This window comes from Acipenser ruthenus, chromosome 59 (assembly GCF_902713425.1).
Source record: "Acipenser ruthenus chromosome 59, fAciRut3.2 maternal haplotype, whole genome shotgun sequence".
NCBI lineage: Eukaryota > Metazoa > Chordata > Actinopteri > Acipenseriformes > Acipenseridae > Acipenser > Acipenser ruthenus.
The window spans coordinates 1,007,401-1,072,412 of NC_081247.1; the positions used below are offsets into that span (position 1 = coordinate 1,007,401).

The window sequence follows — 65,012 nt, forward strand, 5'->3', positions numbered from 1 at the left end:
CCTGGAATTAGGCATTCTAGGTTAATTTATGTATTTTCATTTTGCCTGAGTGGGCCAAATTGTAAATGTAAAGTTAATTGAATATTAACAAACAAAACCAAACAAGGTGCAATTGAAAAGGATAGTGCAGCCCCTAGTGGATAATAGCACTGTTCAGTATCAATACGTGACAATTAAATACCCCCCCAACGTTATGCTAATACAAGTCAAATTTTGCAATATGTTCACAGATTGTATGTGACAGATTGTGTGACCATTGATGCATACACATGACACTTATCATACAGAAACAAAATATGCATTTCCGATACAATCAGATCTCCCCTAAGTGTGTCTGCTTTAATCTGAAAAACCCCACCTGTTATTCCTGATGACATTAGTTTAAAGAGCATGAAAGGGTGAGCATCTAAATAAACTCTCTGGACTCTATGAGCAGTTTCAGCAGGAAATCTAAGTGAATTAATAAGCAGGATTTCATTTTAAATACAGAACCTAATGAAATAGTCCCTCCAATGCTGGCATCGTTCACCCTGCATGCATTGTCTACTGAGGAACAGGGGTCGTGGCTGTAATGGATGGAGTTGTGATTCGGACTGGCATTAACCTCATTCTCATGTATTTCTTAACACAGAAATTTTTGGTGTTAAGAGATTGTTTCTAATAATTAGATTTGTTTTTCAACTACAGCGCAGTGGCGCAGCGGGCTAAGGCCTGGGCTCTTCAAAGACCTCATGTTGCAAGTTCAAACAATGGTAATTTTTTGTATGTGTGTGCGATATGTGCTGTTTTAAAACATAAATAAATTGTTTTATATAAATGGTATGGATATCTGCTTGCATTCCCTGGTTTATTTTGATCACATGACTGGTACATGTCCAGTTATTTAGCTTTTCTGTTTGAAAAGTCGCTACACACTATTAAACAGTAAGAAACAGAAGAGGAAGAAGAAGGAGAGTAACACTTTTCACTGAGTTTGATGACTTATATCTCATTGTGTATAAGACGTATTTATATATTTTTTCACATTTTTTGCAAGAAAGTTTCAAACTTTTGGTACTGGTACAGATGGTAATTCTAAGTGATGAAAACAGCAAATCTCTTGGAGCTGTATAGAGAGTCTCGGCAATTTCTGACAAGCTTTTCTAACTTTTTTCCTCTCGTTTATAAACTTTCTTATCTTCTTATGTTCTTAATACAACACACCCCTTCCAACGGTTAGGAAACATATAATTTAATTACCATTAATATCTATAATAATGACTGTTTGCTACCTCAAACCCCCAATACTTTGAAAGTTCAAATACATGTTGAAGGTGTATCATTAATAATACAGAACACCACTAGTAGAATAAAGCAGTTTATTGACTAAAGGATAGCTTATGAATACATACATTGTTCAGTAATGCACTCAAAGTTAAACTGTGCAATCAAGCAATCTATTAAATAAATGAATTAAATCAAACAATCAATGAATAATCCATTTGTTTTGAGGTCTTAGAAAATACCCCAGTCAATGGTTATTTTCTGTAAACTACAGCCGCAGTTTGAACAGATATTCACAGCAGTTCTAAGACAATGCATTCAGGCTGATCTTCAGTACGACAGTGCAATACTATTGCAGTTCCACTCCAGTGTGCTGCACACGGCTGCAGAGCTCAATCCTCTCTGCTGACTGCTCCTGATCCTGATCTGAGGTTTTCCTGAGACAGATGTCAGAGACACACAAGGAGGGCTCAGAGTTTAACTGCAGCAATAACAGAAGCTTTAAAGGATGATGACACTTCTAGGCTTCAGAGTAATCAAGTCCCATTGAAATCACAGAGTGCATTTCAGGGTAAGGAGCAGCTGTGTATCAACTGTAAAGACACTCTGTGGAGGCAGCAGCTTTGTGACATTACTGATGAAAGGGTTATTTTTTTAAATACCCTGGATTGAACTTGAATCAAAGAATAATGATTATGAATCTTTATCATCTGGAAACCAAAAAAGCCAAATTAACCCAATACAGCATTTCAGGACACAGGTCAAAGTGAATGTGAGTTTGCAAGAGGGATTCTTAAAGAGTGAATCAGAAAGTTTCCATCTCCATTTTCAGTGCTGTAAAGGATGATGACAGGTAGAGATAGCGAGTGCTGCCCCCCTGTCTGTACACATACTGGTCAATACTGACTTACCGTGATGTACCGCCAGCAATACACAGGGAACCTGGAAAACAAATACGCAGATTGATTTCAGTTTGTTTCTTATAATTGTGTTATATGTGTTTATATAAACTTGCTAAATGTTTATTTTGGACACTGTAAATCAGCTGTGTATATTTAATGAGGAAATCATTCTTTTTTAATGAACTATCCCTAAGACTGGGGTGTGCTGTTCACACTGTAGAAATCACAGGAAGAAGCCTGCATGTGTGCTGTGACAGGCCAGGTGAAATGTGTGCACTGACTGGGAGTCTCACCTTGGATCCTGCAGTATTGAAGGAGCAGCAGAGTGAACACAATGAAATGAATCAGAGTGAAGCTCACTCTGTAGCCAATAGCAACAGCGCTGTGCCAGGACGCTGGGGGAAGGAAGGTACAGTATGAGTGTGTGCTAGTGACTTCCATACACCTTGACTGAGCTGATAGGGATTCAAGAACATTACCCTGCTCACACTGGCTCTATAGGAACAGACTTCAGCCACTCTGTCACTGTGACTGTCTGCTGTGACTGCATTTTATTTGAACCATCATTTTAATCACTCAATTAACACTAATTTGGGTAAATCAGTATGTTTTCATTTTATTGTTTGTCAAAAAGTGGAAAATTATTTTAAATGTAATTAAACCTATTGTAAAACTAAAACATTAGTGGGTAACATACACTACTGAATATAGTACAGAACCAGTGTCTGTACAGTGTATTTGTTTCCAATCCAATGTGTTGATATTGCTGGCAATTCTGTGATCTGTTTATTAAGGGTTCTATACTGGGAATATAATGATACCTATTATAATCTATGAGATCACTTTCAATCATCAAGTCAGTTATGAAAAGTTTCCTATCTTACTTTGCACTTCAATGTGTAGCTCCTGGCTGCTCTTCTTCACTCCCTGTGACTCCACAGCACACGTGTAGCTCCCAGTGTGGCTCTTCTCAGTGCTGGCTATGCTGTACAGTGCAGAGTCAGTGCTGTTAGTCACAGGCTCCCCGTCTCTCACAATGGTGTAGTGGAGTTCAGGGCGGGGGGGTTTGTTCACTGCTGCCTCACAGGTCAGGTTAAGAGCCTCTCCCTCCTTCACTGTGGCTCCTGGAGAGGCTGTCAGAGTCACCCTGGAGAACAGCTCTGACACAAGACAACAAGGACAGTCAGAGTTTGACTGTCACAAAAATTGGATCTATAACTTTAACGGCCATACAGAGAGATTCTGTACTGAATGTTCATTGTGTGCTAAGAGTAATCCCACATATGAGCCCACAGTCTTACCTGTATAGAAAGAGGCACGGTGTCATAGCCACTGACTGTGCGTAAGACACACATCACCAACATGGAGCATTTTGACTACAGTGAAGCACTTTTATTCTCTGGAGAGCAGCCCCGAGATGGGACAAATGGGACACCAGGCTCAGGGGGTAGAAAGGGAGTTAATCGGGCACCTCCTTACAGAAGCCAAGGGTCACCACAGAAGACCAGGAGACAATGTTGGGGCCAGCTGGCACCAGACGACAGGGTGTCTGGGTAGGTGAGGACAGCCCTGTCCATCTAGTCCTTGACTGGGGCTGGCTGAGCTTCAACATTCCCTTCGACCCACGCGGGATGGAGTTAATCAAGGAGGGAGGTGGCCGGTGGTGGCCATGTGTGTTTTGCACAAGGGAAGAGGTGTGTGGCAGGGCGGACCTGTAAATTGTGTGATGTGTTAGCTGTGTAAATGCACATTTGGCAGAGACGGGGTTAAATATATCCCTGCCACAGTCACAGGTGTGGCCATTCTCTAATTAGATAATTGAGTGCTATTTGGGGAATGGCCACATGTATATAAAGGAAGGGAAACCCCTTTGTTGGGAAGGGTTAGTTTAAGGGAAAGGCTGAGAGCAGCATGTTGTGTTTTCGGCATGGGCACCGGGACAGCACAGCTTGGGTGCAAATCTGATTTGTGTTTGTTTAAATCTTTTGTTTGTTTTTTTGTTCCTGTATTGCTAATAAAAGTGTGCATCAGCACTTAAACTTGAGCTTTTGGTCTCTGGTAACCAGCCTTGGCCGTGACACTACCCTTTCACAGACCTGAAAGCAGTTACTGTGCACTTTCACCCCCCTAATGCAACGAGTGAACTACAGCCCATGGACCAGGGGGTTATTCCTGCTTCAAATCCTGGTACAGAACATTTCTACTAAGAGAGATGAGTGCATGGACAGCAGCAACCATAATCCAGGTGGACATTCTACAAGCCACGCAATTTACACGCAGTGCATGGGAGCAGATGTCAGAAACATGTGAACTGCTTTAAACATGCTGGATGGTGTGCAGAAAATGGTGGTCAAGAGAATGAGATGCTGTCTGTTAGAGAGGAATGCGATACACTGGGAATATCATAAACAAAACTGGAGGAAATTGAATTTGAATAAAACCAAGCCTCTTCATGAGCAACTATGAGTGATGTGAGTGATGTTGACGGGGACAGGATGAGGACATTTCTGGTGATGAGGACGTAGAAGACACAGAACCAGTTACCCCTTCACTGGATGAGTTCAGAAAGGCAATCACAAATTCACACAGTCATTACCTGGAACTGGTTAACAAGATTGAAACAGCATGCATTGAGAAAAGCACGAAAAAGCTGAAGCAATCTACTCTGGACATTTATTACAAAAGCAGAGACATGTAATTACTGTATTCAACTTGCAAGTGTAAATATATATATATATATATATATATATATAAATATTAATGACCATAAAGTTGCACAATATCTTGTGAGGGATTGGTTAAAGAAAACGAGGAAAATGTGAAAAGACAACGTAAACCAACTGGATGGTAAACAAAGAAAATAATGTAAAGAGTTTGGGATCAAAAATGAAGTCGGGTTAAACAATACATTTTGTAAAACTGTGTTAAATAAGGGAAAGTAAAAATAAATAAGTTTGGTTTAAAATAAATACTTACTATTGTGTAGAGACAATACACGGGGGGCGCTAGGACCAGGTGGAAGCTACTGGAGTCAGGGTTGGCTCCAGTTCAAATTAATTATTCATTTAATGATTTGTCAATTGTTTAACAGTGTAATTGGTTACCATTTAAAATGTCTGTGAGGGTTTGGTTCGGGAGCTGGATTATTATTATTATTATTATTAGTAGTAGTAGTAGTAGTAGTAGTAGTAGTAGTAGTAGTATTTATTTATTTATATTATTATAATTATTGTTATTATTATTACTGTGAAACTGGACAACAAACTATTGGTATAAGGTATCTGGACTACGATTTGGACTGTGATTTGGTTTTGGAGACGAGGTAACAGGATTAGCCTGCCTCGCTGTTAGTTAGGTAAAGCATCTGTTTAGATAGGACCCGAGATCGGGTTAGGTTTTGTTTTCTTTATTTTTCTTTTGTAAATAATAAACACTCGCTACAGCGTTTTCTCACATCCTGGTTGTCAAGTGTTTATTTTAAGAAGGAACACCTGTGGCAAAGAAGGCAATCCGTCACAACATATAGGCAAAAAATACAATACCATTATTTATAAAATAAAACTTGAAACAAATGATTCTGCATTGTGATTTAGCAGTGCTTGTATTGTTTTGTCAGACTGCTTGTGGTCTTGCAGAGCTCAGCACCGGACTCTAGTCTGCACAGAACGTGCTCCTCTCTGAGAAAAACAAAGTTTCTTCAGGGGACAACTTCTGATAAAAAAATAAAAAAATAAATACTTGCAGTAAGATGTTCAAATGGGCAAAAAGAAACTAAACAGTACAGCCAAGAGAGGGTGAAACGACCACAAAACAAAGGCAAGCAAAACATGAGTGAACTTTCATACCTACCAACATTTACTTTAATAATTGATATCCATCCAGAGCCTCTTTATTGCTATATCTGGTATGGCCTCCTGTGGATTTGTACAAATTCAAGACATCTTGGCAGAACACAATATCAGAAAGCTCTGCCCTTGATAGGGGCCCTGTTACTTTAGCACCTTAAATTAGTAATACACTAAACACAGTTGACCTGGACTCCAATATTAATGTAGCAGGGAGACATTACAGACAGAGAAGGGGTGATGTTCGAGTGAACCTACCTCTCACTGACACCCGCACCTCTGCAGAGTCACCAGAGTAAGTTGAGGAGTTCCACATCGCTCTGCACTTGTAGGACCCCTCGTCACTCTTTGAAACACGATCCATACTCAGCTCTGTGTTATTCTGGGACTGAATCTCTTCATTATCTTTAAAAAAGACAATCCTGGTAAATGTATAATTTGTGTGGACACGACACCTCAGAGTCAGAGAGTCTCCCTCAATCGCAGGCTGGAGGGGAGTCTGCAGGATCACGTCTTCATCTGAAAAGACAGAAAGAGTTCAGATCAGCAGGGCTGAGAGACAGGTCAGGATTGAGGAGTCTGCAGGATCACCCATTGATCTGAAAAGACAGAAAGAGTTCAGATCAGCAGGGCTGAGAGTCGGGTCAGGATTGAGGAGTCTGCAGGATCACCCATTGATCTGAAAAGACAGAAAGAGTTCAGATCAGCAGGGCTGAGAGACGGGTCAGGATTGAGGAGTCTGCAGGATCACCCATTGATCTGAAAAGACAGAAAGAGTTCAGATCAGCAGGGCTGAGAGACGGGTCAGGATTGAGGAGTCTGCAGGATCACCCATTGATCTGAAAAGACAGAAAGAGTTCAGATCAGCAGGGCTGAGAGACGGGTCAGGATTGACCACTGACTGGAGGGAACTGACAGTTTTACACAGACACACCTGCATCACCACCACTACACTCTCACCATCTCTCCCTCCTCATCCACTTTCTCTCTTTCACTCTCATTTTCTCTTGGGTGACCTTATTCGTAGACATGATGTTAGTTTTCACTGTTCTGCTGATGATACTCAGGTTTACTTGTCCCTCAAACAGGGCTGTGTGGATCTGCTGCTAACATTTTGAATACCTGTCTTGCTGACATCAAGAACTGGATGTTTAATAACTTTTAAATGTTAAATTAAGACAAAACAGAAGTCATGATACTGGGACCTAATAAAAATACACATTTGGTTTGTTTTATTTGATGGACTGTACAGATTTTAGGGCAGATGTAAAAAACTTAGGTATTATATTTGATACAGACCTCTCTTTCGAAGCACTCATTAAAAATGTTACAAAAATTTTCATTTAAGAAACATTGCAAGACTGAGAGTTATTCTCTCTAGGCAGGATGCAGAGAGATTAGTGCATGCTTTTATATCCTCTAGGGTTGATTATTACAATGGTCTTTTTATTGGGACTAGCCACAACATTATTTCTCACCTCCAACTTGTACAAAATGCTGCTGCTAGAATTTTAACTCTGGTCAAGAGGCGAGAGCATATCACCCCCGTGCTGGCATCCTTGCATTGGCTCCCTGTTAGTTTTAGAATAGATTTTACGGTGTTGCTGTTAACTTATAAGGCTTTAAATGGTCTTGCTCCTCCATACCGAATAGGAGGCACTTTTTTACACAGAGAATTGTGGGAGTCTGGAACCAACTCCCCAGTAATGTTGTTGAAGCTGACACCCTGGGATCCTTCAAGAAGCTGCTTGATGAGATTCTGGGATCAATAAGCTACTAACAACCAAACGAGCAAGATGGGCTGAATGTCCTCCTCTCGTTTGTAAACTTTCTTATGTTCTTATGAAACCCTATGTCCCTAATCGCCCGCTCTGATCACTGGATGCTGGGTTACTGTCTGTACCTATTATTCAGAAAAAAAACCTCAGGTAGTAGATCTTTTAGTTAGATGGCACTTAAATTATGGAACAACTTGCCCATCACAATTACAGAAGCCCCTTCAGCCGATGCTGTCAAATCTAGACTAAAAAAACATTTTTATAACTTGGCATTCTCATCTACATGAGCTGATATTCTCCTGTCTCCATATTGATCCCACTGCTGCTCTTTTTAAAACTAGATTAAAACACATTTTATAATAAAGCTTATATATCCTAACTTTTTTACCCTTATATATCCTAACTTATTATTTTTTTTTTTTTACATATTTTACTGTTTTGTTTTTATTCTGTTCCTTTTTTACTGCTTGTTGTTGTTGTTGTAATAGGTATTGTTTCTATCCTTGTAAAGCGCTTTGTGGTGACCAGTCGTGAAAGGCGCTATATAAAAATAAAATGGATTGATTGATTAATTAATTCTAACCTTACCTGTGATTACCGTTTTTATACACCTGCATCAGTGAAAGTGCTCCGTCCAGAATCCCATTTTTACTTTAGAAATGTTTTTTCATTAAAAACTTGTCATTCTTTATTAAAATTAACTTCCAGCTTTCATATTGAAGCTTGTTGTGTACAACTCCTTCAAGCAAACCAAGTAGGAATTTGCCCCAGGAGTTTCAGTCAAAATGATCATTGGCCACTTTCACCCATGCACCCGTGACTGACTAATCAATCAATTTACGGCTACAGCCACATTCCCACATGTGTGTTCTGGCAGGGAGGAATTTAACCCCTTCCCTGCCAACCCAATACCCCCTACCCCCCCTTTTGATGTTTTATCTCTCTTTCAGACCAAATCAATGTCTTGACTTTGTTATTGTTCACTATTTTACAAACCAGATTACATAGATCAGATAGAATATATCTGAATATATCTTTGGGTAAACCAAAGGATGTTCATTAATACAACCTATTCAAAAAGCTTTAACTCAAGAGCATTAACGCATTGTGTGGTCCAGTGGTTAAAGAAAAGGGCTTGTAACCAGGAGGTCCCCGGTTCAAATCCCACCTCAGCCACTGACTCATTGTGTGACCCTGAGCAAGTCACTTAACCTCCTTGTGCTCCGTCTTTCGGGTGAGACGTAATTGTAAGTGACTCTGCAGCTGATGCATAGTTCACACACCCTAGTCTCTGTAAGTCAGCTTGGATAAAGGCGTCTGCTAAATAAACTAATAATAATAATAACAGATTTTACTGCAATTAATTTAATTAAACAGAATGCTTCCTATTTCAACTCCATTGCTCTGCATTAATCTGGGTTAATAAAATCATTACAAAAATGTATAACTGCCTTTTAAAATATGAAAAAATAACTCATATGGTCAGTGTAACTGTCTATGAAGAGTCTGCATTAAGCTGAGTAAACTCACCAGTTATCTTTAATTTCACAGGATCGCTGCGCTGTGAGTAGAGTGGCTGATCTCCTCTTTGTCCTCGACAGCAGTACTGGCCCTGGTCAGATACAGCAGCTGCAGTGATGGTGTAGCTGTCACCAGTTATACTGCGGTCAGCAGTCTGGAGCACTGTAGTGTCCTCACTGTCTTTGTACCAGAGATATTTCCAGCCAGCAGAACCCCCCTCAACCCCACACCTCAGAGTGACTTTCTCCCCGGTGAATATCTCTGGGAGTGAAGGCTTCAGGGTGAGTGTAGTCTGGGGCAGCTCTGGAGAAATATAAAGATTATATAATTAGTGTGCACCTTTCCCTTTCAGAGCATCAGTAGCAACACTTAAATCAAATAAAAACTAGCTGACAGATCAACAGCTGTTTTTTTAATTATAAAACCTGACCCACCTAGAAATTTTAAATCCAACAGCTTTTCAAAAGAGTTCCAGACTTTTGTTGTATGCCAGTTTGTTTTATTTATTTCTGAAGTTATTGCAGTAACCACTGAATAACACATAACAGTGGAGGCTCCTTAGAGGAGGCAAGGGAGGCAGAGCTCCTCAACTTAACAAATACATACATTTATATATATATATATATATATATATATATATATATATATATATATATATATATATATATATATATATATATATATATTAGCTCAAAGAGCCAGCTGCCCAACGTTTCGATATGTTGTACATATCTTTCTCAAGGGAGCCTGTGTTTGAATCAAAACATTGGAGGTATTTATAGGTTTTTGACGGCATGACAACTACTTGTTATTGTTTACATTCAAATCCATGATTTATTCTTATATGATGTAATGGTGTTCTATATATTGTGACATCATTTTTACTTCTATCTTTGAATCTGTATTAATTCTAATTAACACTACTTTATATAAACTTATATTTTTATTATATCATGCAATGCTGGCTCTGAGGATCAGTCTAGATTTGGCCTCCGCAGCGCATCAGGTGGTTCTGAATTCTTTTATATAAAGTAGTTCCAGTCTCTCCAACATATTTGATTTCATCACATTTTTCACAGGCTATTCCATAAACAGCATTGCTATTTTTACAGTAGGTATTAGTTTTTAGTGGATATGTGGTGTTCTTATGTTTAATTATATTTTTACTTTTGTCTATGTATTTACACACTTTACATCTACTAGTGCACATGTTCGTAGAACCTATTTTGTCAATTATTCTTTTATGTTTACTGTGAACTAAAATATCACCTAAATTAGCTTCTCTTTTGAATGCTACAACTGGGGCCTTAAGAAATACTTTTTTTAATTTTTCTGAATTATGTAGAATCCGCAAGTGTTTCCAAACTATCTTAGAAATATTGGGCAAAAGTTTAGAGTAAGTCATTATTAATGGGACTCTTTTGACCTTTTTATCTCTATTTTTATAATCTAGTAGATCATCTCTTTTTAGTTGATCCACTTTTCTTAACTCCGTCTCTATAATTCTTTCTTTGTATCCTCTTTTATTAAGATTTGTTTTAAATACATTTCTTTGTTTTACATAGTCACTTTCTTTAGAGCATATTCTTCGTATTCTTATTCCTAGACCCTTTGGGATTGCCCTTTTAGTGTGTATCGGATGTGCAGAGGACATGTGTAAATACTGGTGCATGTCAGTAGGTTTACAGAAGAGGTCAGTCTCAATTGAACCTTCTTCAAGTTTCACTATGGTATCTAAAAATTCTATTTCTTTCCTTGTCCATCGAAGGTCCACCTTAATATTACTGTGTATTTCATTTGCCATTTTATGAAACTGGAAAAGAGATTCTTCTCCATGTGTCCAAACCCCAAAAATATCATCTACAAACCGAATGTATTCTAAAGGTTCTCTTTCCGATTTTCTAAGTAATTGTTCTTCCCATTTCCCCATGTATGTACTGGCAAAATGCATTCCTAATTTAGATCCTATTGCGGTACCATCGTTTTGTTTGTAATTCTTATCAACAAATGTAAAATAACTGTTTTCTAAAACTATGTTGATCATGTTCAGCACCTCTGCTGTAGGTATTGATTTATCTAGTCTATTATCTAGTGCTTTTTGACAAGCTTCTAAAGTTTCTTTACGAGGGACACTTGGGTACAAGGATTTTACATCCATGCAAAATAAAATTGTATTCTCTGGAAGGTTGTGTTTTATTGATTCAAGTCTTTTTAAAAATTGTGTTGTATCCTTAACATAGCTTGGTAATTTCTCAACGTGCGACCTAAGTTGTTTTTCTGGTTTTTCTGGTTTTTCAGCTATTATGTGTGTTGGATTATCAATCGTGCTGACTATCATATCGCATGGGGTGATTTTCTTTGTGCATTTTAGGATTTCCTCTTGCTAGGCCTGTTCTTGCATTATGTGGCTGCATGTATTTTTTTAATTCTTTTGATATAATGCCTTTATTGTATAGTCTCTCCGCAATTTCCTTAACCTCTTTTACAGATTTATTGATCTTATTGCTTTTAACTTCTTCATATGTATCTGTATTATTTAATTCACATTCTACAGATTTCATATAGTCATCTGTGTTCATTATCACTATTCCTGAGCCTTTATCTGCTGGTCTTATCATTATATCATCATCATTTAACAACTCAGTCATAGCTTGTTCTTCAATATTGGTTAAATTAAGTTTACATCTTTTCTTTAGTCCTACTATTATTTCTTGTTTAACTACTTCAATATACATATCTAACCATTTATCTCTTCCATCCGGAGGAGTCCATGTGCTTGTACTATTAACCTTAATCCCATGTTCATAATTACCCTCTGAATCCGAGATATTTTCATTGAAAAAATATTCTGCTAATCTCATGTGTCTCTCCCACTCCTTTAATTCAGTGGCCAGTTTATCTTTATCGATGTATCTTTTAGTCAGTATAAACTTAAGTCCTTTACTCAGTACCGCTTTTTGGGATGTGGTTAAAGTTCTACTTGATAAATTGAATACTATGTCTTCTGTCTTCTCTTTTGTGTATTTGGTACCATGTCTATTTTTGGGTCTCCTATCTTTCTGTTTTGAATTCTCTGTCCTATTCATGTTTAACTCGCTATTTTGAATTTTATTATTTACTTTAACCTGGTTTATTTTTACTGTTTTAGATTTATTTTGATTATCTTTCTTAATTATGCCACAGTATTTAGATTTTCTTCCGGTTTCATTGTCTTTAAATACAATAACTGAGAAATGGTTATTGTTGTATAAAAGATTAATTGGATCGTTCTTATTTTTTTAATATATTCTATTGTGCCTTCGTATTTAAAACAGTCCTTATTCTTTAAGTCTATGTATACGTGTATGGGCATATTTAGGAGGTCTACAGCTGCCATAACTTCTGTCACTTAATTTCATTTTTTCAATATGGGTCACTGAGTCGATGTACATTTCATATTGTTTTATATTGCTTTCCATTAGTTCTATTACATTATGTCTAATTGTTCGATGGTCATTTTGTGAACCGTATAAAACTACACCTAAACATCAAAAGAAACAGTTCCCGTCCTTCTCTATTTGAACTATGTTGTAGTCGTCATAAAATCTTACACTCGCATTGCTCAAGCATTCTATTCCAAAGTGTTTCAGCAGTGTTTTCCTTATTCTCTGATTTGTTATGATTTGAAATTTTAATTTTTTCTAGACCTATTCTATTTTGTAATCCCGGTTGACCTATTAATTTGTGTAATTTCATTATCTTTTTGTTGTTCAAATGTTCTAGAGTTTTGTTCTCAAGGTTGTCTACTTTACGAAGCAACTGTCTCATTTCTGATGGAGGGAACATGCAATTTATGTAATTTATTACTATCTCTATTTCATTACTTATTTCTCTAATTCGTCTTGCCGATGTCAATTTAAATATATATAATTATATATATATATATATATATATATATATATATATATATATATATATATATAAACACACACACACACACACACACACACACATATATTCATGTAAGGTATAAACCACGACGGGCCGTGTGGGTCCCATGATAGATATCACGCCTGGGGTGGTGATAACTTTAACCACCCGAGAAGTGGTATATATCATCGGAACCGCACGCCCCGAATTGGTTTAAACTGCTTGAATGTCCATATTTTTTCTTTAAGTACATTAACCAGCCCATGCTGTATTTTTTTTGGATGTGTTTTTTCAATCTTTGTTTTCTTCTATTTCATTTAGGTGGTTCTTATCTATTGTTATGTGTTTACTCTTGCTGGTGCACTTGTTTTATTTATTTATTTATTTTTCAGATGGACTGCTGTCTTCACTCAGAAAGCTGGTGTTGTACCAGTTATGTGGAGTTTCATCCCTAAATATATTAAAGGAAATAGGTGAAATGCCACTCATTTTTGGCTGTGGTTTTGTAACTAATAACAAATAAAATGTCAGTTTGTCATGGAATTTAGAATGCAGTGCTGCGTAGTGATTTATTCAGTGTGAAGCGGCTCATTAGTATGCAAGCTGTGCTATACGCTATATATACACACGGTCATGTGATGCTGTTTAACCAATCAGAGGTTGTTATTTTTCCAAGCCGTGTTTATATATATATATATATATATATATATATATATATATATATATATATATATATATAATATATATATATATACAGTATATATATATATATATATAATATATTATATATATTATACCATTATAATATAATCATTTTCAATAAAATTAAATACCATTAGTGGTAAAACCTAAGCTCAAGTTTTTTTTTCTGTAATGACTGATGACAAATACAGAGAAACAAAAAACAATAATTTGTTTTGTTGTATTGAAAAAAAAAAAGTGTTTCTTTAACTTATACAACCCGTTTTTAAAGTTAATAATATATTTTTTCAATACAATTCAATAAAAAACGGACTCTTACTGAAATGCAGAGTAACTCAAAGCGAATGGAAGAAACAGAAGCCTGTACTAGAGTTACACTTTTGTGTTGTTCACTGCGCCTGCGGTGTACATAAGTTCAATTAAATCAACTTAATTACATTTTTTAAAACGGTAAAAACTGAAATCAGAAAATAATAAAAGTGATTTCATTGGGCCCTAACTTATTTATGAATGTGTTTTTACTTTGACTCAATGTCAATGTTAATTTGTTAATAAAGCTGAAAATCATGTTAGAAATCACATTAAAAATCTCAATTTCTGTAAGGCTAATAATACTGAACAAGAGATTACTGATGACCTTTGGGTAAGGGGAAACAATAGATACATTGCACATTATGTGAAAAGAAGTTTTAAAATCCCCCCTCCCCTGTACTTGTGCCTCCCCTGTACTTGTGCCTCCCCTGTACTTGTGCCTCCCCTGACTCAGAGGTCACCAGCAGCCACTGTTTACAAGAGCAACTAATAATGTCAGTGGGCAGCATTACAATTTTACACCAGCAATGGCATTAAACTAAAACAAATGCATATCCAGGTTGCAATAAAAGAGGAAGTAAAATCTGAATATGTTAAATCTGAACCACAGGCACACCCATCATTTTTTTTCATTATAAATCTTTAACCCCTCTGCTGTCTAAAATGACTCACCTTTCACAGTCAGTGACACAGAATAACTCCTTTTATTCAGCCCCGTCCCTGCTGCCTCCACCTCACACTGGTAGCTCCCTGTGTCTCTCAGCCCTGCCACTGGGATTGAATGCTGAGCCTGTGATCCAGCTCCACTCAGATCCCCATTGTCTTTGATATAGCGGTACTGCAGTTGTGTGCCCTGTTTATTTATGTGAGCCCCACACTGCAGAGTCACAGCCTCTCCCTCCCACACTGAGGCATCAGGTCTCACTGTCAGAGTGGGTGTGCTGAACAGCTCTGCAGAAACACAAACACAGAGCGGCCCTTCATGATAAACATAATCATTAGCCTCTTTAAAACAAAATGAATTCAGACAGTAAAATAATCAACGGAATAACTTAAAGCCAGCAAAAACAACACTTTATAAATGTGTTGCATTGTTAATCACTTTCTGAAAATGTATATTGTCTGTACCGTCACTATGGCTTTGTTGCTTCATCATATCTATTTTTAATCTAAAGGAAATAGAGCTACGATGTAGTCTTCTTTTGCTTTAATACTGAGACTTTTTTTTAATTAATTTTCTTTATGGCTGGCTGCCGTCTTTCTTACAGGCTCATTTCAGTCACTCACTTGATACTTGTATCTTCACACCTTTGCTGTATTCTGAGTAAAACGGTTTGCTCCCCCTTTCAGCTCGACACCAGTACTCTCCACTGTGGGACAGAGCAGCAGCACTGATTGTGTATCCTGCTCCAGTTCCACTGCTGCTGTCAGTCTGGTACACTGGAGTGCTGTGCTGACTGCCTTTGTACCAGAGATATCTCCAGCCATCAGAGCCCCCCTCAACCACACAGCTCAGAGTCACTGTGTCTCCTTCAAATATCTCTCCTGCAGGCTCCTGGGTCAGGACAGGCTTTGGCCTGCCAGCTAAAATAGAGGAGACAACAGAATTAGGGGAGTGCACATTTCTCTCTTTCATTCAAGAAAAACTTTACCCACTAGATTCTGTAATTGTGCATTCTGTATTGTCCCCAGAGGGACAATAGATACCTTCCCAGTGTGTGTTTGTGAAAGGATAGAGGGAGACAGAGAGGGGGTACTCAGTGTCACTGATGAGAAGGCAGGAACAGTTCAGTGTAGATTGAGGAATCCTCTCAATGTGTGAAGGTGACAGAAATGGAATGGAGGGGCAGATGAGAAGGAAAGAAGGGCAGAGGAGCAGTGTAAATAGGGGAACTCTCTCAGTGTGTTTGTGGTACAAATGCAGGGAGAAAGAGAGGAGGCAGGACAGACAGCACTCAGGTAGGAAGGCAGTCGGGAGACAGAGCCCTCCGTCTGGAGTCTACAATAGAGGAGAGGATCAGAATGTTAGAATTCAGAGTGTTTGAAATGACTTACCTGATACTCTCATTGTAAGAGCATCGCTTGTTTTAGAGTACGATGGGTTACCCGTCCTTACACCTTGACAGGTATATTCCCCACTGTGGTATTGAGCAGCAGAGCTAATTGTGTAGCTGTCACCATCTATACTGCTGTAGTAATACTGGGTTACTGGAGCATTCCTCCCAGCTTTGTACCATGTGAATCTCCAGTCAGTGTAACCCCCCTGAACCTGACATCTCAGTGTGACTCTCTCTGATTCGTATATCTGTGTCCATGCAGGCTCCTGGGTCAGGACAGCCTGGGGTCGTTCTGTAGAGACAGAAGATCAGAGAAGATCAGACAGCACTCAGCACTCCTCTCTCTATCCTTTTTTTATCCTATGTTGTTCCACAAGGAAATACAATATGGTAAGAATCTATCTGTTATTAATACACTATTACAACAACTAGAGCGTTTCAGTGGCCTGTTGTTACTCATAATAATGACACTCTGTCAGCTGCAGAGGTGCTTAATCACGGTTAAAAAGCAGCTCTCCAGATACCCCAGGGCAGCCTTGTACCCCGGTCCTACATAACTGGTACAAACACAAGTAGCTTTGTACACTGGCAGAATCTCGCAGCTAAAACATAAATGTAATACAACTGGCCAGACACGTCAATAGAACATAGATAATGCACTGCAAAGAGCAGAAGAAAAGATAAAGACACACAGGCTTAGCAGCATGACTTGTATTCAAGTTATTCTCTTCCCTGTCAGTGAAGCATCATTTTGATCTATATTTAAAATGTCAGACAACTTTATTATGAATTGGTTATAATGCTGCCTTATAAAAGCTATAGTAATACAACTTGCATTGTCTTATTCATAGCTCTTCTAAATGTAATACAGTCCGTTTATTTTAATTTAGCATGAACTGATTACTGTATTCTGATAATGGTTTTGGAGGAAACTGTCAGTGACACAGAATACCAGTTTCAATGTCTCAATTTATTAGCAGATACAAGCGACTGCAGCATGATTGCCTTCTTATTCTTAAAGTAGTTTTGTTTTAAAAAGTTTTCAAAACGTTTTAGGTAAGTGAAGAAATCTTTTTTTGTACAAAGTCTAGCTGTGTAATAATCATGTGCAACAGCACTGGAAGCTCACTTGTGCAATGTCGTGTGAGCTCTAGACATGAAACAGAATAACATACATATTAGTGTTAAATTACATTTGATAAACGGCTTTCTGCTTTATATATTTGGACTCTGTGCCACAAAAATAAGATAAAAATGATGCATTTGCACAGGTTACTCCAGTGTACTGCATTTAGTGTCCAATATGCAAAACTATCCCCAGAATCCCATATTCTCAATAACTTCTGCTAAATAAGGTTGATACCGAGTTTCCTTGACAATTGGATAAGTGTTTCCTCAGAACTATGGATAAAAGCAGATGAGCGCTTCCACTGTCACCCCTTCACAGGGGATTGCATCACCAGCAGGGTTAATGACAGACTCAGCATCACAGGAACTGATAGCTCATGAACACAAGCATTACAAAGGGATCCACACTGCTGACTGTCAGTGTTTGCAGACTCTGCAGCTGTGCTGGGGAGGCTGTCATACACATTGTGTTCTTATATCTGGAGAGCCGCTCATCCAGCTGTCATGAAGCTTGGTGTAAACATTATTTATTTGAAGTTATTGAGACTATCAGATTCTTGAGTTATAGAGGCGGGGCGTCTGTCTGTCTGCCCGTCTGTCCCTCTGTATGTCACTCTTACAATGTTGCATATATCTGGAGAACCAGCTCCCTAGCTGTCATGAAACTTGCTATTACCATTATCTAGTTTAGGTTACTGAAAATATCAGTTTCAGGATATTTAAGGGAGGTCTGTCTGTCCCTACATCCATCCCCGTTTGGTGCATTTTTACAGATACCTGTTCATTTGTGGGTGATGGATTAGATTTTTTTAAGTGCTAAAGTATGCTTTTAAAATCTGTTTTCATATATTGTATTTTCTTTAATGACTCCCCCCACCCTCTTTTTCTGAGCCAGGAATATTTTGGTTCTTCATTTGTTTGAACTATAACACATGGTCTGATTAGGTTATAACAATTGGTTATTGTGATTGGTTAGCACTCTTTAAATAGCAAGAATTCTGTGACATACCAATGTGGGACAAAAAAATAACTAAAGAAAACAAAAAGTAAATGTTACCAAATGTCACCTTTGTGCTTTATTCCAAAAGAAAATGCCTTTCCTATTCTGCCATCTATAATAGTAACAATTGGGTGGTACCAAAAGATTACTCCTCACACTCATTTCAGTTACTCACTTGACACTTGTATCTTGACAGCATTGCTGTATTGTGAGTTAAACGGTTTGCTCCCTCTTTCAGCTCCACACCAGTACTCTCCACTGTGGGACAGAGCAGCAGCACTGATTGTGTATCCGGCTCCAGTTCCACTGCTGCTGTCAGTCTGAGGTGCTGAAGTTCTCTGACTGTCTTTGTACCAGAGATATCTCCAGCCATCAGAGCCCCCCTCAACTACACAGCTCAGAGTCACTGTGTATCCTTCAGATATCTCTCCTGCAGGCTCCTGGGTCAGGACAGGCTTTGGCCTGCCAGCTAAAATAGAGGAGACAACAGAATTAGGGGAGTGCACATTTCTCTCTTTCATTCAAGAAAAACTTTACCCACTAGATTCTGTAATTGTGCATTCTGTATTGTCCCCAGAGGGACAATAGATACCTTCCCAGTGTGTGTTTGTGAAAGAATAGAGGGAGACAGACAGGGGGTACTCAGTCTCACTGATGAGAAGGCAGTAGATTGAGGAATCCTCTAAGTGTGTGAAGGTGACAGAAATGGAATGGAGGGGCCGACCAGGGCAAGCGCCCTGGGCCCCGACGCCAGAGGGGGGCCCACACACACATACAGAAATGAAATTGCCTTGAGCCTGAGGCACAATGTCTGGTTTATTAAATCGTTCCAGAACCGTCGTCATAGCATTGCCTCATTTTGTATTGTGATTTCCACGAGTGCACCTCATCGCTGCAAAATGACATGTAAACAAACGGCAAAATGCGCCAGTTTGTCTTGTTACAAAAAGATCGAAATTGTTCGAACTCCTGAAAGAAACCTGAATCAGACACAAGTCGCCAAGCACCATTCTGGTGAGTTGCTTCACCATTCTGTTAAATAATTTTGTGCATGTCTTGAATATTGCTACTGTACAGGTATTCATAATTAATCTAGAGCTGCTGTTGCATTTTTTAACATGGGTAGGGATGCTGTGTTAATTTAGTTTATTAATGTTAGTTTGTCTTTAAAGGTTTTTAAGAGACAGACAAACACTCAGAACAGTGAAACGAGAGAACAACAGTGAGACGAGAGAACAACAAAGAGACGAGAGAACAACAAAGAGACGAGAGAACGACAAAGAGACGAGAGAACGACAAAGAGACGAGAGAACGACAAAGAGACGAGAGAACGACAAAGAGACGAGAGAACGACAAAGAGACGAGAGAACGACAAAGAGACGAGAGAACGACAAAGAGAAGAGAGAACAACAAAGAGACGAGAGAACGACAAAGAGACGAGAGAACAACAAAGAGACGAGAGAACAACAGACGAGAGAACGACAAAGAGACGAGAGAACGACAAAGAGAAGAGAGAACGACAAAGAGACGAGAGAACAACAAAGAGACGAGAGAACAACAAAGAGACGAGAGAACAACAAAGAGACGAGAGAACAACAAAGAGACGAGAGAACGACAAAGAGACGAGAGAACGACAAAGAGAAGAGATGTGGGAAGAAACAGAAACAGAAACGAAACGAAACGAAACAGAAACAAAACTAAACAACAAACAAAGACGAGCAGGGCAGTGGAAATGAGCTGCTCTCTGCTGCTAGAGAAAGAGCCGTGCGGAGCCGAGACCGATCGAGCCATCCAGCTGGGAGAGTCGGGCAGCAGCAGCGACAGTCGCCGTCGAGATATCCAGGACCAGTGGCGCTGAGGGGGGTCAGCGGAATATACTGTTCCAGGCGGACTGAGCATCTAGAGGGGAAGAGGTGGAGATACCTCCCCTCTCGCAAAGCTAAGTGTCCAAGCTTTCTACTGTTCGAGATATAATTATCTGTTAATGTCCTGCCTGATTCGGGTTGATTAGCAAAGGCTTTCGTTTGTTTAATTTTAGAACGCAACTCTCTGACGCCCCTCCGATCTATTATCAGAGCTGTGTGGTGTATGCGAGGCTGGACTACTTTGGAGAGACATTGAAGATCACGTGGAGATTGTGGTGTCCCAGGACTACTATCATTAAGCTAGTTGTGATTTCTGTTTTAGTACATTGTTGAATTGTCTTTCTTGCTAATATCCCTTTTAACTACTGTTTGCTAGTGTTACTGTTTGATAGTCACTGTTGATCTCTATGCTTGGTCATTTTTATATTTTATATATTAACTTGGTAGTTTTAATGATTGTTTGTTTTTTCAGAATTTATTGTAATACATTTTTTTATATATACTGTATATAGTATAGTGTCTGGCTTCCTTTGCTTGCATTGATAAGGTGTCACTACCCTGGTGCTGAACTTAGATATTAGTTTGGTGTTATACCCAACACATACACTTAGGCCCCATACCTAGGGTCCCACACCTAAGGGGGCCCCACACTCGTCACAAATTGTATGACGTCTTCAGAGTCGAAACAGTCTTGCGAGTATTATGTCGGCCCCTCGCAAGTACGAGTCGGGCCATTGTAAAAGCAAAATAAAAAATATAAAGAAATTCAACTCAAGCAGCAACAAAGAGCTCTGCTGCCATTTCTAGACAAACCGCCAAATAAAAATCTGCTTCGGGAAGCAAATTAATCCAATTTCAGACTCTTCACAATAATCATCTCCAAAATATTGATTTCTGGTTACCAATGTAACATTGCCACATTTGCACTTTCTGACTGACAAAGTGGACGTGTTTCCTCATGTGAGCTTACTGGATAATAAGAAATTTAATTTAAAAAATGCAAAATCTAAGAGTTAGTGTCTGATAGGCTAATCAATAGCCTGTCCCTCTTTACATTCCACCAAAGAAAACCAAGACACGGCGCAGGACAGTGCAGCATCGTCTTTTAAAGTTTTACTGGAGGCTTTTCTTAAAGTGATTAGACTACTATTAATCGATAATGAAATCGAGATTGTGTGTATTAAAGTAAGACGGACCACCACACCAACGGTCTGAATAGGTATGTACAACAAATTAAATGTTTGGAAGACGTACACTCGTAAATGCAGCGTGGTATAAAATTAAGCTGCTTCTTGGCTACAATATTCAGAAAAAATAGTTAATAAACTCACCAGACACAGTCAGTGTAACAGGATCGCTGTGTTAATAAACTCACCAGACACAGTCAGTGTAACAGGATCACTGTGTTAATGAACTCACCAGACACAGTCAGTGTAACAGGATCGCTGTGTTAATAAACTCACCAAACACAGTCAGTGTCACAGGATCACTGTGTTAATAAACTCACCAGACACAGCCAGTGTAACAGGATTACTGCGCTGAGAGGAACGTGGTTGATCTCCTCTTTGTGCCTCACACTGGTACTGTCCACTATGGGACTGAGTGACAGGGCTGAGTGTGTATCTGGCCCCAGTGGTGTCTCTGATCTTCACTGTGCCTCCCTGACTGCTCTTGTACCAGAGATATCGCCATCCAGTGAAACGCCCCTCAACCCCACAGCTCAGGGTGACAGTCTCTCCAGTGTACAGCTCTCCCCATTGAAGACTGCTGGTCAGCACAGCCTTTGGCAGCTCTGGGTAAATGAAGAAACAAGGCATGTTAGGAACATCCATTACCAATACAAAGACAGAAATAAAACATTACAGGTTCCAGTACAATGGAAACACAGGGTCTGATTCTCTCAGATGAAAGCAGCTCAATGTTACTGTCTCTGAGGGTCCAGTAAAGAGGGCACAGCTCTGTATTGTTGTAATTATACATTTTTACTGTCTGAGATTTGTATTCTTGGTTGATTATTCTGGTTGGTTATCCGACAATAGCCCTATTCATAGAAAATATTAAATATATCTGGATGGTTCAGACAAGACCCCCTGGATCAGGCATGAAACACATACTCAAGGGATAATAACAACCTTTTACAATGTGTACATAACACTGTACAATAGCAGTACATAATACAATACAATAGGCTAATGCAATAGGTCAGAGGTGCACAATTCTAGTCCTCCAGCTCTTGTTTATCAGAGAGATTGTGGGCAAGACTTTCCCTGTGTAAAGCTAATGCTTTTTCATTTCAAAATTGACTGTTTTCTATTTCACAAAATAGTAATTTCTGAAGAAGGAAAAAACTAACTTTGAAACGCTGAACTTTAACACTAGAAGCGTCAGGAATTTCGAACTACCTAGAAGCACCAAACCGGTCATTTTAACCGGTAGCTTTTTAAACAGCTGTAATATGATCATGAAAGACAAACGATTGTATAAAACTCAAAAGTTGTGTTTATGAACATCAAATCAAACATTTGCATAGCAGAAACACCATATTTAAATGGAAAACAAAACATACTTTTTTTTTCAAAAGGAGCAGTACAAAACAAGAGAAACTTAAATAAAATAAACATTTCACTAGTGACTATTTTGTAACGGGTCTCTGTACATACAGAGTTCTATAAACATTTTATTTGTTTGTAAAAATAACATCAAAGGGTCTTTTATTTTTAAAAAGAGTATATAATGCACTACTTTAAAACATAAATAACTATAATACAATAAACTATTTATATAGCATATTTATTTAGCCTGCATACCTGGCAGCTTTCTAACCTGTACAGTCCACACAGAATACACGCTTCCCCACTTTCCCTGAGCATTTACCGGATTACAGGCTACATTTGAATAGATAAATATGCATTGAAATAACCGGTTAAAATGACCGGTTTGGGCTCTTCTAGGTAAACATGCTTATAATTGTCAATTTCTTGTGAATATGCGGCTCAAACGCCGTCACTATATCTAATGCATATATTTAGGAAAAGTCACAAACGGGCATGCGCATTACATTCCGGAACGCAGAGTCATTTAAATTTTAAAACACAAAACGGTCAAATTGACTGGCTTGGCGCTTCCTGTGTTAAATGCTGAACCTTGAATGTTGGAAGCATCTTCCACAAACTACGGTGAAACATTAACTTTGATTAAAATCATCGTCTGGGACAGCTCTCTGAGATTCCCCTAAAAAATTTAGGCAGTTCCTTCTGAATTCGCCTAAAGGACTAATACTGTATAGCAGTCACCGTTCAATTCTGATTTTCTGATTTCATGATTCATTTCAGTTATGTCATCTATGCTTAAATGTGTTTTGTTTTCATATAAAAGCTCACAATATTATGTTGTTTTTTAAGTGACTATTTAAATTGTGTTTTTTATAGCAAAATCTTTAAAGTTTTATTACATTTTACTTTTATGAACATTGAAATGACCTTTTGTTTTTACTTCATTTATTAATAACCATGAGTACTTTAAATCACAAATGAAGAGCATCGTAATCCGAGCCATTAAAAAGTACAATGCTTTATCTTAGATTTTAGATTAAAAGAATGTTTATATTTACTTCAGGACCTTCAAACATGCTTTTCAGGACCACTGATACAATACATTTTTTTAAAGAGTAACAGTGGTTTATGTAATTTATTTTTACTTTGTGTGGGTCTGACCTAAGATTTCATCTATCTATCATAATTAAACCATATGTTATGTATTTTTTTTAATTTAGTGCAAAGGTTTTGTATTTAATCTTGCACAGATCAATGTAATGTAAAGCCTCCAGAGATGATCAGTAACGAAAGCAGCTGGGGAGAATGAACTGTACCCTAGCAGTGGGTGAAAGTGATTACAGAGTGACTGTCCAGCTTTCTGCTGTAGTCTGGTGTGAACGAAAGCCATTTTGTTATACAGTGCATAGTGACCAACTCCTCTATTGAAATTGTTCTGAATGGAAGGGTCTAATAAAAGAGGTGATTAAAGAGAGCAACATCACCACTGCCATCCAGCTGGGTTTTTTTCTTTGCAATCAACTACACTACTGCATCAGGCAGTTTAAAATGGAGCAGTACTACTGCCTCTCAGGGGTCTGTATTGAGGGGTCTGTTCAGCTGGGTTAATAAACTCACCAGACACAGTCAGTGTAACAGGATCGCTGTGTTAATAAACTCACCAGACACAGTCAGTGTAACAGGATCACTGTGTTAATAAACTCACCAGACACAGTCAGTGTAACAGGATCGCTGTGTTAATAAACTCACCAGACACAGTCAGTGTAACAGGATCGCTGTGTTAATAAACTCACCAGACACAGTCAGTGTAACAGGATCACTGCGCTGAGAGGAACGTGGTCGGTCTCCTCTTTGTGCCTCACACTGGTACTCTCCACTATGGGACTGAGTGACAGAGCTGAGTGTGTAACTGGCTCCAGTGGTGTCTCTGATCTGCCTTGTGTCTCTCTGACTGCTCTTGTACCAGAGATATTCCCAGTCAGTGAAACCCCTCTCAACCCCACAGCTCAGGGTGACAGTCTCTCCAGTGTACAGGTTTCTCCATTGAGGACTGCTGTTCAGCACAGCCTTTGGCAGCTCTGGGTAAATGAAGAAACAAGGCATGTTAGGAACATCCATCTCCAATACAAAGACAGAAATAAAACATTACAGGTTCCAGTACAATGGAAACACAGGGTCTGATTCTCTCAAATGAAAGCAGCTCAATGTTACTGTTTCTGTATTGTTGTTATTATACATTTTTACTGTCTGAGATTTGTATTCTTGGTTGATTATTCTGGTTGGTTATCTGAAAATAGCCCTATTCATGAAAAATATGAAATATATCTGGATGGGCTCCCGAGTGGCACATCCAGTAAAGGCGCTCCACGCGGAATGTAGGATGTGCCCTATAGCCTGGAGATCGCAGGTTCGAATCCAGGCTATGTCACAGCTGACCGTGACCGGGAGTTCCTAGGGGGCGGCGCACAATTGGCTGAGCGCTGCCCGGGTAGGGAGGGCTTAGGTCGGCAGGGGAATCCACGGATCACCGCGCATCAGCGACCCCTGTGGCCGACAGGGCGCCTGTGGCTCTGCAGCGGAGCCGCCAGATCTGTGTTGTCCTCCGGCACTATAGGTCTGGTGGCATTGCTGTGGATCTGCAGTGTGAAAAATGACGGCTTGGAAGGAGCACGTTTCGGAGGACGCGTATTCCAGCCTCCGTTTCCCGAGTCGGCGGGGGGGTTGCGAGCGGTGAGCCGGGGATACAGATAATAATTGGGCATGCTAAATTGGGGTGAAAATCGGGGTAAAATAATTGGCGACGACTAAATTAAAATATATATATATATATATATATATATATATATATATATATATATATATATATATATATATATCTGGACGGTTCAGACAAGACTCCCTGGATCAGGTATGAAACACATACTGAAGGGATAATAACAACCTTTTACAATATGTACATAACACTGAACTATAGCAGGATATAATACAATACAATAGGCTAATGCAATAGGTCAGAGGTGCACAATTCTAGTCCTCCACCTCTTGTCTATCTGAGAGACTGTGGGCAAGACTATCCCTGTGTAAAGCTAATGCTTTTTCATTTCAAAATGGACTGTTTTCTATTTCACAAACAGTAATTTCTGAAGAAGGAAAAAACTATCTTTGAAACGTTGAAATTTAACACTAGAAGCGCTGGAATTTCGAACTACCTAGAAGCACCAAACGGGTCATTTTAACCGGTAGCTTTTTAAACAGCTGTAATATGATCATGAAAGACAAACGATTATATAAAACTCAAAAGCTGCATTTATTAATTTCAAATCAAACATTTGCATAGCAGAAACACCATATTTAAATGGAAAACAAAACATACTTTTTTTTTTCATAAGGAGCAGTACAAAACAAGAGAAACTTAAATAAACTTAAATAAGATAAACATTTCACTAGTGACTATTTCGTAACAGATCTCTGTACATACGGAGTTCTATAAACATTTCATTTGTTTGTAAAAATAACATCAAATGGTCTTTTATTTTCAAAAAGAGTATATAATGCACTACATCAAAACATTAATAACTATAATACAATAAACTATTTATATAGCAGATTTATTTAGCCTGCATACCTGGCAGCTTTCTAACCTGTACAGTTCACACACAATACACGCTTCTCCACTTTCCCTGAGCATTTACCGGATTATAGGCTACATTTGATAAATAAATATGTACTGAAATAACCGGTTAAAATGACCGGTTTGGGCTCTTCTAGGTAAACATGTTTATAATGCGCATTACATTCCGGAACGCAGAGTCATTTAAATTTTAAAGCTCAAAACGGTTAAATTGACTGGCTTGGCACTTCTAGTGTTAAATGCTGAACCTTGAATGTTGGAAGCATCTTCCACAAACTACGGTGAAACAATAACTTTGATGAAAATCATCGTCTGGGACAGCTCACTGAGATTCCCCTAAAAAATATAGACAGTTCCTTCTGAATTCGCCTAAAGGACTAATACGGTATACCAGTCACCGTTCAATTCTGATTTTCTGATTTCATGATTCATTTCAGTTATGTCATCTATGCTTAAATGTGTTTTGTTTTCATATAAAAGCTCACAATATTATGCTGTTTTTATGTGACTATTTAAACTGTGTTTTTTATAGCAAAATCTTTAAAGTTTTATTACATTTTACTTTTATGAACATTGAAATGACCTTTTCTTTTTACCTGATTTATTAATAACCATGAGTACTTTAAATCACAAATGAAGAGCATCGTAATCCGAGCCATTAAAAAGTACAATGCTTTATCTTAGATTTTAGGTTAAAAGAATGTTTATATTTACTCCAGGACCTTCCAACATGCTTTTCAGGACCACCTATACAATACATTTTTTTAAAGAGTAACAGTGGTTTATGTAATTTATTTTTACTTTGTATGATTCTGACCTAAGATTTCATCTATCTATCATAATTAAACCATATTTGATGTATTTTTTTTTTTTATTTAGTGCAAAGGTTTTGTATTTAATCACACACAGCAGATCAATGTAATGTAAAGCCTCCAGAGATGATCAATAACGAAAGCAGCTGGGGAGAATGAACCGTACCCTAGCAGTGGGTGAAAGTGATTACAGAGTGACTGTCTGGCTTTCTGCTGTAATCTGGTGTGAACGAAAGCCATTTTGTTATACAGTGCATAGTGACCAACTCCTCTGTTGTAATTGTTCTGAATGGAAGGGTCTAATAAAAGAGGTGATTAAAGAGAGCAACATCACCACTGCCGTCCAGCTGGGTTTTTCTTTCTTACAATCAACTACATTACTGCCTCAGGCAGTTTAAAATGGATCAGTACTGCCTCTCAGGGGTCTGTATTGAGGGGTCTGTTCAGCTGGGTTAATGAACTCACCAGACACAGCAGGGGTAACAGGATCACTGTGTTAATAAACTCACCAGACACAGTCAGTGTAACAGGATCACTTTGTTAATAAACTCACCAGACACAGTCAGTGTAACAGGATCACTGTGTTAATAAACTCACCAGACACAGTCAGTGTAACAGGATCACTGTGTTAATAAACTCACCAGACACAGTCAGTGTAACAGGATCACTGTGTTAATAAACTCACCAGACACAGTCAGTGTAACAGAATCACTGTGTTAATAAACTCACCAGACACAGTCAGTGTAACAGGATCGCTGTGTTAATAAACTCACCAGACACAGTCAGTGTAACAGGATCACTGTGTTAATAAACTCACCAGACACAGTCAGTGTAACAGGATCACTGTGTTAATAAATTCACCAGACACAGTCAGTGTAACAGGATCACTGTGTTAATAAACTCACCAGACACAGTCAGTGTAACAGAATCACTGTGTTAATAAACTCACCAGACACAGTCAGTGTAACAGGATCGCTGTGTTAATAAACTCACCAGACACAGTCAGTGTAACAGGATCACTGTGTTAATAAACTCACCAGACACAGTCAGTGTAACAGGATCGCTGTGTTAATAAACTCACCAGACACAGTCAGTGTAACAGGATCACTGTGTTAATAAACTCACCAGACACAGTCAGTGTAACAGGATCACTGTGTTAATAAATTCACCAGACACAGTCAGTGTAACAGGATCACTGTGTTAATAAACTCACCAGACACAGTCAGTGTAACAGGATCACTGTGTTAATAAACTCACCAGACACAGTCAGTGTAACAGGATCGCTGTGTTAATAAACTCACCAGACACAGTCAGTGTAACAGGATCACTGTGTTAATAAACTCACCAGACACAGTCAGTGTAACAGGATCGCTGTGTTAATAAACTCACCAGACACAGTCAGTGTAACAGGATCACTGTGTTAATAAACTCACCAGACACAGTCAGTGTAACAGGATCGCTGTGTTAATAAACTCACCAGACACAGTCAGTGTAACAGGATCGCTGTGTTAATAAACTCACCAGACACAGTCAGTGTAACAGGATCACTGTGTTAATAAACTCACCAGACACAGTCAGTGTAACAGGATCACTGTGTTAATAAACTCACCAGACACAGTCAGTGTAACAGGATCGCTGTGTTAATAAACTCACCAGACACAGTCAGTGTAACAGGATCACTGTGTTAATAAACTCACCAGACACAGTCAGTGTAACAGGATCACTGTGTTAATAAACTCACCAGACACAGTCAGTGTAACAGAATCACTGTGTTGATAAACTCACCAGACACAGTCAGTGTAACAGGATCACTGTGTTAATAAACTCACCAGACACAGTCAGTGTAACAGGATCACTGTGTTAATAAACTCACCAGACACAGTCAGTGTAACAGGATCGCTGTGTTCATAAACTCACCAGACACAGTCAGTGTAACAGGATCGCTGTGTTAATAAACTCACCAGACACAGTCAGTGTAACAGGGTCACTGCGCTGAGAGGAACGTGGTCGATCTCCTCTTTGTGCCTCACACCAGTACTGTCCACTATAGGACTGATCAGCAAGCCTGATTGTGTATCTCTCATCAATAGCGTCTCCAATCTGCTGCACTGTGCCTCCCTCACTTTTCTTGTACCAGAGATATCGCCATCCAGTGAAACGCCCCTCAACCTCACAGCTCAGGGTGACAGTCTCTCCAGTGTACAGGTTTCTCCATTGAGGACTGCTGGTCAGCACAGCCTTTGGCAGCTCTGGGTAAATGAAGAAACAAGGCATGTTAGGAACATCCATCTCCAATACAAAGACAGAAATAAAACATTGCATTATTATTATTAATTTCTAAGCATACGCCCTTATCCAGGGTGACTTACAATTGTTACAAGATATCACATTTTTACATACAATTACATTATTCTTTTTTTTTTACTCAATATTATTAATATTTTTTACATACAATTAGTCATTTATACAGTTGGGTTTTTACTGGAACAGTCTAGGTAAAGTACCTTGCTCAAGGGTACAGCAGCAGTGTCCCCCACCTGGGATTGAACCCACAACCCTCCGGTCAAGAGTCCAGAGCCCTAACCACTACTCCACACTGCTGCCCAGGTTCCAGTACAATGGAAACACAGACTCTGATTCTCTCAAATGAAAGCAGCTCAATGTTACTGTCTCTCAGGGTCCAGTAAAGAGGGCACAGCTCTGTATTGTTGTAATTATACATTTTTACTGTCTGAGATTTGTATTCTTGGTTGATTATTCTGGTTGGTTGTCCGACAATAGCCCTATTCATGGGAAATATTAAATATATCTGGATGGTTCAGACAAGACCCCCTGGATCAGGTATGAAACACATACTGAAGGGATAATAACAACCTTTTGCAATGTGCACATAACACTGTACAATAGCAGGATATAATACAATACAATAGGCTAATGCAATAGGTCAGAGGTGCACAATTCTAGTCCTCCAGCTCTTGTCTATCTGAGAGACTGTGGGCAAGACTTTACCTGTGTAAAGCTAATGCTTTTTCATTTCAAAATGGCCTGTTTTCTATTTCACAAAACAGTAATTTCTGAAGAAGGAAAAAACTAACTTTGAAACGCTGAAATTTAACACTAGATATGCCGGAATTTCGAACTACCTAGAAGCACCAAACCGGTCATTTTAACCGGTAGCTTTTTAAACAGCTGTAATATGACAATGAAAGACAAACGATTGTATAAAACTCAAAAGTTGTGTTTATGAACATCAAATCAAACATTTGCATAGCAGAAACACCATATTTAAATAGAAAACAAAACATCAAATATTTTTCTTCAAAAGCAGCAGTACAAAACAAGAAAAACTTAAATAAAACATAAATAAATTAAACATTTCACTAGTGACTATTTTGTAACGGGTCTCGTACATACGGAGTTCTATAAACATTTTATTTGTTTGTAAAAATAACATCAAAGGGTCTTTTTTTTCAAAAAATAGTATCTAATGCACTACTTCAAAACATAAATAACTATAATACAATAAACTATTTATATAGCAGATTTATTTAGCCTGCATACCTGGCAGCTTTCTAACCTCTACAGTCCACACACAATACACGCTTCTACACTTTCCCTGAGCATTTACCGGATTATAGGCTACATTTGATAAATAAATATGTATTGAAATAACCGGTTAAAATGACTGGTTTGGGCTCTTCTAGGTAAACATGTTTATAATTGTCAATTTCTTGTGAATATGCAGCTCAAACGCCGTCACTATATCTAATGCATATATTTAGGAAAAGTCACAAACGGGCATGCGCATTACATTCCGGAACGCAGAGTCATTTAAATTTTTTTAACCCTGCTGTCATCTGAAATTACAAAATCTTCCCTAAATTTGTTCTTTAATTAATTTATGACAAAACAATATTTCCTGAGCATCATCCCGGCCTAGTTTTCTCAAAACCATAACATTGCGATCAACAATTGTATCTGTTTTTGAATCTGATTCCTTATTTCACTGGAGCTTTTTGGTCCATGCTATGTCCATTACTAAATGTTTCACTTAAAAAAAAAATAACAATAGCTTTTCAGATTTCCCTATAGGCTTTATTTATATATATATATATATATATATATATATATATATATATATATATATAATGACTCACTTACATGGTCTAGACCTTTGCATCTTTTGATCAGGATGCGGTTGGATGTGGTTGGATGTTTCCCTATTTTTTTTTTTTACCAATGTATACAATTCTCATAGCATTTGGTTCCTCAGTAATATATGCATGTCACTGTAATTAGCAAATGTGGTTGTCTCCCAATAACAGTGTTACACAGAGGTAGAGGGGAAGCTATAAAAAAAGTCAACAAGATATATTGTGAAAAGTGTTGAATTTAAATCAAGGGAAGTAATGTTAAAACTTTACAATGCATTAGTAAGACCTCATCTAGAATGTTGTTTTCAGTTCTGGTCACCTCGTTACAAAAAGGATATTGCTGCTCTAGAAAGGGTGCAAAGAAGAGCGACCAGAATTATCCCGGGTTTAAAAGGCACAGAGAATACACAGAGAATTGTGAGGATCTGGAACCAACTCCTCAGTAATGTTGTTGAAGCTGACACCCTGGGATCCTTCAAGAAGCTGCTTGATGAGATTCTGGGATCAATAAGCTACTAACAACCAAACGAGCAAGATGGGATGAATGGCCTCATCTTTGTTTGTAAACTTTCTTATGTTCTTATGTGCTGTAGTAATTTTCTTTTAGTACCACTACGAGAACACAGTTCATTCTGAACTGTTAAGAACATTTGTGTTAACTTGTGATTAGGCAGAGCCACATCTTTTTGCATTACTTCCAGAGGATGGACTTTTAATAGTAGTCAAGTGCTTAATGGCTCACTTCACCAACTTCTGCCATGTCCCAACAAATGCAAATGCATGACTACAGTCAAAGGATTCCATTCAAAATGAAGTGAAGCAAAATAAATAAATAAATAAATAAATAAATAAATAGAAAAACCTGCAAACAACATGCACTCCTCTCTCTTGATTACACAACCATAAAACCCTCAGGCCATAAAACCCTTGTTAAAATAGAAATCATATTTTTTTTGAGTGTTTGAACTTTCCAAAGTTATTGTATATGTAAGGTATAAACCACGACGGACCGTGCGGTTCCCATCATATATACCACACCTGGGGTGGTGATAAGGCCCGAGGCGTCAGCCAAGGGCCTTTAAACACACCACAAGTGGTATAAATCCATCCTTGGACTCGTTAATTATATAAGTTTTGTGTAACAAACTTTTGCCACAGAAAATACATGTGGAGCCATTCTCTCAACATGATTATTAATATAATGTTTTACTGTGCTTTTAACCCTGTTGGGTTTTTATTTGAAATATACCTGAATTAAATATTATTATTATTATTTATTTCTTAGCAGACGCCCTTATCCAGGGCGACTTACAGTCATAAACAAAAAAACATTTAATCTGTGGTTGAACCAGATGAAATCAATTAATTCACTTGTAACAGTCAACTTTTTATGAATACAAGACTTATTTAATCAAAACACTGTCTAAATCAATAGGGCCTGTATCGGAATGGTTGGGAATGTAAGAAACTCACCAGTTATGTTTAATTTCACAGGATCGCTGCGCTGAGAGTAGAGTGGCTGATCTCCTCTTTGTCCTCGACAGCAGTACTGGCCCTGGTCAGATACAGCGGCTGCAGTGATGGTGTAGCTGTCACCAGTTATACTGCGACCAGCAGTCTGGAGCACTGGAGTGTCCTCACTGTCTTTGTACCAGAGATATTTCCAGCCAGCAGAACCCCCCTCAACCCCACACCTCAGAGTGACTGTCTCCCCGGTGAATATCTCTGGGAATGGAGGCTCCAGGGTGAGTGTAGTCTGGGGCAGCTCTGTAGAAACAGAGAAGAACAATTAGGGACTGAAGAATTACTGTGTGACATTATTTTCATGGTTAGATCATTTAGAGGACCCTGATCACAATTAAGAGTCGCTTGGTTGGACGGAATTTTTGATTTCAACAAACAAAATCCTAAACAGATTTATTACCTTTCGTTTTTAACTAACTTAAACATATCTGAAATCAAAATGCCCCAAAAATGTGCTTTAATCATGTCAAATTTAGTTTTAACGCACCAAATTCATATATTTTTTTTGGCCTGGTGGCCATCTTGGATTTAAGTTAAGCCCTCTCCTGACTTTGAGCATTCATAACTATATATATATATATATATATATATATATATATATATATATATATATATATATATATATATAATGACTGGCTTTAATTTCCCCTCCTTGTTTTTAGTAAAACTGTTTGCATTTTATTGTATAGTTATTTAAACTGATTTATGTAAACCTAAGATCACTGTAATAAAGCTTTGTGAACTTTTATTCTGCCTCTGTCATTCTGTTGTCATTCCTGGTCACTTTGCCCCTATTCCAAACCTTTTTAATTTAGTTTAGTAGTGCCCCCCTAGTGGTGGTGTTAGGACTCATTGGGTGTCACTGGGTGGCTGCTACAGTACTTGTAAAATGCAACCTTTTAAGTTTACTCGGGCTGGAGTACAGAACAAGATAGCAGACTTCCTTACCCGCATTCCCAAGAGTGAGAAACTGGAGGTGGAAGGGAATGTGTGAGGGAGCTGTTAATCGCTACCCTCACTAAAACCATGAACGCTAACGATAGGTTGCGGATGCAACCCCGGTTCCCTGAAAGAGAAAATAACCATCAAGGTATGGGACATTGCCGTCAGGCAGTAGGGATTGGCTGAGCTTTATGTCAAAGCTGCCGATAGGCCTCCGCGCAAGCTGCCGTGTAAGCCCGCCCCCCTGGGAGCTTACTATACGCAGCGCGCGGAGAGTCACTTCCTCTTTTGCCCTTCAGGCCGTGAAGGCCTCCAGAGCGACCTCGCGGCTTGATGGTTATTTTCTCTTTCAGGGAACCGGGGTTGCATCCGCAACCTATCGTTCCCTTTCAAGTCGAAAATAACCATCAAGGTATGGGAACAGTGTACCCAAGCCGTGGCAAGGGAGGATTCTCGGCAGTAGGACAGACTTACGTCATAACGCAACTGCGTAGGCAGTACATCTACACATATGCGGAGCTGCGCCTCAGCGTCTATGCTCGCAATGACACCTGTCCCAAGGTGGAATAGTCACACCATATTGTCAACCACTCTAGACGTCCGCAACCTGAGGCGTCATAGAGTGCAACACAGATGCTCCAAATGACGGAGCAGAGGATTCCAGTACATTTAACCTGTAAAACCTCATGAAAGTATGCGGCGTAGCCCAACTGGCTGCCGCGCAAATATCAGACACCGGCACCCCTCGAAAGAGGGCCCAGGATGTCGCCATACCCCTGGTAGAATGCGCCTTCAACTGCCCTGGTGGTGGAAGGCCTGCAGATTCATACGCTAATTTAATAGTATCCACTATCCAGTGGGAAAGGCGCTGTTTAGACAGCGGCTGACCCAAAGATCTAGAACCATGGCATATGAACAACTGTTCTGTCTGCCTCACAGTCTTTGTACGGTCAATATAACACCTCAATGCCCTCACAGGGCAGAGCATGTGTAACCGCTCTTCCTCTGGGGAAGAAAAAGGAGGAGGATGGAACGCCATCAACTCGACTGACTGGTTCATGTGGAACGGGGATATAACCTTTGGTAAAAAGGCCGGATTAGGGCGCATGGAGACCTTAGAACCGTCTCCTGCAAAACGAGTACAAGAAGGATGCACTGAAAGTGCATGTAACTCGCTCACGCGTTTTGCTGATACCACAGCCAGCAAAAACGCAGTCTTAATAGATATGAGCTTCATATCCACGCTGTGGAGAGGATCAAACGGTGCCTTGGCAAGGGCTTCTAGCACCACATCAAGGCTCCACGACGGTAAACTGGTCGTTCTTGGAGGCCGCAAGCGTCTTGCGCCTTTCAGAAACTGAGATGCCAAAAAATGGCAACCAGGTGATAACCCGTCAATGCGTACATGGCAAGCCGAAATAGCGGCCAAATACACTTTAAGTGTAGAGGGTGACTTACCCTCATCTAACAGCTTCTGCAGAAACTGTAATATCACTGCCATAGGGCAGGAGACCGGGTCATGGCCCTCAGCCAGACACCAACTCTGAAATAATTGCCACTTATACGCATATTGCGACCGAGTAGAGGGCGCTCTCGCACTCTGAATAGTGGATATAACCGCCGTCGAAAGCCCTAAGGCTGACAGGCGCTCCCGCTCAGGGGCCAAGCCCATAGCTGCATGAGCTTGGGGTTCGGATGCCATAGCCCTCCTAGGGCTTGGGACAACAGGTCCGCTCGCAGAGGGAGCTCCCTCGGGCGACCGTGCAACAACTGCACTAGACTCGGGAACCATATGCTCCGAGGCCACCGAGGAGCGATCAGGATAACTGTCGCTTGCTCTACCCTGACCTTCTCCAAGAAGGCGGGGAGCATCGAAATCGGTGGAAATGCGTACAGGAGCCCTGGCGGCCATTCGTGAGCCAGTGCATCGACTCCTAGGGGGCTGTCGAGGTCCTTCACCGAGAACCATAGGGGACAGTGCGTGGTCTCTCGCGAAGCGAAGAGATCGACTTGCGCTGTGCCGAACCAGTCCCAAATGCTCTCTACCACCTGAGGGCGAAGACGCCATTCGCCCGCAAGAGGACCTCCTCTGGACAGGAGATCCGCTGCGTAATTGACTCTGCCCGGCAGATGAACTGCACGCAGAGAGGCTAAACGCGGTTGAGCCCAGAGCAACAGCCGCGTTACCATCCGGTGAAGACCGGGGGACCGCAATCCGCCCTGGCGATTGATATACGCCACTACTGTGGTGTTGTCTGACCGCACTAACACGTGCTTGTCTAGAAGCACTGGCAAGAAGTGCCGAAGGGGCGAGGTCCACTGCTCTGAGTTCCAGAGCGTTGATGTGGGCTGACCTCCAGGGTCCTGACCACACTCCACGGGTCCCTGTCCCGTTCCAGACTGCTCCCCAACCTTGGTTGGAAGCGTCGGTTGTGATAACTTCCCTTCGGAAGATGGGACCCAAGCGCACACCCTGGCGGATGTTCGACTGAACTCTCCACCAGCGTAATGCTTCCCAGCAGGTTCGGGATACCCTCAACCTGCAGTGCTTGTCTCTCCGCGGGTGCAACGCGAAGGCATTGAACCAGGCCTGCAGAGGTCTCTGGTGTAGTAAGCCCAAAGGAAGGGCTTGCGAGGCGGCAGCCATCAACCCCAGCATGCGCTGACAGAGCTCCATGCTGACTGTTTCTCTCAACCTGAATAGGGAGAGACACCGCTCTAATGAGGCAACTCTTTGTGTCGATAGGGTCGCTTCCATGGACACTGAGTCCAGATGCAGACCCAAAAACTCGGTCTGTTGGCTGGGCACGAGGCGGCTCTTGTCTGGATTGACCTTCAGACCTAGCAGCTGAAGATGGTCTGTAACCATAACTGTGTGCTGTGCCAGCTGCTCCTTTGACTGCGCGCAGACGAGCCAGTCGTCCAGATAGTTCAGCAGTCGAACGCCTTGAACCCGCAAGGGGGCTAAAATGGCGTCCATACACTTCGAAAAGGTTCGAGGAGCTAGAGACAGGCCGAATGGCAGGACACAAAACTCGTAGACCCTGCTCTGAAATGCGAAACGTAGGTACTTCCTGTGACCCGGACAGATGGGAACGTGAATGTATGCATCTGTGAGGTCTACGGTGGTAAACCAGTCGCCTTGCCGGACAGACTGGACAATGTGCCTGTGCGTAAGCATCTTGAACGACAACACCCGTAGGTATTTGTTCAGTAGTCGCAGATCTAAAATAGGGCGGAGCCCGCCGTCCTTCTTTGGCACAAGGAAGTATTTGGAGTAGAACCCCTGGTCGGTCAGAGCAGGGTCTACTAGTTGAATGGCACGCTTCTTGAGCAATGCCTGTATTTCTGCATTTAGAGCTGAGGACTGAACCGAGTCCTTCACTGCAGTTACCACCACTCCCCTGAAGGGGGGGGGTTTTAACCGGAATTGAAGGGTGTACCCGGTGAGTATAGTTTTGCGCACCCAGATGTCGTTGGTCCATTGTTGCCAGAACAGGAGCTGTGGAACAGTGTAGGGGTGGGTTAATGGCTGCCGGGGTTTCTCAGGGCTGCTTAGGCTGCGCTCGCTCACGAGGGGCCTGACCAGAGCCACGAGGGCGTGGTCTGCTACCTCCTCTGGGGCGCCACCCTCCGCGCTGCGGTCTTGCAAACGCGGGTTGGCTGCGTGCTGCAACCCCCAAAGGGGCGGTTTTACTGCCCTGTGGGTGCGCCTGCTGCTGCGGCGGCGCCCTGCACCATTGGCGCTCCTGCGGCCGCCTTGGCTGGAAAGGCTTGCTTGGCCACATCTTAGCCAACTGCTGCGACGCCTCACGCGCCTTGACGGAGCGTTGCAGCATCTCCTCCACCGCTGGGCCAAACGTGTGCCCCGGGGATATAGGAGCATCTAGCAACGAGGCCTTATCAGGCTCCTGTACCCTGGCCTGTGAGAGCCATAGCTGCCTCCTTGCCACTACAAGGGAAGCAATGCTCCTGCCCTGTGCTCGCGCATTCAGCTGAGCCAGCTTGACCAAAAGCTGTGCAACTGCACCCAGCTCGGTTCTGAGTCCGACGGATGGGGACTCAGGCAGGTCGCGAATCAGCGCCGCCTGGTAGACTGTCAGGAGGCTGGCCATGTTAGACAGTCTAACTGCCTCTGTAGCCGCGGCATAACCCTTTTTTAGGTGGGCCTCCGTAATCCTACACTGCCTGTTAGGGCAGGAAGGGTCCTTAGCCAGCCCCGAAAGTGTCGGCGTCTTTACTAGCGCGGCGAACGCGGCGCCCACTGGCGGAAACAACGCTAGCCCAGCTTCGCTCGCCCCGTGCATGGTGAAGGCCGAAGCCTTGCGAGAAGTCGCAGGGGCGGAGGCCGGTGCTCCCCAGGTGGACTGCACCTCCTTAATAAAATCCGGGAATGCCGGGAGCATCCTGGACTGAAGGGGCGGAGCCGATGGCAATTCAAATAGAGAGCGTCGTGTTGGCTCTGATGCAGGCCAGTCCACGCCTAGGTGACGGGCTGCCCTCTCCACCACTGACCAGATAGGGTCATTAGTATCCAGCACTTCAGGGTCGTCCTGCCCAGAGTGCTGGGATGCCACCTCAGGCTCTGTATCTTCGAAGAGCGGGTCTGCGTCAGATGCGTCCCTTGAGACAGCATCGGCGTCCCACTCTACTTCCTGGGGCACTGGTGGAGGAACCATCGGCTGACTAGCGCTGGGTCCGGTAACCATCTCTGGGGCCCGAGGCGCCACATTCGCTAGGGTCATGAGGAGGGATTGTTGTCCCATCATGAGCTCCATAAACTGCGACATCTTGGAGGTGAGCTCAGCCACCCCAGATGTGTCCTGATGCCGTCTACCCCTTCGAGGGGAGCGGGAGTGCCTTCTCCGGCGAGGCGATCGAGATCTGGATCGAGACTCCCGACGGGGGCGAGCCCCGCGAGAGGAGGGGCTGCGGGAACGTTCCCGAGCACGTCTAACTGGAGACCTCTGACCAGCTGTAAGCTGGGAAGATGGGCTCATAGGCTGAGACGTCGCCGGCAGCGACACGATAGATGATGGTGGGGCCGAGACGGTGTGGGACGAGCCCGAGGATGGGGAACGACCTCCAACCGCCTTCCTAGCTCTCTGGCGCAGGGTGCGTGTTTGAAACCCCGCACATAGCTGGCAGTATGCCCTGTCTGCCAGGGCAGATGCCGCATGGTCCGGCCCTAAGCATGCGACGCAGTCCTCGTGAGGGTCGCTGGCAGGCAACTTGGCCTGACAGGTCACGCAACGGTGGAACCCAGACATCGTAAAACGCCGAAGCGTCTAGTATTGACGTCAATCACGCAGAGACGTTAAAAGCCGAGGTGTGCGCGTCGAGCGCCGAAGCGCCGGGCACCAAGCGTCAAGCACCTGAAGTGCGTGCGTCGAGCGCGGCCGCGTCGAGCGCCGAGGCGTCGAGGGTGCGTGCGTCGAGCACCGAGCGCCGAAGCGTCGAGCACCGAGGTGCGTGCGTCGACGTCAAGGGTGCGCGCGTTGAGGCGTCGAGCGCCGAAGCGTCGGACACCGAGAGTCGAGCGTCGAGCGCCGAAGCGTCGAGCGCCGAGCGTCGAGGCGCGTGCGTCGAGCGTCGAGGGTGCGTGCGTCGAGGCGCCAAGCGCCGAGCACCGAGCGCCGAAGCGTCGAGCGCCCAGCACCGAGCGTCGAGCACCGAGCGTCGAGCACCGAGCGTCGAGCACCGAGGTGCGTCGAGGGTGCGTGCGCCGAGCGTCGAGCGCTGAGGCGCGTGCGTCGAGGGTGCGTGCGTCGAGGCGCCAAGCGCCGAGCACCGAGCGTCGAGCGCCGAAGCGTCGAGCGTCGAGCACCGAGCGTCGAGCACCGAGCACCAAGCGTTGATGGAACGTGCACCGAGCGTCGAGCACCGAGCGCCGAAGTGTCGAGCGTCGAGCACTGAGCCCCAAGTGCAGAAGCACTAAGCACCAAGCGCAGAAGCGCTGCACAAAGCGCCGAAGCGCTGCACCAAGCGCACAAGCGCTGACACCAAAAGCGCCGGAGCGCGAGCGCCGAAGCGCGAGTACCGAGCGTGGAACGCTAGCACAGACGCCTAAGCGTCAGCTGACCCGCCAAGCGGAGACGCTAAGTGCTGGTACAGTGTCTGATGCTGTGCAATACCTACCTGAAGGTGCTGGGGATTTTGCACGTTGGTGGTTGTCTTCCTCTGTATAGTGAAGGGAAAATCTTTTTTTTTTTTTTTTTTTATGTGGACGCTGCAGAAGGAAAGGGAGTTTAGTGCAATACCACGTGGCGGGAACGCGCCGCGGGGGGGAACACTGCAGAGCAGACTACCCGCACACACACACGGTTTAGCCTAAGCTAGACCGAGGATGCAATTGCGCGTGGCCAAGGCCAACGCAACACGCGTCCGACACACAATGTACAATATATACAAATATATATATACACAATAAATATAATATATATATAAAATATATATATACAAAAAACCCACACAATAATAATAAAAGGAACAGAGGAAAGACGGGGAGACCACGAAGAACGCGATGCCGAAGCAAAGCGAAAAGGAATATATAATGTTAAACAAAATATATCCTAAATAATAATACAAATACACAATAATAAACAATAATAACTCCGGAGAGTATAACTGAAATAAACTCGGAGAAGGGGATAAACCAGCTTCTCAAGCCTAAGCTTAGTGAGTACAATCAGTTAAATAGCTCTAAGTCCTACCGCTACTGATGCTGAAGGCAAAAGAGGAAGTGACTCTCCGCGCGCTGCGTATAGTAAGCTCCCAGGGGGGCGGGCTTACACGGCAGCTTGCGCGGAGGCCTATCGGCAGCTTTGACATAAAGCTCAGCCAATCCCTACTGCCTGACGGCAATGTCCCATACCTCGATGGTTATTTTCGACTTGAAAGGGAACATTGCCGTTTCATCATGGTCTACCAGGAATTGCACTGTTTAAAAGGGATTGGACGGTAGCTACAGGACTGAAAGAGGCACTAATGCTCTACTTCTACTTTTAATATTTAAATGCACATTAAAACCATATATAACATACTGTGACCAAAACCTTATAAAACAGTGTACTTACCGGTAGGAGAGGTAACATGAGTTGGAGTTGTTGCCAGGAGACCTATGAAAATAAAAAAGAGTTAGAGGAATCTTGGTGAACACAGCAAAATGCAAATATTCTTTTAGTGAAAGTGTGCGCACTTTTATTAGAAGAATATCGCAGGAGGGTTTGTGTTTCAAATACAAACTACAAAGAAAAAACAAAAAAAGCATACCTTTTAAATTTGGCCTTGATTTGTTTGTTAGAGACTTGTTTGAGCCGCAGCGTGGAATGCGCTGAGCATGCACAGGCACAGGCAGTTATACTGGAGCTCATGAGAGTGAGCTCACTGCTCCCAATACGTGGGGGAGGGAGGGAATAAAGTTTAGTACTAGTGTAAGAGAACTATGTTAGAAATAATATTAATACGCTTTGAAGAAAAGAAGTGGAATGAAATGGTCATTCAAATGTATTTTATATAGTTTCATGTAAAGTATGGACAATATGTGTTTAGCAAATATTTGTAAATAGTTATACATGTGTGTACTTCTCACTTCGGTGAGCTTAGGGGGAGGGGCTGAAGATAGCCAGCTATATATAAACTCAGCAAGGAAATAGGGGAGGAAGTTTTTTGTGGTGTTGCTTTACCAGAGGCTAGAGGCAATGTAATCCTATGTTGAAGCCTATTAGGACTCTGTTATCGTGCTGCATATTCGTCATTTCTGTTAATAGTTCTATTTATTTTCTCACATTTATCCTTTTTGTTATTTTGTGCTGTTAATAATAAGCGTTCAGTTCTTGCACCGTCCGTCTTTCTGTCTTCCATTACAGCAACTGTTGTGCAACCTCACAGAACGTCATATCAGATTGAATGGTTCTTAAACATGAAGCTGAGAGAAAGCTCTCATTGTATACTCTGCATTCGCGTAGGGCATGAGAGTTCAAGGTAGGGTGACATTAACCACAAAAATAACTTTTCTAAGAGCAGAGTGCAACTGTTGAACATGCATATGAAAACTACACAAAAAGATGTGTGTATCAAAATGAAAGGTGACTTGAGATTTTGGGGTAAAAAAACAAAATGTGTCAAAGTTGTAATTTCTATACTAAAAATCTATAATCTGCTCTTTTACCCCGATATGTAAATCATTTCTAATCTTGCTGATATCCAATAAGCTGCTGCTATTAATGGAACTATCCTTGTGTTGTGTCTGTGATGGTGAACCTATTTTAAAGACCTTGATCTCCTTGAACCTAAATACTATTTAAATTGGAGACTACTTGACTGTCCAAAGCTAAATTGAATATGTGAAAAAGATGGTTGATATGAGGTTAAAACAATATGGCAGGGAAATGGTTAACTTCCAATGGATACCCGCTTTATTGGAACTTTACTGAGAGCAGTGTACCAACTGTAAATCATTAAAGAATGTAACTCAGACAAAACCAACATCTGTTAATTAAGTGTATTTTGTCTTTCAAGTAGTAAAAAGACAAAAAAAGTCATAATTTAATATTTAAGCATCTGTGGTATTTAGATCTGCCAATGTTTTCATCAGTTGAATCGACCCAGTCTGAAAGCTAGTGATTTCTATCATGAATGTGGTAGACGTTGAAACAATGTGGCACTGAAACATTAAGACAATAAGGGCCATATTTTCCAGTTTTCCAGAAACACATAAAGTCACATGACCTCAAAATGGCAGCCAAATTGGGTTAAATCAATGTCACGGTCAGATAAGAACATAAGAAAGTTTACAATCGAGAGGACGCCATTCAGCCCATCTTGCTCGTTTGGTTGTTAGTAGCTTATTGAACCCAGAATCTCATCATGCAGCTTCTTGAAGGATCCCAGGGTGTCAGCTTCAACAACATTACTGGGGAGTTGGTTCCAGACCCTCACAATTCTCTATGTAAAAAAGTGCCTCCTATTTTCTGTTCTGAATGCCCCTTTATCTAATCTCCAAGACTGGTCCTTGTTTCTTTTATCTTTTATTCCCTTCTTCAATATCAGTATCTCCCATATGATATTTATAATGCACATTTATAATGCACATTTTTACTGTACACTTTTCTCTATTAAATGTCATTTGCCATGTGTCTGCCCAGTTCTGAATGCTGTCTAGATCATTTTGAATGACCTTTGCTGCTGCAACAGTGTTTGCCACTCCTCCTATTTTTGTGTCGTCTGCAAATTTAACAAGTTTGCTTACTATACCAGAATCTAAATCATTAATGTAGATTAGGAATAGCAGAGAACCTAATACTGATCCCTGTGGTACACCACTGGTTACCTCGCTCCATTTTGAGGTTTCTCCTCTAATCAGTACTTTGTTTTCTACATGTTAACCACTCCCTAATCCATGTGCATGAATCCCCTTGAATCCCTACTGCGTTCAGTTTGAGAATTAATCTTTTATGCTAGACTTAGCGGTTAGCGGTTTGTAAATAACTTCTTTCATTTCTTTGAGTATTATTGGGAGGATCTCATCTGGCCCGGGGGATTTGTTTATTTTAAGAGCTCCTAGAACAGCTGATTGCTTTCAGCTGCTGCTCCACACAGACAGGTAATCGTCCCCAGCGGAGCGCCACAGTAGTTAAACAATTAATTAAATCAATTTACAACAAATAACGCAAAAATATACAATAAAACTACATATTTCCCATGTGTAGGGCTTCCGCCCTGCCATACCCCCCTAGTTTACTCAACCCAATTAAAGGGATAATTAGGGTCAGCTGTTTGAGTACTTTGGTTAACAACCAGGCCTGATTTGGGCCAGCCCTGCCCAATATAAATCTGAGTAACTTTGGCCCTTACCATCAGAGTGAAGTTGTCAGCACACAGGTTCTAGAGGCACATCATGCCACGAACAAAAGAAATTCCTGAAGACCTCCGCAAAAAGGTTGTTGATGCATATCAGTCTGGAAAGGGTTACAAAGCCATTTCTAAGGCTCTGGGGTTCCACCGAACTACAGTCAGAGCCATATTGTCCAAATGGAGAAAGTTTGGGACAGTAGTGAATCTTCCCAGGAGTGGCTGTCCTGCCGAAATCTCTCCAAGAGCAAGGCGTAAAATCGTCCAGGAAGTCACAAAGAACCCTAGAACAACATCCAGGGATCTGCAGGCCTCTCTCGCCTCGGCTAAGGTCAGTGTTCATGACTCCACCATCAGAAAGACACTGGGCAAAAATGGGATTCATGGCAGAGTAGCAAGGCAGAAACCATTGCTCATTAAGAAGAACATGAATGCTCGTCTCAAGTTTGCCAAAAAGCACCTGGATGATCCTCAAGCGTTCTGGAACAATGTTCTATGGACAGATGAGTCAAAAGTGGAACTTTTTGGCCGACATGGGCCCCGTTATGTCTGGAGAAAACCAAACACTGCATTCCACAGTAAGAACCTCATACCAACGGTCAAGCATGGTGGTGGTAGTGTCATGGTTTGGGGATGCTTTGCTGCATCAGGACCTGGACGCCTTGCCATCATTGAAGGAACCATGAATTCTGCTCTGTATCAGAGAATTCTACAGGAGAATGTCAGGCCATCCGTCCGTGAGCTGAAGCTGAAGCGCAGCTGGGTCATGCAGCAAGACAATGATCCGAAACACACAAGCAAGTCTACATCTTAATGGTTGAAGAACAAGAAATTAAAAGTTTTGGAATGGCCTAGCCAAAGTCCAGACCTAAACCCCATTGAGATGTTGTGGCAGGACCTGAAACGAGCAGTTCATGCTCGAAAACCCACAAATGACACAGAGTTGAAGCAGTTCTGTATGGAGGAGTGGGCCAAAATTCCTCCACGGCGCTGTGAGAGACTAATCAATAACTACAGGAAGCGTTTTGTTGCAGTTATTGCTGCTGGCGTAACCAAGGTGGCGTAACCAGTTATTGAGTCTGAGGGGGCGATTTGAATTGAATTTGAATTGGGTGTTGCATAACTTTCTTTAATAAATAAATGAAATACGTATCAAATTTTTGTGTTATTTGCTCACTCGGTCCCTTTTATCTAATATTAGGTTTTGTTTGAAGATCTGATAAAATTCAGTGTCAGAAATGCAAAAATGCAGAAAATCAGACAGGGGGCAAATACTTTTTCACAGCACTGTATATATATATATATATATATATATATATATATATATATATATATATATATATATATATATATATATATAATACAACCCTAATATTATTATAATTGATATTTTATATTGATATGTTGTTTTGGGTTGAATTATTTTACAGAAGTCAGTTCAGCACTTACTGGGGGCCTCTGAAAGGGCAGCACAAACATGTAGCAAGCATTGCACAGAAAAGATTGTTAGCACACAGTATTAAATGATTGATTTCTTCAGGTCAGTTCCAGTAACAAAGTATGGCTGTCCTGGCTCTGGACCCACAGCCATTTCCTAGCTAACCCTCTCCAGCAATGCGCATGCTCTCCCTGCTGCTGACAGCTCACATTAACCACGCTTTATAAAGAGGAAGAGGCTAGGAATCTGACACCATTGAATCAACCTCTAGTGTAGAAGCCTCAATGAAAACCACCAGGAGTACAACCTCACACAGCAGAGAGAACACAAGTAGTGCAGGGGTTGCATGGTGGTGTGTGCGTGCAGGGGTTGCATGGTGGTGTGTGCGTGTAGGGGTTGCATGGTGGTGTGTGTGTGCATGTAGGGGTTGCATGGTGGTGTGTGTGTGCGTGTAGGGGTTGCATGGTGTGTGTGTGCATGTAGGGGTTGCCTTGTGGTGTGTGCAGGGATGGCATGGTGGTGTGTGCGTGTAGGGGTTGCATGGTGGTGTGTGTGTGCAGAGGTTGCACGGTGGTGTGTGCGTGCAGGGGTTGCATGGTGGTGTGTGCGTGCAGGGGTTGCATGGTGGTGTGTGCGTGCAGGGCTTGCATGGTGGTGTGTGCGTGGAGGGGTTGCGTGTTGTGTGTGGAGGTGAATCGGGGTACAGGTTTGGCACGAATGACGGGTGGGGTGGGGGCAGACCGGGAGGATTTGGGAAGACGAGAGTGTGAGAGAAGGTTGTGTTCGGGGGAGATAGAGAGATAGTGAGGGTAGGGTAAAAGAAAAACTACTACAATCATTTATTTTCACTTTTGACTCCCAGTCCCCTTTCCCTCACTTGATTTTATTTTGTGATTATTTGATTATTGTAAAAATAAATTGCCTTCACCTACTCACGGCTGCAGTCTCATTTCTGTCCCAAAAAGACCACGAAACTTGCTACAATATATTGATGGACATTACATAAGAAAATGAAATGTCCTTTTTTGGAATACCATGTTCCTTCTCAAAAATGTGTTTTAATATTAGCCTTTAAAAAAGGAAAACAACTGAATTTCCATGTATCTATTTCAGTGCAGTGTAGTTTCTTCATTGTAATAAAGAAATACGTTTTTTAACATTTACATTTTATTTCTGTTTCTTCATAAAAAATAATGTTTTCTGGATATGCCTGTACTAAGGGTTACTCTTAAATGAATTCACGATCCAGTTTATGGTAAACTGTGCATTCATGACTTAGAAACTCAGCTGTCAGCTGAGCAGAATATGCAGGCCCTCCGAGAGGGCGGAGAGGACGGAGAGGACAGGGATCTTTCGAGGTATGACACAGGCCCGGTTTTTGGGATGGAACCGCATAACAGTCTCGCGTTTTGATTGGTCCATGTCTGTCACATGAATACGTCGTCACACGAGTGGAAAAGCGTGCAGGCATTTTTAACATTGTGATCAGATAGAGAGAATGATCTGCTTTCCACAACCTTACCATTAAAATATAATGTGGTATTACACTGTACTGATATTACAAACTATGAGGAATTACTTTATATAAATTATCATGTTATGCACGAATGTAAGAATTGGCTTTCTGTGGTGGTGTACTTTTTTCTTTCAAGTAGCATATATCTATAATCGTTTTTGCGATATATTTTAATATAAAACATATACGCTATTGCAGTTTTGTTACAGGATACATTAGTTTATCTCTAATGTAATCACAATTTTACATATAGACTGCCCCTGTTTTCTTACGTCCCAAATTCTGGGCCGCTTTGCTTTTCAGATAATGTCCCAAATTCTGGGCCGCTTTGGTTTTTAGATAACGTCCCAAATTCTGGGCCGTCTTGGTTTTTAGATAACGTCCCAAATTCTGGGCCGTTTTGGTTTTTAGATAACGTCCCAAATTCTGGGCAGCCTTGGTTTTTAGATAACATCCCTAATTATGGGCCGCTTTGCATTTCCGAATTCAGCCCAGTTTTGGGGAATCAGCTGACAGCCGAGTTTCTAAGTCATGCATGCACAGTTTACCATAAACTGGATCGTGAATTCATTTGAGAGTAACCCTTAGTACATTAATCAAAGTTCATGTATTTTTTACTCTCCCCAGAAATCTTTTTTTTTTTTTTAATGAAAAAAACAAAAATGTAGATGTTAAAAAACGTATTTCTTATTACATGAAGAAACTACATTGCACTGAAATAGATACATGAAAATTAATTAAAAAATAATTTTCCTTTATTAAAGGCTAATATTAAAACACATTTTTGGGAAGGAACATGGTATTCCGAAAAAAGGACATCTCGTTTTCTTATGTAACGTCCATCAATATATTGTAGTGTTTCAGGTTCTTTTTGGACAGAAATGAGACTGCAACTGTGAGTAGATGAAGGCCGTTTATTTTGACAATAATTAAATAATCACAAAATAAAATCATAAAGTGAGGGAAAGGAGACTGGGAGTCAAAAGTGAAAATAAATGATTGTAGTAATTTTTCTTTTACCCTACCCGCCCTGTCAAAAATGTCCAAAAACTACCCTTTTCGGGGTCATATCTCCATGACCCTGGGGCCTAGAAACCGGGTTGAACTTCCTATGGTCATGTCTGGGGGCCCTCTTTCACAGGGAGCCACCCGTTTTCAAATGCTACATTTTCAACAAATTTTCACATTTTCAGCATGATGGCATGTCAAGGTTGCATTTCCAATAGCTTTTGAGCTCCAGGTTGGCAAAAAAAGTCTAAACTGGTGTCCTTTCTAGCTGGGGACACGTCACTTGGAGGGATCGACAGGGGCCCCGAGGTGGACCTCCATACCGATTTTCAAGTCTTGGGGACCCCTGGAACCCGAGATACAGCACCCTGAAAAATGTCTATGGGAAATCCCATTATAAAACCCCTTTGGGGCAACGGCCACCATCTGGCGGTGGGGTGGCGTTTGAACCCGTGGCTGATGTCTTGCTTTAGCTAAGACTCTTGTGCACGCAAAGAATGTCCTGAGTTTGTTGGCCCAGGGGTCGTGGAGATACGGGTACGATAAGAGACCACCCCCTTCCCTATGGCAAATCCCATTATAAAAACACCATCGGGGTAAGGCTCAGCTAATGGCGGTGGTGGGTCTTACGAACTCGAAGGAACCCATTTTCTTTAGCTAAGATTGTTGTGCATCTAAAAAGAGTACAGAAGCACCAATTTAAGTCCATTCCAAGTGTTTTGTGATCACAGTATCAGCCTGAGTGTATCGGAGCACAGTTTTGCACCAAAAGCGAGGGGAGGCGAAAAAAAGCACTATATACCCTATTCTTTAAGATATCACTTTGCACTGCAAATTTGAGGAACGCAACCACTTAGCAACTTGCAAATTGGTACTGCAATTTAAAGGCCTGTAGTGTCAGACTGGTAGTGCCTAACTGATTAAAGAATTAAGCTTACTGTTTGTTGTTCTGTCTTAAACCAGCAGTTTGTCACCCAGATTTATTAATTAAACGAGGGGGTGGTCATCAGATTATTCTCCATTTTATTGTAACTGAGGTACCGTTCAGTTGATCGAAAATTGTAAAGGGGTACTCGAGCTGAAACCTCCAGATAGAAGGGGTACAGTTTCAAAAAAAGGTTGAAAACCCCTGACCTACAGTATAAATGATCAGGAATAGATAAGGGAAATGCTGACTAATACAATACAATAGGATTTATTTGAAGTTGTTGAAGGGCACTGGTCTCTTAAACCCAGAAGTTCTGATAAACCCCTATGCCTCACTATATATTGATGGACATTACAGAAGCAAATTAGATGACCTTTTTTTTTTTTTTTTTGGTATACCATGTTCCTAAATGTTTTCTGAGGAGAGTAAAAAATACATTAACTTTGATTCATGTACTCTTAAATGAATTAACGGTCCAGTTTATGGTAAACTGTGCATGCATGACTTAGAAACTCGGCTGTCAGCTAAGCAGAATATCTCAAAAACTGGCCTGAATTCGAAAATGCAGAATTCGGAACGTTATCTGAAAACCAGAGCAGCCCAGAAATTGGGATGTTATCAAAGCGGTCCAGAATTTGGGACGTTATCTAAAAACCAAAGCGGCCCAGAATTTGGGACGTTATCTAAAAACCAAAGCGGCCCAGAATTTGGGATGTTATCTGCAAACCAAATCGGCCCAGAATTTGGGACATTATCTGAAAAGTAAAGCGGCCCAGAATTTGCGATGTAAATGAAAACAGGGGCAGTCTATATGTAAAACTGTGATTACATTAGAGGTAAACTAATGTATCCTGTAACAAAACTGCAATAACGTATATGTTTTATATTAAAATATATCGCAAAAACGATTATAGATATATGCTACTTGAAAGAAAAAAGTACACCACCACAGAAAGCCAATTCTTACATTCGTGCATAACATGATAATTTATATAACGTAATTCCTCATAGTTTGTAATATCAGTACAGTGTAATACCACATTATATTTTAATGGTAAGGTTGTGGAAAGCAGATCATTCTCTCTATCTGATCACAATGTTAAAAATGCCTGCACGCTTTTCCAATCGTGTGACGACGTATTCATGTGACAGACATGGACCAATCAAAACGCGAGACTGTTATGCGGTTCCATCCCAAAAACCGGGCCTGTGTCATACCTCGATCTTTCCCCGGGGCCCATGAGAGCCGGGCAAAAACAAAAGTGATCATTAAAGTTTTTTTTTTTTTCCTGAACGTTTAATATTAACAGCGCGTGTTGTTATGTACCCACCTACGGAATTCACCGGTAAGTTGTTGATATTTTTATTACAATTTATAGTTGTATTTAACATACATTTGTACATTTAAAATTAAGCGTAAATGCCGTTTAAAAATTTGAATTATAATACGTGTTTAAGGTTGTATTTGCTTGTAAATTAAAGTAAGCACTGAATTGTTTTCAATTGTTGGAATTTTTGGGGGGGTTCCTAGAACCATGTCGTTTCATAGTTTAAAATAACACTGTAAGTTATACTTCCTTTAACATAATGTAATGGAACATTTCAGTCATTAATAAGAATTTAGCTATTTAAAATACATTTATCTACACGGTGGGTACAGTATGTACAGGTAAATTAGTTTCATATTTTAATTAGAACCCACCAGTTCAAAATATGAGCATTTATGCAAAAATTTGTGCATATTATTTTATTATTAACGACTGTCAACAACTACACAAATTTGTGAAATGTGATTTGATAGTAAAGTAGTTTTCAGATACAGTAAATTAGGTAAAATACAGTGTGTCCGCTTTTATAACCTTTAAATATAGAAGTAAATTATTTACTTACCTTAACCCGGCTTTAAAAATATAGGACGGTCTATGTTTGCATCGCCCCTTTTGAAAACCAGGTTGTTGTCTCTGCCTATATGTTAAATTGGCAGCCATTTTATTTAATTTTATAACTTAACTATAAAACAGAATGCAAAAGTTCAATTTTTTAAAGAGAGTTTTTGTTGCATAGCGCATGTTTTATTTACAGGTGGCTACAGTGCAGTTTACTCTTGCAATTAAGAGGTTTCTACTGTAGGTAAGTGTTGTTGTACAGCAAAATAAAAAATAAAAAACCTTCCAAGAATAGCACAATTTATTTTTTCAACATTTTCTTTTTACATTTGTATACAGCAAATAAATAAAAACTTTTCAAAGTAATGATTTCTTCAACGATTCTTTGAATGCATCTGTGAATGACTTTAGCAGTTTCTTTTGTTTTGAAACCTTCTGCATTTCCATGAGCTCCTGCATCTGCCGTTTCTGTTCCTGTGCAAAGTCTGCAATTGAAGTACTACTGTTTTGGTTTTTCATATATCATTTTGTTTATAATGTGCTCTTGGTTAGAACGAGATGTAAGGCTGCAAAAGTACATCATTTTACTAAAGTTCTCTTTATTCTAACGTCCCCTTTCTGCCATGAAAAAAGGGTTCAGAGTTTTTGGTGTAGCCTATACTGCTGTGCTTTTTCAGCCGAGATACACAGTGAAGCTTAATCTCGCAGAAATAGCAAAACTATATATACAAATAAAAATAAAAAGCGTCACATGTAGTTCACCTTTAACACAGCGCTATTCGTCCAGTTAAGAAAATATTCATTACTGTGAGGCCGGCCAAGCAATAACTCGCTGAGCATATCGAATGTTGCATGAGATGCTGCAGATTCACTGCGTTTAAAAGGAAAAACAAAAATAATTACGCTGTTAATTTAAATTAACTATCAGATTTTCTTTTATGAAATAGAATGCATACACATATGTTGGTCAAAAAGTCCAATATGTGGGGACATTACACCACAGCCACCTCTGGAGCGCTCTGCCTATTGAACGCAACCCTAATCTTGCATTGTAGCAAAAGATCAAATGTTGTTTTTAGATAACAAAGCTAGAATAAATGTAACTATAGTCTTCAAGTGTTTCCTTACAAAACACGTGGACATTTTGATCTGGACCACATGTGATGGTTATGAATATTGTCTGTTCAGGTATGCAGAGAAACACATTGCCACACATTACAACACAGTGCAGTTCATTCCTCTCACATCTATTACTCAGTCACCAGACTCTGAAAATCCTGTAACAAATGTGACCCTTAGAAAGCTCTGAGCTTTTGTGCTTTTACCTAATTTTGTGCCTAATTTAGAGTCTGCATGAAAACGACAATTTTCTAAGAGGAGTAATTATAACAGTATAATACTGTCAAGAAACAAATTCCTTCCAGGAAGGAGCAGTTCAATTATTGTAGTTTCTTTTCTTACTATTTTTATTCCTTGAAATGTATTCCTCTCTGAATATTTGCCTTTTGCTTCAAAGCAGTGCCTAACTCTCCGCAGTTACATGACAAGCCCCATCTAGAATACTGCAGTTACAACATTTGACCACCAGAGGCAGCAAGTGCTATGCAAAAATCACATTAAAGGTGAATGTTCTTGAAGCAATGTTAAAGTAGATTAAATTAGCCTTTCAGAAAGCTTTTCGACCATCCTCATCACACACACACACACACACGCACACACACACACACACACACACACACGCACACACATCACTTAAGAAGCTTCTTTAGCAGACAGAGCAAGCTGGATAATGATAAGCTCACATGCCTCAACACAGTTAAATACAATCTCTAAGCCATGAAAAAGGTTTGAAACCAAAGAACTGATCTCTTTTATGGTGATTGCTGACCACTATAGTATAGCTTTTGCTCATCACTGTTGTTAATGAAACACAACTGCTTTAATTCAGTACAGTACAGAGCCAGCTCCAACATCCCCTTTTAAAAACCACCTGAAACTGACAAGCCAGACTCTTTCAAGCCATCAATCCCTCACCAGGGAGGCATGCTGCTGGGTTTGTGTTCAAAGTATTGGATCGCAGTACTTACACATCACAATGTAGAGTTTCCCAGCCCGCATTCTGCCTGGAACTAAACGACACTGCCACAAAATGCTCTTTATAGAAAACCTTAATTTCCTTAAACGCTGGCAGCGCTTCACAGTTCCTCCCAGTGATGCTATTTTTTTTATCTCAAAAGTGCTAACTGGTCACCAGCTACTGTTACAAAGATATGCTGGTGATTTCACAGGATACTGCAGATGAGTTCAGTGTGTGAATTTGTATTTTTACACTAAAACCTCTTCTTCTTTCTGAGAAGCAGCTTCATCTGTAAGCCAGTAAGTGCAGCACAGACAAATTGGCATTCGTCTAATATCTATACTTAAAACTATTAGAAATAACTGAGCTGCACACACCTGCAGTAGATGTATTTGCTTCCCCTCTCTCCGTCTTTGTCAGCCGTAACATCAGGTATGAGAAGAACACAAGTGTAAAGCTGCACTTTATTAGTAATAGTTGTTTTCTTTATTCTTGTTGGCACACTTATTTATTTGATCGCGTTTTCTTTTGAGCACGTGTATGTTTTGATTTATTCTATTATGTAGAGAACAAGTTATTTATTTTATTCATTGCACTGTTTGTTTTGCTTTTGATTATTCTCGTGTAGTATTTTGTGTAGATGCACTTTTTGTCACCGCTAATCATCCCCCGATTATTAACCAGCTGCTTGCTAATGATGTACACCTGTTGATTATCTGGGACGGCTTTAAAAGCCAGATTCGTCAATACAACAGCAGCGATACACAGATGCTGATGCTGATGCTGATGCTGCTACTCTCTTGATTTCAAGGTTGGTGTTGTTTTTGTGCTTGTTTTAATGTGAGAGCGATACACAGGTACTGCTGCTGCTGCTGCTGGTCTCTTGATTTTAAGGAAACAAACGAAACTACCAGGATTTCTAGGCTGCGTCGGCGTTCCAGTCCTCCATATCTCCTTCTTGTGGAAACCGCGATTCCATCTGAGATTGGACTTTTTTTTTTAAACTTCGTCGCTGCACTAAATCCTCCACATGGTCGAGAGATCGCATCAGTTTTAAATGTGGACATAAGTGATTTGTAATCCTTTTTTATCTGTGTATTCTTGTGTAATCAATTCTGTATTGTAGTGGTGGTTTTTTTTGTTTTATTGTATTTTATTTTCATATACAAAGCTTCAGACTTTTTATTATGTGGGCTTCGTGATAGTGCTTTGTATATTTTATCTTTTGTGTTTTGATTTTATTTTAATATGCAAAGCTCCCGATTTTAGACTACATAATTTTATTGTTTTAATATTATGTTAGTTGCTTTGTGTGTTTATTGAACTGCCCAAAATAAACCTTTTAAAACTCAGTTGTTCTGGTTGCTTGTTCTCCCTGTCTCGTGTTGTTACGCACTCCTTCCAGCGCTAAATAAATCACCTGTGCGTGTGGGTAATTGCCCCCGTACTTAGTGAGTGGGTCTCCACTCTGGCGTAGTCAGGCTACATTAGTACTTTTAAATTGAACACCTGCTACACAAGCATATGAAATCACTGATAATCAAAATAACTGAGCATTGACTTCTGTAGCCATCATCTGCTTGCATCAATGAATAAACAAATCTTGGAAGCAATTTTTAATTTTACTTACACATGAATGGTCAAGGAATGGTGACAAATACATAAAATACCAGTACTGACTTTGAAACAAAACAAGACACGAACAAACCAGACCAAATGAATAAACTGAATGTTGAAAGTCCAGTTCATAAATTAAATATTAATGACAGAAAACTTGAATTGGAAATAATTTAGAAAACTAACCATTCAGCAAAAGATACGTTACTTCTAAACTATTTTAGGTGATGGAGTCAGGCTCAATGTAGAAATAGGGTTCACAAGATGTAGAAAAAGTGATAGTGATATAGATAGAAAGTGTACCTCACAGTGCTGTTCACTGCAGATGTCATCGCAAAAACAGAACAAACTTCTCCTTTTCTGCGGTCAGTCAGCTCTACATTCATTTCTGAGAAAGAAATAAGTGACTGTGGTTAGTGAGAGGAAGTGAAGGCAGGCAGGGTTTAAATTGAGCCTGAATACTGGAATGCAGCCCCTGCACCCCCTGTTAAACTGCCAAGAGGGGATTCTGAAAAGGGGAGATTGAGCTGAGCAGTTTGATACCAAACATGCCAGTCAATCATCTTTAGAAAGCTACTTAGTGGAGCAGTCTGAGCGGCCTCTTTATGAAGTGTACTGCAGTATATACTGCAACAGCACAGTATGGTAAAAACTAAATGAAAAATACAATCATAGTCAAACCATACTCAGTGCACACAAGTGCGCATGGTCAATTCTAGATAGGTTTGGTAAAACATTGTGAGTTCACATTGTAAAACTATCAGTCAAGACTGAATTGTATGAAGGACATGATTAAAAAAAAGAAATGAAAAAACACAATTGAAGGGTTTATAACAAACAACCCCCTAAATCACTGGAAACACCCCAGTGGTATTATAAATCTGTTTGGACAGTCATGATGTGCTGTGTTAGGCAAACACATGTCCAGTATGTTGATGTGCTAGATATACCTCCACCCCCACGAATGTGTGAGGGTTTCAATCTTATGGTGACTATAGGCCCAGGCACCTCCTGTAATTTACTGTAAGTGTGCAATTACATGGCTCGAGATTAACGTTTCAAACCCTGCACTTTATAAGAAAAAGACATAAGTGAATATACATATGTAAATACATGTACAAAAGTGATATACATTTTATTTATTTTTTACAAAAAAAAAGTACATTTGTGTTACTGAAGACTGTTACAGACGAATGCAAAAAAATCTCCTGAGAGAAAGTGAAAATATTGTTTTTTAATATGAGGGCACAAGTTCCTGTTTTTATAATTGTAAAAAAAAAAACCCAGTTAGGCTGGTGAAATGTTCAATATTTGCTGAATTTATTAAGAGACAATTCATGCAAGTATTACTGAAATCCAACTTAATAATAAGAGGCACATCGTGTTAAGTCCTGTTATGGTAGATCCTTGTTAATTACATAGACTGTGTGCCTCAAAGTGTTATGCAATTAACCAGAGTATGCAATTATCAGTAATTTATACAATGTAATACAGGTACTTTTAATTGTATACCTGACAATTGCATACACAGTTGTGAATGTACAGTTAAATTGTATATATAAGTTCCTTATAATTGCTTATTGTGGTTAAATGCATACAATTGCTAGGCACATGGGATATGCAATTAACAGCAATCTACAGCATGTGCATTTTAATAAGAAATGTGCTTCACTTTTATAAAGTTCAAAGGAATATGCAATTATCAGATATGCAATTATTTGGAATACACTGTACTTGTAAAATGCTTAAACCTCTAAATGAATGTAATATATTGGCACACCATGGCTAAATGTAACATTACCTCTCATCAGCAAAATAACATTACATTTGTTTTTAGTTTCTGTCTATGATTTTTTTGTCTTCATTTTCCATAATGTATATTCAGTGACTGGCACAGCACTCTGCCATTACAACTAAATTAACTTTCTCTGCAGCAAGTATTAGTGCCCGACCTGTACCCCTCACTCAAACTCTACACAGCACAGACTCTATGTGGGTCTAGGGGCCCTAATACCTGCTGCACATGAAGTGACCTTATAATGCTGAGGCAGTCAAAGAGAATTTAAAGTCTGGAGAGATTTTATAGAAATCAGTGTTGAGGCAGTGAAAGTGAATCTAAAGTCTGGAGAGATTCTACAGAAATCAGTGTTGAGGCAGACAAAGTGAATCTAAAGTCTGGAGAGATTCTATAGAAATCAGTGTTGAGGCAGTCAAAGATAATCTAAAGTCTGGTGAGATTCTATAGAAATCAGAGTTGGGGCAGTAAAAGTGATTCTAAAGTCTGGAGAGATTCTATAGAAATCAGTGTTGAGGGAGTCAAAGTGAATCTAAAGTCTGGAGAGATTCTATAGAAATCAGTGTTGAGGCAGTCAAAGTGAATCTAAAGTCTGAAGAGATTCTATAGAAATCAAGGTTGAGGCATTCAAAGAGAATCTAAAGTCTGGAGAGATTCTATAGAAATCAGTGTTGAGGCAGTCAAAGTGAATCTAAAGTCTGGAGAGATTCTATAGAAATCAGTGTTGAGGCAGTCAAAGTGAATCTAAAGTCTGAAGAGATTCTATAGAAATCAAGGTTGAGGCATTCAAAGAGAATCTAAAGTCTGGAGAGATTCTATAGAAATCAGTGTTGAGGCAGTCAAAGTGAATCTAAAGTCTGAAGAGATTCTATAGAAATCAAGGTTGAGGCATTCAAAGAGAATCTAAAGTCTGGAGAGATTCTATAGAAATCAGTGTTGAGGCAGTCAAAGTGAATCTAAAGTCTGAAGAGATTCTATAGAAATCAGTGGTCATCGCTGCCAACATGCATGATGCCTTCTTAGTAAAGGAAGGATTTGCACATCATGAATAAATTAAACAAAAAAAACTAATTTCAGACAGAAAAAAAACCCTCTAGAAAATCTTATAAAATTAAAAATGTATCTTTAAAAAAACCTGTGTCCATTTCTTACCTGCAGACTGTCCTGAGCAGAAACGTACAACCTCTAGATCTGGAGGAACACCTCTGATCTGGCAACACTGCAGCGCTCATGTGGAGTTAATCCTGCAGTAAGTGAGGGAGAGGGAAGCAGACTTCCTGAATACTTCAGTGCAGCTCCACGCCTCCCGTTACACTGCAAAGGGAGATTCTGAAAAGGGGAGACTCTGATGAGGGGAGATTCTTGGCACACATGCTGAGTGGTGGAGTCTGCTCTGCCCCTTTGAAAAGCCAACTGCAGCAGTGTACTATGGTAACAACACATTTTGACAGATCTTTAATCATTTATCATAGACTCCTAGCCTCCTTACAGATTACATGATTATATTTACATGGATTGGGTGGTTTTACATTTCTATGTAGTCTGCATTAAAAGACTAATAATCGTGTCACTCTGTGTGTTTAAAGCCGATAGGAGATTCATTACATGGTGAACACAATAACTCCTTTGAATTTACTTCTAGCCTTTCAGATTACATTTGAGAACCTGTAATTTGTAATCTGCTAACCTGTTGATTTGAAACAAATGGTGTAATTGCTTATGTACTGTATGTGTGCAATGGGGTACTTGCTTATGTACTGTATGTGTGTGCAATGGTGTACTTGCTTATGTACTGTATGTGTGTGCAATGGTGTACTTGCTTATGTACTGTATGTGTGTGCAATGGTGTACTTGCTTATGTACTGTATGTGTGTGCAATGGTGTACTTGCTTATGTACTGTATGTGTGTGCAATGGTGTACTTGCTTATGTACTGTATGTGTGTGCAATGGGGTATTGCCTTATGTACTGTATGTGTGTGCAATGGTGTACTTGCTTATGTACTGTATGTGTGTGCAATGGTGTACTTGCTTATGTACTGTATGTGTGTTCAATGGGGTATTAGTTTATGTACTGTATGTGTGTGCAATGGGGTATTTGCTTATCCCTTGGGGCCAGCTTGACAAAACAAGCACAATGGGCCCTCTTCACAAAACATGAAGGACTGTTAAGGAATGTTTTTAAAGACTGTTTTTGAAGAGTGTTTATAAACATTCTCTTAGGTGAAACAGCGCTTTGTAAAATGAGGATAAACTCCAAACCCTTATAAAACAGCCGAAAACCGGTTTAATGGTCTGAAAGTTTGATTTAATAAATCAAAATGGGCTTTAACAGACTAGTCCTTAAAGTGATTGTTACAGCTAACAAATAAGAATTCCAGACATATGACCTGTGTTGCATTTCCATTAGCTGCATAGGTCTCAGATATACAGCATTGAAAGAAACACATGTTATAGGAAACATGGATTATCATTTTATATTTAACCTTGTGTAGTACCAGATATGATGTTTTAAAACAAAAAGACATGTTTACTATAACTTGTTGTAATGATCCTTTACTGACTGGTTACTGTACCTTTGAGTAATGTGTATAGTTCATTAGCGCAACCTACTGGGCAGTGGAATATCTCTCAGTTGCAAGGAGGGCAGAGAGCTGTGTAGATGTGTCTTGGGTGTATCCGGAGTAAGGTGGGTCAACTAGCAGGCTAAATAATAGAAGTGCCTGACTCTGTGAATGGAGCTGTGGAGCTCGGCTCTGTATGGTCTGAAGCATTTGACTGCTATAATAAATGTGCTCTGTGCTTGTATAATAGAAGTGCCTGACTCTGTGAATGGAGCTGTGGAGCTCGGCTCTGTATGGACTGAAGCATTTGACTGCAGCAGCAGCAGCAGCAGCACGACCTGCATGTCTGTTTCCTCTACACAGTTTGCAGTGTCTGCTTTCTTATAAAAGATCAAACGTAAACGTGTGAATGTGATCACAGCTCTCCACTCTGCTCTGTGATAAACTGTGACCACAGCATACAGGAAAGGCTACTGTGCGTGTTGTAAAAACCAAGCACCATGACAAGAGAGGATGTTTTATAGAGACAAGCATGTCAGTGACATCCCCCAACAAGTAGATGACATGCATCCACTCTATGCACATATGTGGGCAAATCACAGTCAAATTGCGCCCTCCATAGTATATGTATTATATGGGCAATTTAACAATAGTGGAAAAGCAGGCCCAATAACTTGCACTAACGAATGTCCTTACCAAGTTTCATCCCAATTGAATCAGTACTTCCCTGGATCTCTGTAGAAAGACTTACACAGGGGGACAGACAGACAGAGGGGACTCCGGGTACCCCTGGATTTTCTTAATCTTTGTAAGTTATGTCAAAGCATGTCCAAAGCTATTTCTATTACATTTGAAAAGGGCTGTTCTCTAAGATACACTGCCCGGCCACTTTATTAGGACATGTCTACCTGATTGGATTTAGCATCACCCTGAATTAGAGGAGAAAATTAGGTTGGGCAGGGATGGAAATAAGACTCCTATTGCATAGCAGTTTGATACATTCCTGGTTTCACTTTAAGACACATCTGAGCATGTTCGCTATACACTGTGGCTAATCAAGATCCTGGAATGGGTGAAACTGCTATGCAATAGGAGTCTTATTTCCATCCCTGCCATGTGATGCAATATGTGATCCCTGCAGCTCTGTAAAGCTATGGGAGCAGCACAATTGCAAACAGTCTACCAGAAATGAGGACAGATCTAACAGCATTGGACAGGCATGATAGTGCTGAACATGGAGCAGGTGACATTGACAGCGTAAACTACAATATTTAATGCTTTGTCACACAATTACCAGGAAGTATTATTCAGTACTGCATTTTAACGTTGTTGTTTTTTTTTTTTTTTACAGTAGTACTAAAATAAAATTGTTTTCAGTTTGCATGAATGACAAATTATATTAAACACCATGGTTTTAAAAGAACGTCGTTAAAAAAGTCTCATTTAGTCAAGAGAAAAAGATACAGTAATTTGTGTTTTATTAATTTTGTACCAGAATCGGCCGAGAAATCGTGGCAGTGAAGCACATCTTATATTTACCTCATACTTAATATTCATTTATCCTAGAAATCGTCGTTAAACAATAGCCTTAATGAAACATTTTACGTCAGAAAGTATTCTTACCTACTGGCTCGATTAATTTATTGTGACAATAATAATTAATGAAGCTTGACACTTTCTTTTACCGGCTAGACTCCCCGGGGGGGCGGGAGGGGGAAACTACCCAGAAGTATCATAAGTATATTTTCCTTTTTCCTCTCTCAGTTCAGGCCAATTGGTTATCGTCATCAGGTTTAGTAAAAAAAAAAAAAAAAATTACCTCAGAAATTCTCTCATTGACCCGCATCATTAACAAAAGCAAAATAACCTTTTTTTTTCTTTTTTTCTTTACTCGTGGATGTTCTTCAGCTGTCTGTGCGTCTTTATTTTATATTTGTCATTGATTCACACAAATGAAGATAATTAGCGTTATTAAAAGGTTTTACTCGCCTCTCACAAAGTTACTTCTCGTCGTAAAGAAAGATCTCCCGTCCTGTGAAGAAACGTTGAACACCTGCCTCGCGCTGCGGGTTGCGCTGGCAGCTGATTGGTCGAGAGGGCGTCCGCTGTTGCTGGGGCATTTCCTCGCGGACCGCGCTTTTTCTACATTCAGTATTAAAAACATTTCAAACAGCCTTTTGCCAGCGATATAATAAATAAACACAAAGCAGAACATGTTAGTTAGTGTGTTTCATACATGTGTTGTTAAATGTGATTTTCGTTTTACAAATGATTAAGATTTAAAGAATAACGTATCGTGTGGAAAAAAACACACACTTTAACACATTTGCAACGAATTTGAATTGAAAATTAAGAACGTATAATGTATTTTATTTTATTTTATTTTTGTATTGTGTTGTGCAGGGGCATCTCGCCCTGAGGTTTTATTATCGTGTTGAACGTCGTATGGGTTTTTCCTACATATTTATCCAATTAAAGGTTCTGTTCAAGATGGATACAAATGGATAAACTACAATGCATATATTATACATACATATACTATTATAAATTCTAGTTAAATATTTGGCAAAATATGATCTGCTCTTTGATTTCCTCTCAATACCGTGTACAAAATTATAACCATTTATGGTGTTTACCTTTTTATGACAGACTTTTTCTCTCATCATGTATTGTGTATTAAAAATTGCGGTTTGCACAACAATATTGTAGAGCACAATTTACAATGTATTGATATAAAGGGTTCTAAAATGAACCCTTTGCGATATTATATTAGACAGAGCAACCAGAGGTCCCCAAACGAACCCTTACTGAGAAAAAAAAACTTGCAATAGAACCCTAAGGTTCCTTGAGGAACCCTCAAAGAACCCTTGCTTTTTAGAGAGCACAGCAGCAAGGACAGGCATGCTGCTTCAGCTGCTCCAAGACATCAGAGTGGATCAGCAATGGCAAACCAAAGGGGTTGCTTGTTGAAGAATCGATTTATTTATTTCCACAATGACTGTGTGGTCTTCCCCTGCAATGTACTGTATGTGCATTTTTTAATTATTATTATTAATTCGTATTAATATGATTGTTTTATTGTTCGGTTTGTCTGTAGGCACAGGAATGAGGTTTGCTGTGTTTTTCAGTCATTATTTTTGTATTTCCTCATGGTTCTTGTTACTGTAACTCACATTTCCTTGTTAATTTATATCAGTCTGTACCCCTTCCATACAAGCTATTTCAGCTTCAGCCCTCGGGTTACAGTACAACTACACACATATTACTTTGAACTGTTTTGGTGTTAAATCCCCATAGCCAGTCTCTTATCTGTAGTGTCACTATAGCCCTCTTTCCATCCGTGTATCGAGTGAGTTTATAATTTACTCGGTAAAATTGCTACATAAACAGCAGCGACATAGGAGGAAAAGAACAGTTTTCTAACTAATGCAGATTCCATCCAATAGAAGAGGGTTCCCTGTGACGTTTAATGTCGTCATAGCCTAATTTGCATGTGTCACAAAGTTTTCGGCTTACTCATGTGAAATATATTCGCTAGGTGATTTTCCATGATAATTTCTTATTTCAGAGACGGTGGCAGCAAAGACGAGGCTGCTGCACCTGTAATTATTAGTGAGCCCAGGTGTGATATACACAAGCTCCAACTGACCCAGAGGCTCAAGGGAAAAACAAGAAATCCTGTTAAAATGGAGCATCGTGACTTTAAAGGAGCGTCAATACACACTCAGATAACTTGTGAGAAAATGAAGTTTGCACCACTTTAATTATCAATGGTCTAAACTTGTTATAAAAAATAAATGAAAAATGGCAATTATTTTACATCTTCATAAATAAAATAACTACCAAAAACAACTTTCTTCCACTTAGTTCTTGGCTTGTTAGAAAAATATTTTTGTGAAACATTTTCTTAAATAAAACAGCAATACAAAAAAACTTTTCTTTGAAACAAACCATTTTTACAAAAACAAAAAGAATAAATAACTTGAAATAAATAAAAACCAATGAATGGGTTGAAAAGTTGAATTTAAAACATGTAAAGCCAGGGTCTTTTGCCATCACTGCTTGGCTAGTGGATAGACAATATCTGCTATAGGTAATACAAATATATTTATTATTAATTTCTTAGCAGATGCCCTTATCCAGGGCGACTTACAATTGTTACAAGATTCCACATTATTTTTACATACAATTACATTATTTTGTACACATTTTTTTTCTTTACATACAATTACCCATTTATACAGTTGGGTTTTTTTATTAGAGCAATCTAGGTAAAGTACCTTGCTCAAGGATACAGCAGCAGTGTCCCCCCACCTGGGATTGAACCCACAACCCTCCGGTCAAGAGTCCAGAGCCCTAACCACTACTCCACAATGTGTGGAATATTGCAGCATTACGCTGTCGTTTCAGAGGCAACATCGTTTCATTTAATAATCGTTTAAGGTTTGTTTTTATGATCACTTGGGCCAAGAGCATGTGCAGTAGACAGCTTGACTTCACTTGAATAGGATAAGGAATGGCGCTAGGACCAGAAATACACTCGCTACAGTTTTCCATGCAAATGTCGAATACAATTTCGCAGCGAGAAAAAACTAAAACCACCTCTGTCGAGCAAACTCATGTGAGTTAAACCCGCCGCACACAGCCCGACTCATCTCATCTCAACTGGCCGTACAGAGTCTGGATGAATCGTATCAGTGTGCGTGCCCTTAAAACCAAGATTATTTCAGTCGGGATGTCTTCAGATTTGAAGATTGAACATGTTGAATCTTTTTCAGACGCAGTTTCGTTCAGATGTGATCAATCTGTGTGCAGCGGTTGCCGACCAAGACTGACCGAGACCGATTAGTCATGAGGGTGTCAACCAATGGTGAAGCAGGTTTAAGTGACGTAGCTTGTCATGTAACTTGTCATACAAGATGACGGAATATTGACAGCTTTAGTTCCACAGGTAAAAATACATTAGCCTTGGAATGCTCTGAGTGTCCCGAATTCATAAATACCAGATATGTGCACATTTGAATAGTAAACGCCTAAAAAACTAATCAAAAGGTAAATTATCAGTTTACCTGTTCATTATCAATCTACTGGCAGCGTATATTTTCTTACTGCGCTAAAACAGAAGTAACCGGTGCGTCGATCTCCAATAGGTCACAGATCACAAGCCCCTAGATCCACACGCTGAGAAAAAAAACTCCAAAGTCAAATAAAAACCAAGTTGGATTTTATTTGCAACAGGCTAAAGTGTAGTAGACAAACTATACAAAAAGCCAAACGCTGCCTGAAACGTTTGCACGGTGTAAATGGTCAATAGCTAAATTAATAGACTAAGCGCTTCTTTTGATTGCCTGGCGGCGCTGTCTCTGACGTCTAATCAGCATACGATGCCAGGCATAATGTCGCTATGTTGGGCTAAGTTACTACAAAAATGTGTACAGGGCAGTATTAATTAAATCTGCATACATAGTAATCACCAGTATCTAGTTGTGGTCAGTAATTCAGTCTTAGCAGTGTGCGACACCCAGTCGGGAAAAAACTGAACTGTAACGTCAAACCAAACTGATCGCAAAATCTGTGCATACTCAGATGCAATGAGGCGGGACGGCTTGAGTTGCAGCGGGCTTTACAAGTCTAATAAAACAGTTTTCCATACCGTTTATGGGGCAGATTTGTGTGTGCGTACAGCATGTTCAAAAGAGTTCCGTGAAGCTAGCAACAATAAGCAACAATAATAGACACTATTCAAATTTTGACTGACAAATGTGGAAGGAATAGTTAACACACTGATGCAATACATGGAATGTTTTAAGATCAACATTTACATTCCCACATTTTTGGCAGGCACCATGTTCTTGTTCAGATATATGGGATAATATATATTTTTTAATCCCGTCTTCGGATATTTCTTTTGGTTGTATTAAAAGTAAAGATTTATATTTAACGTGCATTGAAAATATATATAATGGACTCATTAAAGAGGTATGAAAAGGAAATTCAAAATCAAAATTCCCTCATTACAAAGATACGTCACCATGCAATACTTGGCACTATATGGTGTTGTTCCTAACATAACATTTTCTTTAGAATTTTGTCATAGACGTTCCCGTTTTCAAAAACAGTCTGACAAGTAGTAGTTGTGGAGTATAACTTCTAACAGGTGCAGCTCCCCCTAGTGGGCACAAGTAAAGACGCAGTGTAAAAATTCAAGTTATTGACACTGTTTTCTGTCTGTTAATAGAATACTGCAGAAGCAATGCTGAGGGATCAGGATACTGCAGCCAAGACCTACTGGTACTATTCCTCTGCAAGTTATATACAGTCGTGTGCAATTGTAAATGTAAAGTTAATTGAATATTAACAAACAAAACCGAACAAGGTGCAATTGAAAAGGATAGTGCAGCCCCTAGTGGATAATAGCACTGATCAATACAGTACG

The 65,012-nt window shown here is 40.2% G+C and overlaps 1 protein-coding gene across 1 annotated transcript; it reads right to left on the reverse strand.

Moving 5' to 3' along the window:
- Positions 1 to 1,350: 1,350 nt before the first annotated feature.
- Positions 1,351 to 60,696, reverse strand: LOC117410237 (Fc receptor-like protein 3). The gene is made up of 17 exons (XM_059018347.1): positions 60,634 to 60,696; positions 41,170 to 41,230; positions 40,974 to 41,015; positions 32,905 to 33,198; positions 29,239 to 29,526; positions 24,628 to 24,912; positions 21,790 to 22,074; positions 18,593 to 18,886; positions 16,288 to 16,581; positions 15,520 to 15,816; positions 14,905 to 15,183; positions 9,319 to 9,612; positions 6,269 to 6,529; positions 3,050 to 3,325; positions 2,459 to 2,560; positions 2,175 to 2,205; positions 1,351 to 1,700 (listed from the first exon to the last, which is right to left on the reverse strand). Exons 1-17 carry the CDS (start codon positions 60,694 to 60,696, stop codon positions 1,613 to 1,615), a joined length of 3,534 nt encoding a protein of 1,177 aa, XP_058874330.1. The 3' UTR covers positions 1,351 to 1,612.
- Positions 60,697 to 65,012: the final 4,316 nt, after the last annotated feature.

Excerpts from the sequence above, each read along its gene's own strand:
- LOC117410237 (XM_059018347.1), bottom strand. The coding sequence starts at position 60,696 with ATGCCCCAGCAACAGCGGACGCCCTCTCGACCAATCAGCTGCCAGCGC. Across the intron at positions 33,199-40,973 it reads TCATGTTACCTCTCCTACCG|AGCTGCCCCAGACTACACTC; the intron begins GTAAGTACACTG and ends CTGTTTCTACAG. Across the intron at positions 2,561-3,049 it reads GCTACACATTGAAGTGCAAA|CGTCCTGGCACAGCGCTGTT; the intron begins GTAAGATAGGAA and ends TCCTTCCCCCAG.